We start from the raw sequence: 70,285 nt of genomic DNA, 5'->3' as shown, positions 1-70,285 counted from the left end.
AGAGCAGTAGCTTCCAGAAATCCTAGTCACACAAGTTGCTCACAGCATTGTTTACCAAATACACCAACCTCACCCCAAAGGCCAGGAGCAGAAACAATGCAGAAAAACCCACCTCATCTCCACATGCCACTAAGAGATTTGTCAGGGCTCACCACTGTACCAGCCACCTGAGCCTCACACAACAGGAGTGACCCAGCATCACTCAGCAAAGCTGACAGCAGACAAGAGCCAGCTGGCAGCACTGTCTGTCTTACAGCAGAGCCCTAACATTCCATATACTTCCCACAGACTGGGAATTCCAAGCCTCTCCTTCCACCTGCCTAATTGCTCACAAGTGGGAAATTAGGATTTTGGAAACTGCTACCTGGCTACCAAATTTCCCTGCTGTAGGTTGTTATTGTATTACAAAGGTCCCATATTGTTGTCTCCTTAGTGCAAGAGCTTCATACCTCCTTGATGCTTCTCATAGGCAGCTCCTCTAAGCACTGACTTTTCCTTCTCACAGTAACCAACTGACTCCAGTTCCCCCTCAACCAACCAATCCACTCTTTTAGAACACTCATTCTTCTTATTGGCTACAGCTGTGGCCTGTTAAAGTTAGGCCTGCTCCTAATCATCAATAATTAGCTCAGCTGCAACTCCTTAGGGGTAAGATTACTTTCTATACTACCTTTATTTTCTTATATTCTATTCCCCTACAGTAGGTTAGCAAGTCCCAGAGCTATGGGAGGGACAGACCTGCTGGTCCCAGCCCTGCCCTGTGCTGGCTTACTCCAGGAGCTTCAGCAGCACCAGGCAACTCCTCAAGTGCAAAGGGGGCATTACGGTTCTCCCAAAGCCACTACACGGGCTAATTGCTTGACTCTTGTTGTGATGCTGCCCAGAAGATGAAGGTGTGGCTCAGCACACTCATTATGCAGCTTATTCCAGAAGCAGTATTTACTGGGCAAGGGAAATGGCATCCCAGGAGTGACAGCATTACCAGGGAGCCTCCTCCCCCAGCATCATGTGGTTTTGCTCACATTGAAAGAGCAATAAACCCTGCAGTGATTCCCTTTCAATTGGTTCTGCTATGAACCACTGCACTCCCCTTTCAGCTGATGACCCTACTGCCATCATCTCACTGGTTTCAGCTGCATTTAGAAATGGACTGAGCCCTCACTTACTCTATATGGTTACATTCATATGGTATTCTATTTAACATCTTTCTAGGGCCCCCCCTCAAGTACTTTCTTGAGAAGAAGAGTATAGGGATGGCTTCATGTCTTACAGGGCACAGACAGCACTGTGACTGCTGCTGGGGATCTAGGGAAAGAAAAGCCATCAGCTGCCACAGCAATCCCTGGGAAAAGATCACTGCTCCCCTCCTCTCCACTGGCTGGGAGAGCATCTCCCCTCTGCCCAACACTATCCCATGGATTACCGTGCCTCTAGGCATCCAGGCTGCTACCTGTCACCTAGCACCCCCAGAAGCCTGGCAGGAGCTCCCTAGCTCAGGTCAGTGACAGACCCACTGTGCTCCTAAGGGAGATGAAGGGTATAGCCTCCACTTCACATATTGTAAGGATTTTAATCCCATCGCTGTAACAGCAAGCAGTGACAAAAGCATGCAACAGAGGGGTGAGATGAGGCTTATTTCATCCTACCTTCAGAAAGGCAAAAACCAGAAAACACCTTTTTTCTAGCCCCTGCATAGACAACTTCCTCCTTATCTCTTTATTAGTGGTTTTACAGTTTTTTATACTGCCTTGATGAGACAGAGCTGTTGCCATGTGGTATGGACAGGCTGCAAGAGCAGCTCCCTTGTTGGACTTGTTTGGTAGGTATATTGCAATTGGGTCTGTTTCCATGAACAATGAATGTGTGTTCAGAAAAGGGAAAAAATAAAAGATAAGAGAAGATATTATTAGAAGGAGCAAAGCCTCGATGAGTCTCATCACTTCCCCAGCTGCTGCTGTGTCTAATCATTTTCATAGTATATCAGGAAGTGTGAAATCACCGATTAATTTCATGACAGAGGTTTTCATCACAGAAGGTGGGGATGTGAAACCACCTTCTGAATGCAATTGCAGCTGTGGGTTCATTCTCACCTACCGAGTCTTCCCCCTGACCCCAGGTACCACCGGGGAAGGATGAGACAGCTGTCCAAACCAGGTCACTGTTTTTCTTTGATGAAAACAGGCAGACAAGTGCCAGTCTTGGCTACAGAAATGTCTCAAGGTGCTTGAGATACTGAGATGGGGATGTTTCCTTCACAGATTTCTCAACAGCACAGAGTAAATAAGACACATTCACATTTCCTCTGGCTCTTGCACCTCTCAGCAGCAGTGAGGGCAGAGCTCTGAGCCCAGGTGCTCCAGCTGTGGAGCATTAAGGACGCAGACTCAGCCACCAGGCATTGTCTGAATTGTCTGAGCATTCACTACTCTTGGCTAGGTAAAGGGTCCCCACAACTTGTAAGACCAATTCAGGAAATGCAAACTCATGAACTTTGGACAGCCAGAGGACCTGCAGATAATCCTTCCTCACCCACATCCACAGCTGCCAATGTGAGATCTCTCTGCCAGCCTCTGCAGTCACAGGGACAAGTGCAACAAGGTTCCAACCAGCTTGGTGCTACTGCAGTGCCTGGAGGGTGGTGCAGGGAGCTTCCAGTCCCTGGGTGGAGTACATGGGATCAAGCCAAACCTGAACCTATGGAAGTCAGCTGGAACTTTTCACTGTGAGAAGTATAGTCCACACCACTCTATGAGAGCTGCTGAAGAGTCGGGAGAAACAGTGCAGAATGGTGAAGGGCAGAAAGGAAAATATGCTGCATCCAACTCCTTCCAAGGGGAACTTGCAGAAGCAGAAGGAAATCTGTACTCTGATCAGAATGTCATAGCCACCAGTTCTCTCATGGAGCACAACAGACCTTTAATAACAGCTGTTTAGTTGATACCTGCTACTAAAAGGCAAGATGACAGACAAAGAGGTCATTGGTTTGCTCCTGGCCTTGAACTGGACTGGAAGTTATTACAGTCCCACTAGTATGGCCTGACCGTCTGATCAAGGAGCAGGCAACACACATGGAGACTTACTGGCACAGCCTGCATCCCCCTTGTATGCTGCAGGTCCTTCTCCTTCACACACCAGCCTGGCACATGGTCACCATCCTCCCTGGCATTACCCTCTGACAGTTTGTTGTTTAATAAACCTGGAGGGGAAGGGGCACAAACCTGGGGCAGCACCAATGAGCCTGCTTCCCTGGCGTGCAATGCTGTTAGCCAGCATGAGTCAAGTGACAGTCCCCCAGGGCACTTGCCTTGTGCCAGGTTAGCACACACTGGTGCAGGTACTGCTTGGTTTTCACCAGTGTCCAAACCAGACTGATCAGAACACTGGGACAGACAGAAACCCTTGACCCAGGATACAAAACTAAATCAAAGTTTTATGGGCTAGGATGAAAGGGGAAGTACTTCAAAGTCTGCAACACATTAATTTTCCTTTCTGCTGTGGTTTTTCCTTCCCCCTTGTTTTAATATGATGGATCACTTGATAATGACAGGAGGTCGCTCTGACTGACACGTTCACCCAGGATAAAGGGGAGCAGGAAATTGGATCTGAGGCTCTGTGCTGTATTTCTGTGAATTCCGGAGCCACCAGAAGGAGACCCTTGGTCGGGTTGCTAATGCCATCACATTCCCCAGAGCTGCAGACATGCAGTCCTGCGTTCAATTTCCTGCAATCACTCCTTGTGTCTAGTGCACAGCCAAAGAACAGGAGTATAAAGTCTATCTGATTTTAAGATGTACACTCATCAGGCACAAGCTCTGGCTACAGTAGGAAATTGAACTCTTGATGAAAATGGTTTTCACCAGGGAGCCTCCTTGTCTCTCATGGCCTTCCCCATTCTGTATTGTCTGGGGCTTAAGGTCACAACTATTGCCTCTTTCACCAAGAGAACTGTTTTAGTATTTGCTTTTCTATCCCCACTTTTTCTGTCCTCTATGAGGAAAGCACTTTCAGTGCACTGAGCCCTTTTCCCTCCTGTCCCAGCTGCTCTAGGCCACTGTGGAGGTAATACACTGAGCACACCACCTTAGTCACTTTTCCTCTGCTGTCTCCTACATCCTTCAGGAAAAGCTGGTTTACCTGCTGAAGGGAGTGGACCACAACAGCGGAGGGGAAGATCTTCTAGTACAAGAAAAAAAATCTCCTTTGGAATCAGATCTGGCCTCACAGAAGATATCAGAACACTGGGAATCTGTTCCTGCTGTGGGCTTTGCTGGATCCTCAAAGTTCAATCCCTTCTTTGGCTTCCTCAGTTGTTGGGCAGTCAGGAGGACACTTTTCTACAAGGACCACGAGACCTGCAGGTGCAAAGACAGCCATAACATGGCACTGGGCACTAAGTTCTGGATCCTACCCTACTGATACTTTGAAGGAGATAAAGCCTGTGAATCCCAGACTGGGGGAAGGCATTGCTACTGATGCCTGTTTCTGAACTGGATCCAAACAGCTTCACATTCTAGAGGCTTTAAAATGCAAAGCTGGGTTCACAGCCTTCACTCATCCCTTGTTATGGACAGCTTTTTGTACTTCTAGACCACAACCTGAACAAAGACAGCTGTAGTAAAATACTCAGGCAAGGTTTTTGCTCAAATACAGCCAGGCAGTCCTAAGCAAAACAACCCAAATATCTCATTAAAACATTGCATTTTAATTTTATGTCTATGGGCTGGGCAAGCATCTGAACATGCATGAGTTTAGATTGCTTCCCAGCTTTGGGTGATCAGCCCTACGTCCCCCAGGAAAGCTACTTTAATTGCCACACCACCTGGAAAAATACCCAGCAACAATATTCTTTGCCTTGCTGCCCCACCAGGCTGGACTGTACAGACAAGATATTGATGCAGCAACCTGATGTAATCAAAAGCTATAAAAGGCAAAGCAGTAAATAATTTTGGATACAACAGTCCGTCTGTGCACTTAGCCGTTTTTTATGTTTTCCAAAACATCCAATAAACAAAATTGCATTTAACCATTAACAGCCACACAGCAATATTCCTTGCAAAGCTTGTGCTCTCACAGTGGGTGGTGGTGGGGAAGGAATATGGCTTGGAAGTAGGTCAAGAAGTGTCCAGAATTAGGAATTACTTTACTTTTTTTTTTTTTCTTTCCAGCAGGTGAGTCATCTGAAACTTCTCACTGTTGAGCACAGCTTTTGGAAAAGGTGGCTCTCACTTCTCCTAGCATTAAAGAGTCAACCATATTCTTTACTGAGCTTTCCCACAGTGCTCTTCTGACTGACCATCAAGCCCACTTAAAACACCTAAAATGAGAGATACAGCTCTGAGGGAAGCTTGTGCAAAGCTAACTTTGCAGAAGGAAAGGGAATGAAGGGTTAGGTCTGTCTCCTACACCACAGAACCATCAACCCTAAAGGGCAAGAGCTGCCTGGGCAGATGCAGAAATGCTGCTGCAGCTTTCCACCTTTTCTCCTAGCAGAAGCTGCCATTCCCCAGAGATGCAGGTTCAGGGAAGCTGAGGAAAAGCACACAAGGGCAGTAGCAAAAGAGCCTCTCTCTAGAGGACCAGGAGGCCAGAATCCTCTCCACAGCACAGAAGTGGGTCACAGTCCCCTTCTCGGGACTCAGTATTTCAACAAAACCCATAGAAATACAAAGCCACCTGACAGATTTCAGATACTCAAAAGTGCATTTTTGTTCCAGTCCATGAGATGAGCTTTGCTTTTTCTTTGTATCTCAATACTCCAGTTTCCAAATAATTAATCAGTGAAGCTATAAGGAGAGTAAATGAGATCAATAATTCCTATCAACTTTTAAAGTGACTAAGATACAGCTGAGAACCTGGAAAGAACCATACATTAGGCAAAAACAGAGGCATTTTCTCATTTTATCTTTGTCCACATTCCTGAGAAGGAGGGGAAGACAAAGCCTCTTTCTTTACCTACCTAGCCTCAAAAATAAGACAAACTCTGTTGCCTCAGGAGAGAGATGACCATAGCAGCATCTCAAACTTTCCTTCAAAATTGTGGCCTACTTGACCAGCCTCCTCCCAGCAGATTCATAGCAGAGGAGTGCCATTGAACCAGCCACACCTGCAGGTGGGTGGTTGGTGGCCAAGTGTCCCTCACAGCTGCAGAGCTAGTTTAACTTACCCCAGCTGAAATTTTCCCCATTGGCTGACATTTAACTGCCCTGTTTTTCCCAGGATTTATCAAGAAGTCAAGGCACTCAAGGTGACTCATCGCCAGCTAAGCCAGAGCCAGCAAGAGCTGTCACACTGTGCAGTGCTCTGGCTGCCCAGGGGGGCTGTCACTAAAGCAGTGACCAGATCCTCCCCTGCCTTCACAACTTGGGCATCGGCGGCAGCGTGTGCCAGGGCAGCACTCGGCTTGGATAAACTCCTCCTGTGCACTAGAAATGTGGATGATGAGGAGCTTTTCCCTCTGTATTGCAATGGGGCAATGCAGCAAAATTCCGTTTTGCCAGGGCACATAGTGAACGTTCCAACTGGCTTGCATGCAGCTACACCCGGATAAATAGGAAGAAAATCCCTAACCATAATCACCTGTCAAATAGCTTACTCCTTCCCCCACTCCCTGATTTTCAAAGGGTTTGCAGTCTGTTTAGCCTGAGGATGAAGCTGAGCGGGTGAGCTGGAGGCAGCAGTACCCACAAAGGCTGGGGCCGGAGGTGGCACGGACACCAAAGGAGCTGGGCGGCAAGCGGCCCTTCCGCAGCCTGCGCTGGCAGCACAGCCCGGCCTGCCTGCACACCTGCGGCCCCACGGGCCCCTGCTCCTCCCGGGGCCGAGGGTCCGAAGGCAGCTCTCACTAGAGGGCAGCCTGATGCGTTTATGGATGGATGGATGCTGCAGAGCCAGCTGGGCCAAAAGGCACCCGGCCCTGCGAACAGCAAACGGGCAGCACACAGGCCGCGCGTGGTACGGTGCCACCGCTACAGCCCACACAGGGCCGGGGAGCAGCCGGGCCGCCGAAACCCGGGCCCAGTGGGCAAAGGGAGGGCTTTGCATTTGGAATGTTGCCGAGGGATCCAGGACAGCTCTGCCTGACATTAATATGTTTGGCACGGCATTAAAAAAGAGGAGCAAATGGAATCGGAGGCCAAAGTAGCAGCCTTGATGTAGGACATGAAAGGAGACATTTGCTATCAGATCAGAGACACGGAGGCGCCTCTGGAAAAAAAAAAAAAAACAACCAACTTGAATGGCTGCTGAACAGCTGTGTGATGGGCAGGAATTTGGAAAGAGCTGCTTCTAATTCAAAGACACACACAAACCTGCCTTTCCTGGCTTATTTCACAGAGGAGTTATGCAGGAAGGAGATGTTGGGTGAAGCAGTGTTCAAACAGGGCTGCTAAAAGCTGTGGGAGACTGAATTGAGTGCATAGGATGAACAATAACAATGAAGCAACACAAAAATTGTCATTGGGATCACTGTACTGAAAAAAAAAAAGTGGAAATTACTCAGTATGGGCAGATAATCCTCTATATGAATAGCGGAAACTGCATTTTTAGGTTTACTGTGAGAACCAGATTAGTCCAACAGCACTGAACATAGCACTCATTTTGTGGGACAGGATCTTTCCTTCCAATTTAGGCTGTAGCGAGTGCCTGCTCCAAAGACATATTCTCAGATGTTTGGTTCTCCTTAGATACTAGACATACTGTTAATGACACCATTTTTAAATTATTGTTCAAGCTGGTTAGCACTTTAGTACAGAGAAAATAAACTGTAAACAGCTTGTTGCTGCAGAAACAAGGATATGTACTAGCCATGATGCAGTCCAAGAATCAAAGAAAAATCTTCATAAAATTACTTCACAAACCACCCAGAATCAGTCCTTTCACCATGGAAATGAAAAGGTTTGAAAGAGCAAAGCAAAGATTTCATTAGCCATAGCCATACCACCATGGAGAAGGCAGCATCCAAATACCACTGGAGAATACATTTCTGCAGATAAAGGGAAGTCACCAGCACTGGAGTTGCCTAGGGGAAAGCTCCTAGGGGACATGGGATTTTAAATCTGGAAGCATCTGCATAGACAAGTGACATTTGGCAGCAAGAATTGGATAGAGTCAGGTCCCAAATGTTGAGTTATGGGAGCAACCAGCCTGTGGTACAATGCATTCTGGAACACAGCTAGCTTTCAATAACTTAAGATGTTAAAATTAATATCTCATAATATCTTTTAACTGATCTACGCTATTTCAAGCAGAAGTTTTTGAGCCTGAGGCAGGGATTACTCAACGTGTTTAGACAGTGTGGCTTGTGTAAGAAGGCAGCCTGGAGGAGGTACAACACTTTTCCAAGGTTTTGTGACAATGCCAATATCAGAAGAGAGGACTTCTCACAACCCCTGCTATTTGTTTGCACAGCACATACACAGGAAGATATCTCTGTCAGCTCTGCTCAGGTGGCTGCACATCTTTCTGCCCCTGCAGTGTGGGCAGAGGAAGAGCTGCCCACAGGAACCATGCAATAGCCCTTGCCTGCTAACACATCCCACCTGCACTAACACCTTGAGGAGCCCAGAGGGGAAGATGGTGGTGCAAGAGGCACCACAAAGCATCAGGTCCAGTCTGGGCAAGGAAGAAAAAAGCAAAGAGCAAGCAAATAAAATTAATGGGTTTTAAAACCAAACCAACAAAACCAAACCAACAAACAAACAAAAACAAAGTGCAAAGCAGACATTTTCTGAGCTGTGGCAAATTGTTCCTGGAAAAGCAGTGCAAATGCTTAGAAGATAAGGAAGAACTACCCCCCAAACTGCCTCTTGTATTTAAAAATCACGTAAACACTAGATGGGTTTTCACTCTTTAATCTGCATTCTCCATCTTTACAAACACAGGTCATGCAGATAAAATGAGAAGGGTGAGAGGGGTGACAATGAAGGACAGCGGTGGGCATCACCAAAGTACACTCCTTTCTTTAGGAGGCAATACAGCTTTCCTCTGACCATTCTCATGCCATAGCCAAAGCTTTCCAAAATCACAGAGGGACTAGAGAACCTCTCCCTCTGTAAAGTACCAGTAGGAGACACTAGCATGTAGGAGCTGATGGATACAGGGCTTTGCGTGTGACTGTTCCTGGTTCAGACCCATTCCTACACAGGAGCTCCTTGCTTGCTGCTTGGTATCCAAGCAAAATGGTCTTCCTGGGCTCATTCTGCAGATGAGTGTCTCCAGGAGGAGGCTGTGGTCACACTGCCCAGTCAGGTCAGCCCTCTTTGTTCTGAGCTTTCAGTGCTGGTTTAACCACAAGGGAAATGCAGCTTGCCCTGTCCCAGTGCTGTCCCCTGGGATGGTGACAGAACTGGGAGAAACCGCTGGCAGGGGAGGTGCACAGGGACTTGGTCTGAAAAGCTGAGTTTGCTGAACACCATGGAGTCCTTGGCCAGGTGGCAGTTCTGGGACACAGCCCTGCCAGCAGCTTGGCTGAGGGCAACCATTGCCGCCAGTTCCTTCCCAACCCACCCACAGAGGGAAAGATGCCTCAAATAAAGACTTTGAGTTGGACGACAGCCAGGATTTGGCCCTGTGCAACATTTAAATAAGCTTCCTCAGCCATATTTGGACCTCTGAAATACTCCCATGGTTTGAAGTGGTTTCCCAGAACAGTGAATTGTTCCTATGGGTCTGTATGCTCTGTCTCTCCTCCTGTCTCCCTAACACTCTGATCCCAGCTGGAAACATTGCCCAGGCAGAAAAAGACAAGAACACAAGTAACTTGCCTGTGGTTTTACGGTAATGGAAGCAGGACAGCAAGCCCCAACCCTACAAATGGTTATCTTTGAGTGCATAATTCTTAATTATATACTTAAGCAAAGCCTAGAGTAATTTAGTAAGTTAAGCATGTAATTCCACTTTAACTGATGGGTGAGTCTCTAAAGCAAATGCTTATGTGTACACAGGGCTGCTCCCTAACTCGGCCAAGACTCACTGGAGAGCCAGAGAGGCCTCGCTCGGGTGGCACTGGGGATGCTTTAGTGAGGCACCATACTGATGTGCATACAAGTGGATGACAAAGCCATGCCCCAAATTTGTACCATGAGCCCAAGTCACCAAGAGAGCAACTTTGGGTGAAAACAACCCACTTTTACTGGAAGAAGGGAGGTGGGGGGACAGATGCAGGCTGAGGAAGGCTATCCAGTTCCATTCATACACTGCAGTGGGCAGCCCTAAAGCCTCCCCAACAACTCTGCACCTCTCCACCTGCTAGCATGACTCCAGCAGCAGCTCCAGGGGCAGCAGAGAGATTGGGGGACCATGCTGCTGCCCAGCCCAGCTCCCTCCATTGGTGCCTGCTTGCTGGACTCATGGCCTGGCTGCTCTCAGGGAGTCTCATACTCTTAGCATGAAGGTTCCATTTCTACCTTCAGTCAAGTCATGAAGTGGCATATCAAGTGAAAATATACAAGAAAGAGGAGAAAGCCAGCACCGTGGCTTAGTAAATCTTATGGGTGGCTGCCATGCAGCAGGAGAAGTGTAAACATGAGACCCAAGTCCTGGCACAGTGCAGAAACAACACACTTTGCTGCCAGTACAGTGGAGAAGAGATTTAATACAATACACAAGGGAAGAAGTGGAGGGAGGAAGGGGGAAGAGATAAGGATTGCCTGACACTGTTGGGTACCTGAAGGAAGCTCTGAGACAACAGGCCCTGTTTAAAGGATTACAGCATTAATTGCACATCCTCATGGTTCAGTAAGGAAGGTCACCTGAGCCACAGATGACACCTTCACCAAAGCACAGAGAAGTGCAGTGAATGGATACACGCCTGGGCATATGGCAGCCACACTCCTCAAACACTTGGTATCCCTCTTTATCTTGCAGGGGCAAACACCCAGCACTGAATAATGTGCTCAAAGCAAGTGCCAACCACTCCTCTAATTCTCAGAGCTGGTGCTCCCATTTCCCTGCCAAAGCTGAGCCAGGGGGCAGAGAGTTAACAGCTACAAGAGATCTCTAAGCAACAAGAGACCAGCTACAAGGGACCTCTTGAGCTGCCCACTGACAGCACCAAGGAATTTGTCTACTGCAGAGGAATGTTGCTATGGGTAGTGTGAATTGGGTTTCATCTTCTTACCAGTGTATGAAGGCTAGACAAAGGTTAGGAATAAGAAGGAATTACTCCCTTTTCCTAGGTGTAGCAAAGATGTGTCTAATTACAAATGGAGACACTGACAGACTTTTTCTACCTCCTTAGAAAGTAAGGAACAATTTCATTCAAGAGCAACATCAGTAATTTCTCCAAGGCCAACAGTCAGTTCAAACTAGACAGCACAAATGCTCATTGGCATTTCAAAGGTGAACAGCAAGTAAACATTCATAGCTGAACAGATACCCTGCTCTCTTCTTTGTGCTACATATGATTTTTTCATAGGCAAAAGAAAATATAAAAGAAAAAGTCGTTGCTAAGTAGCTTACATCAAGGCACATATCATCTTGCCAGGGCTGCCAGCCCTCTGGGTAGGAAACTGGGTGAACATCCCAAAGCATGTTTCATGTGCTGGGTTTTATTCCAGCTGGATACAGTTTGGAGGGTAGAATCACCTAGGAAGAGATGCGTGAGGAGGCAACCAGCAGAGATGCATGATAGAGGAACCCACATAAAATTGAGGAGCTGGAAGGGGGAGGAAGCATGCAGCAGGAGATAGGTTCTGTCCTGGGCAGCACAAATATCACTCAGTCAATGTGTGACTCAGTCAATCCACCCTGAGCTTGACATTTCTCTTGGTAGAAGATGTCCTCTCCCCACTTTCTCCAGTCTAATGCACTGATGCTTTCATTTCAAAAGGTGACATGATTACAAGGAACGCTAAAAATACACATGGGCTTTCATTCCACTCCCCCGTCCTGGTGGAACAAAATTTCCAGCTTTCCTGTTAGCCACAAACAGTGATTTAATCTGAAAGGCATGTGGGGGAACAAGACCTCTGATTTATTTTCATCATCTCCTCCTTTTATGCAACACCATCAACCAAGGCTCAGACTTAGGAGTCCAGTCTAGTTGTTTGGATGACCATGAGTCAGCACTCTCTTCGTCCAGCCAAAGGGGAGAGAACCTTTCTCCTGCCCATCCTTCAATCTTCCAGCCCTTCAACATGACTAAAGGGTAGTCTAGCCCAGCAGCATCCAAACTACCCTTGCTATTGTCCACTTCTTCTACTCTCTGAGGTCCTCACAGCCTCTTCCTCGCCATAAGGCTGAGGATAAAGCAGACACACAGAGCCCAGCTTCATCACACATGCAGCAGCCAGACACTCCCCCAGAACACAAGCCTCCCAGTAGCTGGGCACCACAGAGGTCCTGCCAGCTGCCTGACATCCCTAGGAAGTCCAGTCCACAGGCTGGGTAAGTTGTCCTTCCTGAGGGAATAGGGCACATGGATGCATAGATCAGGTGCTCCAAGATTCATTCCAGACCAGAGATGAATGCCCAATCAGTCTCTCCTGCACACAGCTGAGCATTTAAAACCAAGAGGGTGTAAGAAAACAAAGAGTTAACTACACAAACATTAAACTTTCCTTGCTGCAAATGCCCAATGCACTTACAATTCTTTGGGGGGGAAAAAAATTTAAAAATCAACTTATAGATGATATCAGACTGGCTTTTTGCAGAGGAAATCTTCTAAGGGATGAGAAAGAATTTAATAAAATTACAGTTTATTCATATAACACTAGGTCACTATAAACTTTATCTATCTTTAAATGCTTTATGTTACATCTGAAACATGTAATTTTTTTTGCTGTGGTTTGAAAGACATATCAAAATACAGTAATTCCTGCTTATGCATTAGGTATTCAAAATAGAAGCCTTAATTGCAAGCTGCAAATGCTATGAATGGCAGGCAATAAATCTCAACAACAGGGGATCAAAAGGAAAGAATACCCAGTAACACAGTTGTTTTTATCTAAAACCAGGACACATTAGTATGGTACAGGACCTCAGTTGTTAGAGGGAAAATTTTCCCCTCAAGTGACAGATTCTATGAAATACTTCTGTATTAGGACAATTAAGAAAATACAAACATTTCTACTTAGTATCAGTGTCAGTATCCCACAACTCAGAGACTGACATTGGCTTTTCTTTGTCTTTTCAAAAGAAAATGTCTTTATGTCTCTGATTTGTACAGACAAAAGCACAGGACTATTGAAAGGTACTTGTTTAAATACACTCCAAATTTTTCAAAATGTCATAGAAGAAAAGGGCAACTGAAAGCATTTTTTGTTGTCCCCAAAATTTTTGATTCTCTTAAAATCAGGCATTTACTCTTACACATGATAAAAGCTTTTTGAGGTGGACATTTTGTAGCAGCACATAAGCCTTGTATAACAACTTCATGGTGAAGACTTCTTTATGTACAAACCCAGCACGTTACTTTATGTTGCAGTTATTGATCAAGAGATCATTTAAGTATAGAATTTGTATTAAGGGCTAAGGAATTGCTCCTTTGGGAACACACAGAAGCAAGTTCCTTACTAACGTCAGAAACAAGAATTCTCTCTACAGAAAAATTAAGCAGAGAGAAGATTACCTGCTTCAACTACAGGATATAAGAATTCATTACTTTAAGAGATTATTTTACTTAAAGAACTTTCTCATGTGCTTGAACCAGCTGAAACAGTTTTTCAGCTCCTATGAAACCAAGTCAAAAGTGAACTATGTAATATATGCGTGTGTGTACATACATTAATAAAAACTAAGAGAGTTTCAAAAAGCTGCAAAGATATTCTGCGGGGCTGCTGCCACAAGGATTGCACAGCTGCACCTCTGCCCCGCCTGCTTGTCTGAGTGCTGCCAGGAGCAGGCACCGAGCTGCAGCATCTGTGAGACTGACAGCAGCGCTGCCAGGCCCTTCCTGCTCGGCAAATCCATTGCATTTCTACAGAAATGCAGAGCTCCCCGCCACCGAGCAGCGGGCAGTGCCCTCCCAGCGCACAGGGTCACTGCTCTGCCTCCACCAGAATGTGACCCCGTCCTGCCCAAGGCTCTGCACCGAGCCAGCAGTGCAAGGCAGCAGTTTCCCCAGCTCAGCTCTCTTTCCCGACATGGAGACATCCCCTGGCCCCGACATCAGGCGGGCAAGCGGCCGCAGGCTAGTGTGACACTTCTTTATTCAGCTTCTAATGGGATAATGAAGTGCGATTTCAGGTAGTAACAGCTCCTACTCCACATCGCAGGCCTGAGGCCATGTACTCACAGAAGAAGGAAGCTATCCTGGGTAAACAGATTTCACTTGGACTGAAAATTTTCAGTGTCTATTCACTGATTTGTTTTGGGAAAGCTGTTTCATTGGCTTCCCTGCCTTTATGGATTCAAATACTTCTGTTAATTATTTGGAACACAGCTAAGATTTGCCCAGATGCTGCAGTTATCTGGGACTCACCGACTAGTAAGTGAGGTTCTTCCATCAGAGAACTCGTCGGATTACTTACACTGGAGCAAGGCTCACTGCCAAGTACAGAAACGAGGGCTTTCCTATCCCCTAAGGAGAGCCCAAATGCTCCTAGGTCTGCTCAAAGCTCTTCAAAGAGACAGAGACAGAGATGGCCTTCAAATTAACTGTGGCTTATTAGTTGTTTCTACCTTTCCTTTTTTTAGTAACAAACCAGTCATAATTATTAATCATGATTGTTTTGAGTGAATCTAATTGCAGTGTTCCCTAAAGCATAGCAACACTCCTCCACACCCAGCCAACCAAAATAGAAAAATCACATCCCAAAAATAGCAGCAAGAGACAGTGAACAAAACCTGGCCTCCAACAATTTGTGTCATTAGACCAGACAGATCTTTGAGACAAAAATCAGCTGAGAGACTAACACTCTGGAAGATATTGCAGCCTTCCTATAAAAGCCAGCCAGAGAGTTTTTGCAGCAGAAATCTCCTACATCCCTCTCTATGCAAAGGGCTGGCTGGTGCTGACCCAGAAAGTGGCTTTGGAGGGCACATGGCCAGCCCTCCCTAGGTGAAAGGCAAATTCACAGCATCCTACATGTACCTCCTCTACAAAGGACAGCTGCAGGTGAAGTTTTTAAGTGATCTCTGCAGACACAAAGAATGGAAGATATCCTATAGTTACTGTGTTTGATATAGGAATACTGGAGTGAAATGCCTTTAATGGAGTTACACACAATGTTCCATTGTATCATTTTATGGTCTCTTCTAGAGATAATATATATTATTTCTGGTTCCACAAGTGAGTTGGGGAAAAACACAAAACATAACAAACCACCCAGATCAAGTTAATAGATCTGTGTATAAAAGCCAGGATTAAATAAGGTTTTCAGACACTAAGTCTGGCTGGCAATTACTGTATCCCTTGTGAATACTTAGCTCTGGATTTAGGAAGTTTACAAACCTAGACAGATACAAACATATTATCACAGTATTTTAAGGTCTTCCTATATCCGAGATGTTTTTGCCTGGCCCCAGAACCTCATTCATGCAAGGGTGAAAAACTCTCAAAGGATTTACCTGGGGTTATCTTCCAAAAATGTTTGGGTTATATATCATTAAAGCAGTCTTCAAAAAGTAAAGACTCTTCTGTTGCAGATAAATGTTTTTTGTGGCTTTCAATAGAAGGGAATCAAGCCCTACACTACAATTTCTCCCACTCTAGAGAACCAAGACTCACCTGACTTTTGAAACAGAAGTAATTCAGGGCAATGCATTTCAGCTGTACTTGCAAGGCACATTAAACGAAACTTGACTTCTAAAAGCTGCCAGGTCTCTTAAAGAGCAGGAACGATAGCAGCTACAGATGGGTAAAAGTTAAGAGGTCACTGTGCCCAGCCTGCTGCCAGGCCAGGCAGAGCCCCCAAAGGCAGCACAAGCCAAGACTTCAACTGATACCACAATTGATCTTAGCCAAAAGGTCACGAAGTTATGATGGGGAGGGGGCTGAGGACGAAAGTGACTTACAGCTCCCTCTATGTCCTCTGCAGAGGAGATGTAGGCAAACCTCTCTGGAATAACACTTAGAATTTATCATGTTAGGCAGATGGCATTTGACTGGCTGCTCTTAATACATAATCCTGAAAGGTCTGTTGCAGTTATCTACTGTAATAATAATGCTGTTTTGCATGTTGCAAGACACCTGAAGCAGCATCAATAAAGTAGTCTCACAGGGCCAGTTTGCTGACACACTGTTTGTGCCCTTGCTGTACACAAGGTTATTTTTAATGGCAGAAAGTATTTTTTTATTGCTCCCTGATGACTTAGAGGAGGCTGTGGATCCTCTGACCTTATTGCCCACACAACATGAGCTTTGGCTGAAGGATGGTCTAAGCAAAACTTTGCTTTTGAAGTAGGAAAGATGTATTTCCTTATTTCATCCGGCCGACAGGACTGCATTCAGTCTTTAATGTAACTTACCCTTGTCCATACCATGATTTTCCAGATTTTGTCAGAAAAGTAGCTTACATATATTGCCCCTGTGCTAGGCAATACTGGGATTGCAATTTCTATCTAAACACCAGTGTGACACACTAAGATATTTATTGATCATTGGAATAAGAATTTACTGAGAGAATCTTTTTTTTAAGCTGTCAAGAAACGTATCAAATTTTCAAGAGAAAGAAGAAATAATAAATTTTTCAAAAATGGCAATATCAGAGCTGCCCAAATTTTCAAACTCATTCAGAGCTGGTAATCCTGTTACCAGAGAGTCAAGGGAGACAGGCCAAAAGCACTTGCAGAGGTACACAAGCCTTTGCTGTTTTTGCAAGCACTCATTCCAAAGTTTGGCCTTAACATCCATGAAAGCCAAACAAGGAGACTTCTTGGGATCCAGCTCACCCAAAACAAGACCTACAAAGGCAAAGTGATCAAAACTCATCACTCAAGTGCTTTCCAAGATCAGTGGAAGGAGGGAAGCAGCAGAGCACAGTTCAACACCTTGGCAGACATCTACCCTGAATTATATGATCACTGCATGTGACAATGTAAATGTTTGCACAGACACTTGACTTCTATGAAGCTACTACACATCAGTGGGAAAATGAAGCCTCTTCTGTGCAACCTGGGCAGACCCAGCTCCTGCTAAGGCAACCATCCATTTCTCTCAGAGGTGATCCCTGTAAGTCCCCACCTTGGCAGGGCATTGATAGTGAAGGGGCACTATTCTCCAGATCTCCACTGTATGTGTACAGAGAGGAAAATGCATTCTTTGAGGCTGCCGAAATATGTGTGTTTCTATCAACACATATATTTGATATATAATGCAGGCCCTCTAAAAAACAGCTTTATAGTCATATGAAAACCCATAAGAGCTAATGGTTTTAAGGTATTATCTATTTTCCAAATCTCAGATTTTCTGTTACGCCCCTTATGCAAAGAAAGCAGAGTTGTGAATCCTCCATGGGCAGAAGAAACTTCTCTAAGGACAAAAGAACAAGGCACAGAGACACCTTCATCGACTCCTGCCGCAGTTCCTAGATTACAGCATCTCCAGGCAGAGAGTACAGAACTAACACGAGTTCTCATTTCTTGGCATTACCTGAACACACAGAAAGGGAGATACACAAAGACTGTATGGAGTATGTGGCTGTTAAAGTGGATAGTGCACACCAGTGACAGAACTTTTAAGATCATGAGCAGTGTGTGTGAGAAAAATGGACCTGTCAGGTAACACTGCACAACCCCGTGTAGCTTCAAGGGACAAAGACTGATCAATTTTTAATTTCAGTTGTGAATAATTCATTACAAGGCTAAGAAATCTTCTTGAATAGATGAAAGATAGGAGATAAAGGTCTCCTTCTCCTATTCATATTCCATATCTCTGCCCAGCCAACTGTCTGTCCCAGCCAACTGGGTCCATCCATACAAAGTACAAGCTTCCATATCCAGCTTTTTCTTGCAAAGTCAGAAACTTCAGCCCACTTAAAAATGGACATGTTCTATGCTGGTCCTAGAAGATACACTAAAATTCAAACATTCAAAGAAATACTTAAGATGTTTCAATTTCTGATTAAAATATAGGGGGTTTTACATTAACAAAAACATACTGTGAGTATTCCCAGCAGTTTCTCTGCAATGACTTCTCTAAGCCAAGCAAAACACTGTCTGTCATAACTCTCTTTTAAATCTTCCCCAAAAACCTGTATCAGGGCTAGGGGGAACTTTTAAAAATTTAATCAAACTGCATTCAAGTTCATCTTGATTTAAGGGATGATAAAAACAAGACCTACAATTTTTGCTATTATTCCAGCATAGCCAATTAAGATGTTTATACTTCTCAGGGAGCCCTCAGCCCAAAAGGCCTGTTATAGGGAATGTGTAATCTCAGATTTTTGTGCTGAAAATATGTGTTTATCTTTAATCACATCTTTAATTGCATCTGAGTCAGGATGTTTGCAAGGCAAAAGAGCATCTGTGGTGTTGGGGTGGATAGCCAAATAATAGTAAGACATGAGTCCTGAACTGTATGGACTGTAGACACTTCAAATACACATGAACATGAGTAGGACTGCAGTACTTGTATCTTTGATTGCCAATTTGTTGTTAGACAGGTAACTTAAAATTATGGAAACCCTGAAGCATGTAAGCAGCAGTGATGTCTTTTTTTACACTGGGAAAAATCTTGGGTTTCTTCTTAATGTATCATGACATATGAGCATGCTGTTTGAATATCTAAAAGTGACATAATTTAACAGAAACTGGACAAACAAATTTAGGCTGTGGAATTAGCAAAAGCAGGGAGGAAAAGGAACTAATTTTCAAGGAAACTTCATCAGTTGGTGTAAAACTTACATTTACATTATCTGGCACAGCAGAATATTGAATGCAATATGGGGTAGGTATTTTCTTACGATTTACTGAGCAGTGAAGTGCTCTGTTGAATTGCAAGAGTGCCACTTTCTGAATGCAGGTGTGCATATCTGGTGAGGAGAAGGCTGGCAGGCACAGCCACAAGGGTATGCAGTCGTATCCTCATCAGTAAAGAGCACCAGCACTCACCAACTAACAGAGAAACAGACTGGTGAATCCTGAAAAAAGATCTTTTACAATTTTTTTTTAAAATCTGCTTGATTGACATTTTGCAATCTGTTCATTGAGAAAGACCTATTTTTGATAGATTTACTCTAACTGAGAACACTTTCTGTGAAAAGTTTTGAAAACCGTTGAAGCATTTTGTGCTGTCAATCTTTTAAGTCAAAACTACATTTTTAAGATCAGTGGTGGTTTTTCCAAAGTTAAGGTTCTTGATGAAAAAGAATCAAGAATGGAAAAAGATGAAAAACAAAATAAAACATTGTACTTCATCCAAATAAAGGTATTTCTAAAACCACTGACTTGCAAAATATTATACCTGACTTTTCATTTGGACCTGAGTATTTTTTGAGCTCAGACATTTTTCCTGAGACAAAAATAATTTTCTTTCTATTCTATCCAGAGGGACCAGTCGGAACAAAAAAACTGTTTTCTATTACTATTTTTGTCCCTAAGCGTTTTTGCTTTCCGTATTTCTTTTTTCTACTTCCCTTCCTTTCTTAAAATGCCCTATCTACTAAAAAGCAGAAGAAAATTGAGTGTGGAACTCAAGGTTCTTTGCTCTTGCTCTCCTCTTTTCCTCTCTTTATTCAGAAAGAGTAAGAAAAGAGCTATATTAAGCTGAAATTTTATTCTGCTGTTTTCTGTTGAACAAAAGATAGTCCACTAAAGCCACTAAATCACAGATAACACTTCTCTGGGCAACATTATTAGGAACTGACAGCTGGAGATAGATGAAGATCTCATCTTTTAAAGAAAAAAGTACATTTAATTTCCTTTGTACATAAAATAGAGAGCACAGCATTGTGTATCTGAAGATAAAAAGAAATCCCAGTGTATGCTGGGTGCCATCCTTACAGAGATGTAATACTGGTCTCTGTTCTGAGCTTACATTGAGCTTTAAATTCAAATTAATTTAGAAACAACTATTCTTCAATTCATGGTAGACCATGAACTTTAGAAAAAGAAGGTGACATTTTACAGCCAGTTCCATTAGAAAAGAACAGCTCACAGAATTAATTGTTACCTTTTGGGAGGAACACTGGAAGACAGGACAGAAAGAGGAGGGAGAACGGATCTGTAAGGCAGAGAGATGGGCTTGCCCCTGGTCCTCAAGGGATCATCCTGGGAGCCACTAGGACTCCTTAAGGTTGATACCATAATGGATTTGACACTGAGCACACACAGTGGAGTTGGTATTGAACATCAAGGATCTCATCAACTACCTTGAAACAGACATGTTAAAAAGCTATGGTCATTTTTTTCCATCAGCTGAGCCATATCATGCCAGGCTCCAAACATGTGGAGTGAAAGGGAACAAATTTCTTCTACAGAGGCACTGGCAGTGTATAGCACACCCTTATTTCTGGGGGACTTTTTTGATGTGTTTTTTTTTTTTCCTTTCTCAAGGAACCTGTGACTATGACACATATACCATTCACATTTGCAATGTATAAACATATTTCATGTGTCCTTTCTGTAGCACTACCCCCTGTTGCTTTGGTTGCATTTGATTTTAACACATCCCAGGCAGCATGGAAACAGTGAGGGTGAAACTTTGTTTGCCTGTGTTAAGCAAGACAGTTACATGTGTAGTTAAACACATGCTTAACAAGAAACTATGGTCAGTCCGATTCCAGTGGTATGAAAGACTGCTTTTGGCTCCTGGGGAAGAGTACAAATTTTAAGAAAAACATCTGTATGGAGGTTTTGTTTCTAAGTCTAGAGACTATTTGTATGTTGGCTGAGTCCGGTTGCAAGCCCTTGTAAGAAATGAAGGCCTAACACTAAGCAATTACCTTCCTTCGATTAAAGGCTTCTTCTCAGCTAGTCTAAAATAAGAGTGGAAATTTTTTTGTGAACCTTACGCCACTGAAGGATGAAAGGTGGTTTTCCACTGAAAACACTGGCAATAAGCAGCTCTTCTAACCACAAAAGCTTTAAGGAAAATTCTTTGACCATCTTAATGTAAAAATAGTTATTCTGCTTTCCTAAGACTTCAAATCATGCCCTTCTTTTTTTCTTTTTTTTCCCAAGTGGACATAGTTTGTAGCAAAGGATAATATTAGGCTTTCCTGTTTCTTGCAGAAATAAGTGCCTCTGCAAAATACAGAATATAGAATGAAACTTGCCCTGGATTCAAGCTGGAAATGCAAACATAGCAAGTCAGAGCAAATGCAAGATCATCAAGGAGTACAAGGGTCTGTGTAGGTATTTCACAGGGTGAAAACTACTGGTTTGAGTTTCACCCATACACAGGCAAGCACAGTGAAACACGAAGTGTCCATGTAAAAAAACATCCAACGAACACTGACCTTCAAATTTCTCTAAATTGCTGCTTCTCTGTGAAGAAATTGATTTCTTCCTCTGCTTTTTGGGACTGGCCACCAGCTGATGATGGGATAGACTCAAATTGCTTTTCAGAAGTTTCTGCGTTCTATATTCTGATCTAAAACTCCCATCTTACTACACCATGACCTATCTTTTTTGGGTACTGGACCCTTTTTCAAGGCTTTGGAAGATCACTATGAGCAAGATTGCTCTCTGCATTCCGATTCTATAAGTTTTAACATCCAACTGCTCCTCCAGATGTATCTAGAAACTTCACAATTCAACTGCTGTGCTATTCAGTAGTTTTGAAAGCTTTTTTGCACCACAGCAACTACAGATTTTACTAAGGCTCTCCTTCATCTGTTACAGCTAAACTGAGATGTTGAGCATTTTGGGTCACCCACACATCTGCACATTCCAAGTACAGTAGGAAAACAACTCTCAATAAGCAGGATCCACAGGGCAGATCTCACACAGAGGTCTGGACAGCATTTTGAGCTGCAGACAGCTGCCACCAGGAACCATCCAGGCAGATACCCACATATCTGTGGTGCTATGCTGACCTCTCCCTGACCCTGGAGACAGGTGCCCCAGATTTCTTCCAATTCTAGGTCCTGCTGCTTTTCTTGTTATGGAAGAGCCCAAAGACCAACCTTGCTACAATTTTTATGAGAGAGATAAACACCTTCTCCTTTACTGTCAGAACAGGGATTTTGAAACTGATTTTTCAGCCCACATACACACAGACACCTAGCCAGGCTTGCTTCTTTTATTTCTAATTTCAGCAACACTGATTAGAAGATCTGGCTTCTTCAGTCCTCTCTTTTACCTTGGTAATACTGAACATCCCTGACTAAAGCCTTGTTTTCATTCTCCTCAGACCTGTGGATGCCAGTTACCAAGACTGCAAAAATGTCAATCAGCATCTCAGACTGACAATTGTACTTAGTTATCTCTGACCCCCTCCACTCACAGATGTTTAGAATTATGATTCAGGAGCTGAAGAAAGTTGCCTTCAGGAGCCTTAAAGAGAACTAGAAGTGCTCTATCTGGCTTTCAAAAGGATAGTCCAAATAAGCAGCCAAACTGAGCATGAATTCTGAACTAATTGAAGTTTGCCTCTCCTGCTACTGTTATGAACTATAATTCTCCACATTTCTGGAGTGCCTTCTACCCTCGGCTGCATGACAACTTAAGAGACTTAATTGGCTCTCACATGCCTTTCAAAGGTATTATTTCCAATTCAATGGCTAAGAAAAGCACAGCACAAAACATCAAGCCATTGTTCAAGTGCATGGCAATAAAGATGAATTGCTGGAATAGCCCTTCCCATTTTCTGAAAAGTACAGCTTCTGTACCAGCTATTGTTAGTTTGGCATTTTTTATAATTCATAAATGAGTCAACATTAAAAAATTACTAAAATAAGTCATCATTAAAAACATGGTGGGTTTTTATTTTAGTGGACAATCAATAGATATAGGCTGTCGTCTAAAATGTAAGTTGGAGAGAAGGGCAAGTTGCAAAGTCTTCCAACTGCATATCATTTTTTCTCAGAGATGCTAAGATAAATCCATTGCTTTCCAGAGAGGCCACTTCAAAGGTAGTTACACATATGCCCTCAGAAGCAGTTAGTGCTTAAGAAAGGCAAGGGAAACCACACAAACAGCAAACAATCAACTAAGACTGGATCCTAAGTTGCTCCAAATCAGTGATTATCAACAACTACATTCCAAACCTGCTGAAATAAGATGACCATTCCCAAAGCAGTCTTTGCAGAATATCAAATTACTAAAAATACACAGGATATTTCAGTGAGTGTTTTGTTCATCAAGAAAACAGATAAGGGCTTCGTGTTAAGAGAAATATCTTTGCTTTTTCCCATGGAGAAAGGGGCTGCTTCTCTTCCATATGCTGTTCTTAGAAAGCCATGTGTCTATTTCAGGAGCACTGCTGGTCCATGTCGTGAGGCACCATGCAAGCCTGGGAGCTGAGCATGCCTCTCCATATGCAAAGCAATGGCAGCTTCCCATCTCCCTCAATCAATGCAGGGAAAAGGAAGATGTGCATCCTCTCACAAAGGCAGTGAATTTGCAGAGTCCACACCAGTGGGGAATGTAAAAATACATTTGCAATGGTCTAGCTCTCACTGAAACAGTAGCAGTGATGCAGCCAGAGTCCTAACTGAGAGAACACAGTCAGTGTAGCCAAAGGTCTGATGTCCTTTGAATGATCAATCTTACAGTCAGTGGAACTGCACCTGAACTTGAATTTAAGCCTTGAAAAAGTTCTTAACAAGCTATGCAGTATTAATTACTCCTTATTTGTCATGTTTATATTTTATTTGCCTAATGACAAAACAATTAAACCAATTTCCTCCTTGTCTAGGTCTAGCACAGGTTAATGCCTCTGTATTCTGTTGTCACCTTATTGCAAAAGTTCCATACCTTCTCATTGATTTCTCAAGGGCATCTCTTTGCAGCACACCCAACAAACTCCAACTCTTTTCACAGCACAACCAACAGACTGCAGCTCTCTCCTTGCCCAGCTAACCCACTCCTTTGTAGCACTCTTCTTCTTATTGGACACAGCTGTGGCCTCTTAAGGGCAGGCCTGTTCCTAATCTTTGGTGATTAGTACAGCTGCAACTCCTCAGGTGTGAGACTACCTTCTGCACTATTTTCTTACATTCTATCCCTCCACAGTATTCTAGCTTTTCACTGGTTTCCCTATAGCATTTGTTATTTCCTACTCTTGCATTGATCCTCTTATTCCTCTCCTGGGTGGTTTAATTTCTTCATACTTTAATTTAGAAGCAGAGATATCTATGACATTGAACAGGGAAATACACAAACACACAGCTCCAACTTTGTTCCAGATTTCATCCACCACTTTCTGATGGTTTTCACAACTCTTATCAGAAGAAAACATGCACAAAACATGCCTAAGATATTTCATGTGATGCTTTATGAATTCCTTTATAACTCCCTAAGAATCAGTGTTAATTCTTCCCGAGTGAAAGACTGGGCCTCACCACTGACAGTCTAAAGAAAATGAAGTGCTGAGAGAAGATCTACATGAGGAGGCTACCCTAAAAGTGTCCAAAAGGACATTCAGATTACATTTGACACATCCTGCAGAGGGGAGTAAGGCGGAACACCTTTTCCGAAGCAGTTCCAAAAGGTTTTACATATAGGTGTCACTGAGAGTTTTGAAGCGAGATTCTGCTGTTAATGTGTGCTCTACTGCTCCATTCCTCTGCTGAGGAGTTTCACAAGTCTGTTGCAACTCCTTATCAAAAGCTTCATTTCATTTGAAAACTTGAGTAGGTGCTTCTTCATTGAGCTTTCTCAGCAGAAGGGTCCTGAATGTTAGCACAATGTCCTCTAACAGCAAAGATTTAGCACACAAAGACAAATATAAAAAGACAAGCATTTCAGAAGAATTGATTGGAACATAAAAAATTTCTATGCACATGCACAAATAGACATGTAAGATGAGCTCTGCCACTATGTAGTGGTTGAAGAAGATTCTGCTATAATATTTACTCACAGGAAGGCAGCACAGCTCTTTGCGAGGAAGAGTTCTTCCAAGTTAAACTGAGAGGTTCCAGAGCAGAGGTCCAGCCTGCATGAAGGTATTGATAAACTAATCACAGAAATTTAACCACAGCTAAACAAATGTTATTTGACCAATTATCAGCTGACACCCAGTACATGCCTTTATGCAGTCCTTGGAAATGAAACACAAAAGTATTACTTAGCCAAAATTGAACTCATTGTTCTGAACAGCTCATATGCCTGTAGAGTCCCTTCCAAGCTAAAGAGCCTGAAGTCATACAGGGACTCCCTGAAGCAGCACTTATCTGGTCCCACACATCTAGACAACAGCACTGTTGTTCTCATTAGGATGACAACTTCTGGTACAGACAAGTGACTCTTGAAATGTTATTCCATGCTGAAGCAGTTTTGAATGTTAGAGACTGAAAAACAGTGGGATATTCTCAGTAGAATAATCAGCTTTTTTTAATTGAAAATTCACATATACAGCTCATGGTACTCTGCACAAATGGATGCAAACAAAGAGCTTCATATAATACAATGCTTTTTGGACTGATCTCACAGTTATTTATATTTACACCAGCTGAATTGTTCAGTGCAAATGTTCCCATGTCTGTTCCTGACACTGGATTAAAAATTAAGACAGTCCAGCCTGAGACTTTTTTTTCCCAGAGGCACCAAAGGCAGCTTTCTCAGTCACTCTGTCTTGAGACGGAGAGCCTCCCGCCGTTGTTTCTGAACTGTCCTGGAATCTTCCCACAGACTGGGTCCTCTGATGTTCTCCCAGTTATCCAAGTTGGATTTTTCCAGCTTCTGCAGACAAACAGAAAAAAAAAAAAAAAAAAAAAAAAAAGAGGGTCACCTTGACAGATCCATGATTTAAAGTACATATGATTCCAAATTGATTTTTTTTTTCACAAGAAACGCAATATCACCATTGGGTTGATGAACTTTCATCTAGTCTGCATGAGAAGTTCAGCAAGAAAGAAAAACCTAGTAGTTATCCATACAGCTACATAAATGACTAAGATAGGCATTACTGAATCTGCTTGTCAGCAGGTAAGTAACATTTAAGGCAAGGAAGCACTGCAGCATCTGAGCAAGACTGAAGATACCTTGTATTCACTTTTTCTCCTCTCACCTTGTTTTCTAGATCTGTTCTTCAAGTCTTCCAAACACTGAAGTAGTAGGAGTGACAAGTATTGGTACAGCTCAAACAGAAGGATTAGTAGTTAGTGAGCTGAAGTATCCTGTCAGCAAATATACAAAAGCATGCTGGAAAAGATTCGTTATCTAGCACAAAGAGAGACAGCAACGGTGCAAACCCCTTCAATCCATGTGGTTTTAACTTGAGAGAGGTATGCAATGCTTTCTGCTGACTAGTTTTCCCATGGCACCCAGCCACCACAGACAGGCCTCTTACTAAGTCATATATGAGATATGCTACCTGACTGAACTGTCAGGTATTGAAAAACTAGATTTAATCACCTTTTTTTTTGCCTAGTCCTATCATCCCTCCATAGAACTACCAATGACTTAGAGGCAACATAAATGAAGAACAGGTGCCCTTCTGACCTCACCTACCATGTGCTGCAGTCAAAGAACACAAACATGTACTGAATCTCCACAGTCCCATTGGCAGAGGCTTAGCGGTCCCTTCCCAGGGTACAGACCTCAAGTCCCACAGGCCAGCTGTGGAACAGCACATTGGACATGGAGGGGAGACTGAGAAGAGGGTCTACACCACTGCCAGAATCAGCGCTGTCCTGGGTGCTACTGAACAGGGCAACACTGCATTCCAGTAATGAATGATACTTAACTGCAGTAGGACTCAAACCTGACCTGTGATCAAGGCCTCATCTCAGCAAATGCTGTAAAAATACACCAGAAAATACTTCACCCTGCCCTGAGCCTGTGGCCTAATTTGTCTACTATCAATCATTCAAATAAATGGCAAACACCCAGGGACTTGAATAATAGTTGCAGAAAAATTCAACAGCTATAACAGAATAGACCTACTGCTTAGTTCATGTTATGTGAAAGTTTCCTGACATTTCTACAATTGAGGAAATTGAAATGAGGTTAGTCAGATATCAAAAGAAATTAGGCAACACTCTACAGAAGATACATGAGAACACAGGCACAAACATAGCAGACTTTCACAAGGTAAGAGCAACTGAACTTTTTGTTGAGTTGGCATAGGTCTTTCTGAAGAATTGTCTTTACTACTTTATACATCTTATGCTTAGCTGGTACTTCATTTCCCCAGGAGGGATCTGAACTGACATGAAAGGAGAGAGAAGGAGGAAAGGTACACATCATCCATCAGTGACTATCTCCTCTGATTGCAAATTCGGAATTTAACATCTGATTCTAATGGAAGCTTCAAGGAAACTACACTTAAAATAACCTTGTGCTTTAACTGAAAGGATGCATGCTGATTTAATTCAACACAAAGGTATCACACACCTGTGAGGAACACAACTATTCCAAAGTTGTTTGTCTCCCAAAGCCTGAACATTAATCAACTTTTAAAATAAGTACAACAAAACTTGGGGTATCTAAAGATAGGCTACATAAAGAAGCCTATCAAAAGAGACATGTGTACTGAGGATCTTTACCAAAAGGTTCATATGAATTTGTCCCTGAAACTTCACAGAGGCTTTATAGAGAGCAGGTTTGTCAAAAAAACAGGAAGCATTTCAAAACTATCATATCCAAACAAATCAGTACCAGAAAGTATCTTGGCAGTTTCTAATAGAAACCATAAAGGTACCTAGAAAACACACTGGAATACACTGACAGAATAAAACAACCAAGGGTTACAATGTGCAGTGCAATGAATGGCACTGCCTGAGATGACAAATAAGATCAATTAATCAATTAAGAAATAAAGATTCTAATGCATACATAGGAAGACTATAATTTTTTATTATCATTGTATTTATAGAGATCATTAACATTTTGTGTCATGTATAAAGACTTTGTAGTATCTTACTGCAATTCAAGAAGAAAGCACCTTTCTTACTACCATGGAACAGTATCTGCAAAAATTTAGTTTGTGGGATAATTATCAGTCATCAGAAGGCAGAATGATTTGACATTCCAACTTTCTGAACTGAAGCTATCCAATTTTGGAATAACAGAGCACAACTGTTGCATGTGGATAAGCAAAAGAAGGAGTGTCACTACTGAAAGGGGATGTGAGAATCTGTTCTGCAATGCTTTCCTATTGAATAGCTATTTTCAAATGTATCTGTGCTGGTTCTGGGTGGGGTAGAGTTAAATTTTTTTATAGTAGCAAGTATAGGGATATGTTTTGGATTTGTGTTGAAAATAATGTTGGTAACACAGGGACGTTTTCATTACAGCTGAGCAGCTCACGCAGTGCCAAGGCTGTCTCTGCTTCTCACTCCACCCCACCTGCCAGTGAGCTGAGGGTGCACAGGAGGGGGCACAGCTGGGGCAGGTGACCCCAGCTGACCACAGGGATATCCCACACCATAGGGCACCATGCTCAGCATGTAAAGCTGGGGGAAAAAGGAGGAACAGGGGGACATTCAGAAAGATGGAGTCTGTCTTTCAAAGCAACCTTTAGATGTGATGGAGCCTGCTCTCCTGGGAATGGCTGAACACTTGCTGCCCATGGGAATTGGTAAATGAATTCCTTGTTTTGCTTTGCTTACACCAGCACCTTATGATTTAGCTATTAAACTGGCCTTATCTCAGTCTATGAGTTTCCTCACTTTTACCTTTCCCAATCTCTCCCCCTTCCCATCATGAGGAGTGCATAAGCAGCTGCGTAGGGCTTGGCTGCTGGGGTTAAACCAAGAGAGTACCTCGCATACAACTGAGTAAAACCCTACCCTTTTTGCTTGGTCACTGACATGAAAATTCTTACAACAGAATCATCCCAGAATAAACAGCTACATTAGATGTAGGCTAAAGACATGCACATAGCTACATTGTAAATTCATCTTAGTGATGAGAATAAGACCAGTACTCTTAATTAAGTGAAGCACAAGCTGCAAAGTTACACAGCTCCTTCAGATTCCCTGAGCTGTACAGTGAGAATTCAGGCAAACAGCTAGTTCTGGTCTCACATGGAGCTGAAGTAAATATCTTTCATTTTAACTGGCCAGGTCTTCTTAATTTCTTATTTCTTTTTTTCATTTGAGCCACTTGGATACTGCCTACCTAACTTTATGAAGACATCACATCACATGTTAAACTACTTCCAGCTTTTACTACACTGAAATTCATATGAACTGGAAGGCTAAGACTCGAAATACTTCTTCTCCCAATTCAAATGTACTAAACACTCAATCATTGGAGACTACAATGAAATGTAATCAGATCAGATCAGCAGCACTTTTCCTGCTTGTCTCAAATAGCCCAAAGGATATTGAAAATTAGCCATTTAAAGTAAGATCAGTATAGTCCATTAAATCTACTGATTCACTCCCTAAATCAGCTAAACTGCCTCTTAAGAGTACAGGACTGACAGAAGCTGTAAATTCAAGGGAAAAAATGCAGTTATTCAGACAGGCACAGTGAAAAGGAAAAATATGCTCAACTGTTTGCCACACTTGACTTTTAAGACTTATCAAATGGCTTGACTGGTGCAAAGGTACCAAAAAGGACATAAAAAGACCTTCACTTCTTAAGTGCTGGTTCAAATGCCTGGCTTAAGTACAAGTTATAAGCCTCTGACAGCCTTAAAAAGATAAAATTTAGAAAGAGAGCTTGACTTCTACTCTTGCAGGATAGTCTTCATGCCCCAATACACAAACTGAAGTCTGCAGAAATTCATTTAGAGCTATTAGTGTTCAGGCTGAGTAAATTCAAGGTGGCCACTTGCAAAAATGCTTGGCTTTAGTCTCAGTTTCTCACATGTGAAAGGAGGGATAAGAGAATCCTGTTTACTTTAAAGCTTGATGAAACAAATTCTGTGATGAACACCACAGAAAGAAATGGCTCTGATATAGAGAGCAAATTATTTCCCATCATTATAGTAAGCAAACCTATTTGCAGACAAAAGATGAGCCAGGGAAAAATATCCTCATGGCTGTAAGAGGCAGTGAAAGAATTAAACCAATTGAACAGTCTGTTTTTTAAAGGTGTCAAAAAAGCTTAAAGAGACAAAAGGTATATTGAGGAGCTCTATAATGATATATGGATGAAGAGGTACAGAATTACAGCTAACACTGAATCTGCTGTCTTGTGTATAACTGAAAATCTTCATCATCGCACTGATATGGCTTTAGTGGGGTTTTTTATATAACTCTTTCACAGAGCCATCTTTTTGACATCTCATTTTCTTAATATAAACTGGGTGTTACTTTGCCTAGGAAGTGACATAATTTAATATCTGCAATTAGTGATTTAATAATCTGGGATTTAATAGCCCATGATTAGTGATTGAATCCTCAGTTTAAAAGGAAGGGGTTTTTTTTCAATTAGAGAATGTTTAGTTTTTATGATATTAGAAAACAAGCAAGTTAGTAAGCAGCAAAATATGGCCAGAATAAGATCAGTTTTTGTTCATTAAGGGAAGAATTGCAGGGGGTGAGGGGGGACTGGCACGTAAGTATCCAGAGAGCTGCTTCTCCTTTTGGCTTTACTGAAGACTGGCAAAACCCAATAGAAGCTTTGTTGCTCAATTCAGTGGGATCCAATAGCATTCATCTATGGCACAATTAATTAACCTATGGTGAACTGGTTTAAGAGACTCTTTCCCCATGCATTATTGCCCCTTTAATTATGCCAATTCAATGATGTGGGGCTGTGCTCCAACCAGAAACAACAAAATAGTTTAGGAAAATAAATCCATACTGCTTATGAAAAAATCCTATAGAAGCATAGGACTATGGAAACACTTGAACTGGCTGAAGGATGAAGAGTGAAGAGAGAAGTGGGTGAAGAGAGAAGTGAAACATCTTTGAGTGACTATTTCACAGAAGATGTGTTCTGAGGAACTGCACCACCAGTTTGTCTGTGCAACCTTTTCCGTATGTAAAGCATGCAAACAGGACTTGCCTCCACCTCAGAGGTGTCACAGAGCTTAATTAATGTTCACAGAGTACTGTCATAGCTTTATGTGAAGGTGTTATAGTGATACAAAGTGCTCGGTAAACTAAACAATTCTATCACTCAGTTAAAACTACATGATTACACAACCTTGAATTTTTAACGTAAGAGAAAATAACATGAGACAAACTTCCATCCGGAATTAGGCCTTGCCATGATTTCATCCTAATTTACAAGCAGTTTTCCTTCTTAAAATTCAGAATCTCTTAAAAACCACAATAAATCTCAGAGGATAATCCAGTGCTATTTATGCATTAGAGCTGCAGATCACCCAAGATGGACTTCTCAGTCCAAAAGATTCACAAGCTTTATGACAAAGTCAAAACAATGCATGCATGGGTCATTTACTTTCAGTGTATCTTCTTTTCCTAAGCAAAAATGAAACTCAGAAAGGTCCAACATAAATAATAGCAGGATTGCAGTAGTACAACTTCAAGATCAAACATCCCAAATTCAGTGAATTCCACATTTAATTAAGCAATTAGGTACATTTAGGATAGTTTTAATTTCTCTCATATAGAAAAGTTTTATCAAGCTATGGTTATTCTGCCCCAGAAAGGGAGGTGGTGCTTACTAAGATTTATCCCTAAATTCACTACTTGGGAGACCTAGCCAAGTCAACAGCACCAAGGAATTTCCCAAATCTGACTCCTTGTTCTTGCTAAGTTTATATCATACTAAACTTTGTAAAGGGATGTCCTAGTTACTGCAGCACAAGTCTCTAAAATATAAGCAGCCAGGGACAGACTTTTGGGATGTTTGCAGCATCTTTTTCAACTAAATAAAGGTGAACTTGACTGAAGGGGATGTGTGATCTTTAACAATGCAGGAGACCAGTAAGAGTAAAAAATTACATTTCTTTTGCTGCTAGGACTATACAGATTTCTACAGCACATCTCTATCTGGAGCCCAGAAAGCCCTCCTGACACCAATGAAATGGTTTATTTCAAACAACTTCCTAAGACTATGAATACTTGGAAGTGTGGACATTTTTTTACCTTCTGTATATAAAATCTGGCACAGTCTGTCCTTCTAATAAAGATAAAAAGATACTCTAATAAAACAAGGATGAGGTGTACCAGAATAAAAACATATGAGACCCATGAGTCACACATGGTGTTTTTCCTTCCAAAGAGATATGAAAAACAAGGTTTCTTATGTGAGAAGGAAAAGCTGCAATGAACACCACAGCAAAGACTAAGAGATTACCACAACAAGAAATGATCAGTTACCACCATGAAACTACTAACAGAAGTGTGTGGACATAAGAAAAGAAACAACTAGAGAAGGTTTACAACAACAGTGTCAAATTAAACTTAAATCCAGGCCATTAAGAAACTACTTTAACGTAACCACACTCCTTCAAATCAGCAGTCAACCTCACCAAGCAGTTGACCCTTCTGAATTGGTGGGCTCAATCTCCTGCCTCTCACATGCTCCCCCCCTCTACCCTGGTCTCAGTTGGTTCAGGTAACATTCACACAGTTAGTGTAGTTTAGGACTTCTGCTTCTCATCTACACTTCCCTGCTGATTTTCCACTCACCTCTCTTCCAGAATTTGCTTATCAATTTATATGCTGAAAGAGAAGGCTTTTCTCTGTTGAGAAACTATGATTTGGGCTAAACATTAACAGGGCAATTTCAAATCTTTCAGCCATAAATAGTTTTTCAGTAATATCAGTGGCTACTGTTTGATTTGTGCTGTTGTGCAATTTCTCATAGGGGAAAAAATCCTCCTGTTTCTTCTCTACAGCTAACATCCCTTTTCTAATTGATGAGGACAATAATAGGAGCATTATTCCCATTATTCCCACCAGTAACAGTAAAGCTACTTCTCAGCAAAACTGCTGAATGTACAGTTCAAAATAATATGTGAATAACTCTAATTGTCATTCTATTAGAACCAACAGGTCTTCAAATCAAATCAGAAAGACTTCTGTCTTAGAAAGATCAAGGCATCTTTTAAAATTTTTACAGCATGAAGTTTTAGAAGGTAAGGTCTGGGGTCTTTCTAGAGCTGGAAGGTATGTTGGTTTTGAAGTGCATTGTGCTTAAAGACTATTTGTGTTAGAGCTGTAAGATGGCACAGGGGGACACTGGCTCTCCAATGACTTGAGGGGAAGATGCTATAAACAAGATGGATTATTACATATTGACTAACCAACACCATTTTCCTCAGCCTGTGAACTTCTCAGTGATGCCTCCCAGCTATCCCTGGGCAAATACCAAGTTTTACCAGACACACAATGAAGTCAGGTATTAAACTTGGGAACTTCTTCATTCAATTTTTAGAAATTTGATTTTTTAGCTAAGAAGTGTGCGAAGTCCATGCTCAGCCTCCACGAGAATCTTGCATATAATTTTTCTGTTTGATCAGTAAGCCTGTTAGAACAAGCAGTAGCTAGCAGCACTCATTAACACAATAAATGAAAGAATTCAGCCATGATGTGTGCATACAACTTGCCCTACTCAAACTTTTGGGCTTTTCTGTGACTGAGACAACACACAGTGTTGGCACTAGCATGGTAAGAGGTGGTCAATTCATGTGGCATTAAAAACCAAAAAAACACACATGGAACGCAAGTTGATACTAAGGATTCTATTTTGGAGAGAGGAGACAGGGTGATGAGAAGCGATCATTTGTAACAGTCCCAACCATGTCAGCTGTCTGACTGATAATCACTCACCTTGTTTTCCATCTATTAGACATCAGTGTCTTCTTACTGGATAAGGAAAGTGCAAATGAAACATATATGAAAGAAACAGCTCTCAGTTAAGGAAAAATCCTGTGCTAAGAGATGACTATGAAAGAATTTACTGGACTATTAAATAGAGATGCATTCCAGAAATAACACCAGTAAAAAGTGATACCCTATGAACTTTACTCTGGAGGCTGTCTTTTTTTCCTGCAAGAGACTTTTCCACCAGAATTTTTCCTGGGCCATACCCATCACCAAATTCCACCTTCATGTGTTTCTCTATGAAAAACTCTGAAGAGAGTTAATAGTTTGAACACATTGAACTATGGTACAGAAAACTATTGAGATGTCAAAAAGAAAAGTTCAAAAACTATAGGTTTGGGTATGGAATGTACATCTACTCAGAATAAAATGCCTAACACAAACTATTTAGATTAAAATCCTTTCCCAAGGCAGTTTCTATTGATGATAAAATAACAGAACTTTGTACTTCTCTACAAAACACTGTGTTGAAGACTCACGATGAAATAAAAACATAAAAGAACATGTCACAGGTGAATAAACTGAAATACAAGAAACTCAGCTTGTCCCAGACACAACATGGAGGGCAGTTGGAATCTAATGGCAAGGCTGGACAATGCACCAAGAAAGGAGAGTGCATGGAAGGAACAGAGTGATTAAAGGAAGAAGAAAGTATCTCAACCTCTTCATTTATCTAAACCTATTTATTATCATGACACTCACTAAGGAGGGATATTTTCCCAAGATCTCCATCAGCTCTCAAACAGCTCAAGGCATTTAGCCACCACTATCTTCACAGACATTGAAGCAAATCAGTTCAGTACACTAATCTGTTAATTCTTGAACAGCAACAAAATCAGTAATCCTCTGGTACTGATAAAGACAGCAACAAGACCCTTGCAGATATCAATGACTGGCATCCAGGAATTTCTTTCTAGAGCACTCCTGCTGTCCACACACTTGGATGCAATTACTGTGTTCCTACACTGTCACTCCCTGAAAAAAAGGTTTCATCCATTCTGCTGGCCCCTGAAGATATGTCAAATAAGCAGTAAGTGGCCTGAGTCTTTTTCAGAAGAGCTTATTCAAATTCTTCTTTTAAGACAGTAAATATATAGGTTATATTCCCAAAACACCTATCCAAATACCTTCTTTTAATTTTTCAACTGTCCTCAATATACATTTTAATACTGTAATTACAAGTCTTTTGCTGTAATTCTCAGGACAAACAATTAAAAAACTTCTGTCCAGAACTATTGTTGACTTTTTGTGATTTATCAAATTATTAGGAGTGAAACCTTCTCAACATTCATACTCTTTAACTCAAGAAAGCAGCATTCTCTAGTCTGACCATTTGCAGACCATTTGACTATTATGTCAATTATGCCATCCTTGCAACCAGTTGAAGGAAAACCTTGTAAAGTTTTAGTTTTGATATTTTGAAACACAGAAGACTCATTTTTCTTGCGGTTGTGTTCAAATGATCTTCCCAGCTATTAAGAACAGATCTTACTTCTAATTCTACTATAATTTCCGCAGTAAACAATGTTCAATTCCTATCACCTTCTTCCTATGGAAGTATTTATATGAAAACACCATTCTTCTCAGTCCCTTTCATATTATTTACATCTTTAACTTTCTTTTAAGGAATTTTTAGAGCCCTAAGTTAGTTCAGTCAGCCTGTTCCGCAATCTGTTCTTAAAGCCCTGTTCAAAACGCAGATACCAAAAGGAGAACCAGAATTTCAGTCCCAGCCTCACCAGTGCCACACTCAGAAGTAAAATCACCTGTTCCTACATCTACCATTCCTGTTCATATTCATACACTGAATTAGCTTTTGTGCCACAAGATTACACTAGAAGATCAAGCTGAATTATTTATTCACCGACTCCTAAATCTTTTTCCAAGTTGCTGCTTTTCAGAATGCAGTCTACTCTGCATTTTCAGTTTTTGAAATAAATAACTTCAGCTACTCTAAAAGGTACTTAGCACTTTTAACGGGCCCATGTTAGCAAGTTATATGAACAGCTCTCTCTCCCTGCCTTGCCACAGTTTTACTATTGCAGTATTTTCGTATCACTTGCACATTAGTAATGATTTCACAATTTCCTTCACATCACTGAAAAAAGTACCCAATAGTGCCTGAATGTCCCAAATTTCCCAGAACTCTTTTAATAGTATCACCTTCCTGCCTAGTGATGATTCTCAGAGAACCATCATTCCCAGACTGAAATTTTCAGCAGCCACTGAAGTCTTCCAAGCCCATTCCTAGAACATAGCTATAAACCATTAGAGTCTAGTAGGTACTTAACATCTTGTTTGATTATTAAGGGATTTGGAAGCACATCTGATTCAAATATAAAGGACTTTTTTCTCTAAAAAAATACAGATATGTTTTTGAATGTTGCTACTTTGTCAACATAGTTACTCATTATTTTACATCCTCATTATTTTATTCTTGGTTTGCTGCAACACCATCCTCTCACCCCTGTCCTTGTCAGATTACCTGTCAGACAGCTCTGATGCCCTTAGCATCTTCTATCAGTCTTCCCTGCTTTATGACTAACTCATTTACTGTTTCCATAGCAATCCTTCACGTTTTTATTTATTGGAATATATTTTCCTCTACTATCAATTGCTATTGATTCCCACTGAATATCACATATTTGATTCAAACTTAAATGATTTTTTCCCACAGCAAAATGTTAGTAAATTCTTAAGGAAGCTTTTTTTTTGCTAGAAAAACCCCTAACAACAATTCTATATTTTGGAGCCTGATGTAACTGAGGCCAGATTTTTTAGTGCTTATTAGACCATTAATTTCACAGAAGTACAGAAACCAAGTGCTAGAATAAGGAATGCTATTTTGAGACTGCATTAAAAACATGAAGAGGAATGTACTATGACTGTTAAACAACCACGAGAATGGTTTTCACTCATCATAATAATCAGGTTTTTTATCTCCCTTTTTCAAACAAATTTTTGTCCTTTCAAATAAAATACTCAGGCTTTTGTCACAGGTCAAACACTTGACATTTTTTACAGTGTGTTCTACAAGGCCCAGCTCAGCAGCAGAACCACATTCACATTAGTACCAGCATCACTAGTGGACAGAGCTGTGATTTATTAGGCAAAGGGGAGCAGCAGGGTCTAATTGGTCATATGAGGACACAAAAGTGTGCGAGAGGAATGCATAAACAATGGAGAGTGTATGCAAAGGTAGCTTGCTCCTCTGGCATGTCCCAAGACACAAGATAAATGCCATTATTAACAGATCTGAGATACAAGAAATGCAGTATGAATTACACATGTAAATTCTTCCTTCCTCAAAATAGTATCCTGACCAGAAACATTCCTTTTATAGTTTGAGATATAATTTAGTAAATGAGAAGGTAAGAAAATGTCTTCATGTTAATTTCCTCACAATAAATTAGGTCTGTGATTATATCTTTTTACATCACCATGACCAGCACATCAGAGACAAAATGCAGACTTCAACATGTTTGAAATACTGGAAATGTCTTTACTTCTTGCAATATGCCCATAAGGGCATATATGTACGCTTATAGAAGAAATGATGACATTCTAGAAGAATTCTGTATGAATTCAATATGTACACTTCTGTAATGACAGTAAGATCTTGGGGAGGGCCAAAGGACATTTGCATTTATCAGGCAACCATGCTTCAAAAGAGCTGGCATGGTATCCTCAGTAACAACTGCAGATATAATGCTAATAATATTGTAAAATAAGGCTTTACATATCAAAACAGCAACTTTTTTTTAACTGCCCTTGATCTCTTATCACACCATATTTAGTAACAGCCACCAGTGTAATCCTTCAATGTGACCTATATATGGAATTAGAAGGTGTTCCTAAGAGCTGTATTTTGGACAAGTCAAAAATAAAGAAAGGAGAAAAACATCCAGCCAAACGCCTCTAGTCCGGAAAAGATGGGGTCCACAGAAAACTACTCTCCTAAATGTTAGCTGCAACGGGGTGATTGGTTAGATTTTATCCACCAGAATACAGAGGTAACAGTGACTTAAAATTGCCACACACTCAGCAGCGTGGAGCCTGCAAACTATGTGCAGGACTGCTGGTAGTTTCACAAGTTTCACTGAAGCAAGAAATTAAAGTGTGCTTGCAAGTTGGTGCCCATAATAAAGTATATATTGATATTAGATTTCAAAACAATAATCCAAATCTATTTTCATTATGCAAATCCATTTGTTTTGTTGAACTGATCTGCCCTCTATAACACCCAAGCACTACTCTGGAAGAATTTCAGTCTGGGAACTCTCTACAGTTTAGATTAAGAAAAAATAAGATTGCTTCTGTCATTTCTGTCCGTCAGAAAAGAGTCTCATTACCTAAGAAGGCTTGTAATATATTGTTATGCCAGATGTATTTTATTAGCATTGATTTATCCATAAAGATAATGGAATTATGGCTATTTAAATATTTTCCTTAACCTATTTACTCATCTTCTGAAGAAAGACTATGGTATATCTGAATACAGATCTGTTGATTTTGAGGTAAGATATTGAGTTTGAGATGTGGTTCTTTTTACTTTTTCTTCCACATAAACAAATCAGAGCAGCCTTACAATATATTGAATGGAAACTGAGAGACAGTAATCCCAGAAGCAATCAGAACTTAATGAATTTGTAAGTTTTGAGTCTCCATTGGAACTTTCCATCTTGTTATTCCCTGCACCAGAAAGCACAATTCTTTATAGCAGGAGGAAGCCCAAAACTATTTGCAATAATGGTAAAAACCAGTAAATATTTTGTGAAATTAGGCCTGTGAAAGTATAAAAGGTAAGTTTTATTTTTATTTCAGACAAATTACAAAACAGTAATAAAATAGTAAAATTTTATTATCAAGATCAGGTACTGCCATTTGGACACCTAAGTATGAGAGCAATGGGTGCAATCGAGATCTTCAAAGGCTTGTGACAGAAATGTGGTATGGAAAGAAAACAAAAATCTGTGTTCAGCATAAAGGCCACAGAGATAGATGAAGTGTTAGTTGGACATTTGATTCAATTAATTTTAAAACATTAAGAATAATCTTAAATAGCTTTATCCTTTGTTTCTGATCTCAGAGAGGCTTTTTCCAGTTTTTCTAACATGGCTTTTTGTAGGCCTGAAAATTTATAAGACTCTGGATACTGAACTGGTTAAAACAGACATTTTAGAACTCAGTAATATTTGAAGAAAATGCAGTGTTGAGAGAAGAGTGAACTATTTTTCTGTAAAATTTTCTGAAACCATGTAAAAGGAATGACAGTTGTTTCAAAGATACAGAAGAAATAAGATAAAGTACATCATGCACATTGTTCTGTAATTTGGTCTAAAGATCATCCAAACTCATGCAGTAGAAGTGCTGACGTACATTCACACACACTCCCTCTAAGGCCAACATCAGCTCTACATTTATAAACTAGGTTAACCACAGAAATAGTGAATTTATTTGTACCACTGTACTTGATGCCTGGAAATCAAAGTAAAGCTGTGTTCAGAAAGAAGCACTATGTGTTCAAAAACCTTTCTTTACATAAATCCTTGTTTTTATTGGACATCAGTGAGTCAAAGGCAGATGGTTGATCTAATTTTAGTTAGGGACAGATACGACCCACCAGCGGCCAGAGTAATCAAGGGTAGCCAAGGTTATGGGCCCCAGGCAACAAATTTATTTTACCTCATATTCAGATTCCAGTGTCACAGGGTTCTGTTTTAATTTTTCTTTCAAAGCTGGATCAACCTGAAAGACAAATAAAAATACAGCAAAAATGTTAAGAGTATATTTTTTAAGAAATCTTAACCTCAAATAAACTGAGTACTGGTACATGCAAACCCTCCCCTCCTCTAAAAGAGTTTATGTGCCATTTGTTCCAATATCAGAACGATGAACACAGCACAAGAATTGGGCTGAAAAGAAACACATTAACTGCCAAACTATTAAATATTCAAAAAACATTTTTCACTATAGCCCAACACTTGCATTACATTAGATACTTAAATCCGTACCTGTTTAGTTTAAAACTGTTAAACTAAACAAAGCCTAATTAAATGAAACAAGCCCAAGAAAAATAAAATTGCGATTGTGGAATATATTATACTCCTGAATGTTGAGTTCAGGGAATAGGCATACAATGTTTCCTGGTTTTCAAAGTCTGAGCATGAGTTGAATTTCCAATTTTCTGGTGAACACACAGCTCTTTCCTAGTTTTGATTCTGTACTGACAGTGCTGGTGTTTCCTGCCACCTTTCAAGATGCTTATTGAAAGAACAAATCTAAGAACAGACATGTCAATGAACCACAGCAGAAACATTTCATGTTTTAACTTCTTCTGAGCCTGGAAGAAGTGATGTTCATCCCTCCCTTTGCTAAATAACGCCTGTCTCCCACAGGTCTAAGAGCAGAAGCTAAGGGGAAGAAGATAATTAGCATTCTTCACATTTAGAGAAAGCGTTTTACCTTCTTCTCAAACAGCCACATACACAGTATTCAGACATAGTCTTTATGCAATATAATTATAATACCAAATAAATTCACCATGAGAGAACAATCTCATTTTTAGAGCTTAAAAACCAAAATAAATGCGTAAGGAGACTGGTAATGTGTGTAATTCTATATCCCTTGTACACTACTCCAACTATAACTAATCCAGTGAAGAAAACTTGTTACTCTTAATTTGCTGCTTCTTGATCTGAACACAAAGGGCCCAGTAACCCTCATCACAACCGAGGCCCAACATCTACAAATAGTTTAGAAAACAAAAAGGAGGGCATACATGTAACAGAATTTGCCCAGCCAATGAGAAGATCCACCTTCAGATTCTCTTCTAACACAAGTTCCTACTTATCAGAGATACTTAAAATACACATCAACTATGTGAATTGATGGGAATTGCTCTGAAGAATTTCCCTGGGCCATAATGTTCCCCTTGATTACAGGCACTGTCTGCTAGTTAGCATGCAGCCTGTGAGACCTCAGTTCCTAAGGATGGATGCTCAGACAGGCAAGTCTAACACCATCTGTGCATGGCCAGAGCTTTGATTTCCCTACCTCATCAGCGATCTGGCCATAGAAATACACACATTTGCAACTTCCAGATTCATTACACTTGGGACCTAAGCCAAAATATCTAAAATGGTTAATGTTTGTACCGGATACAGCTCCCACCTTCTTAGCAATTAAAAAAAAAAAAATTGTAAAACAAGATAGTGTCTCTGCACTGGCCCTCTACATCAAATAAAAAATTAAATGCTCCATCTCTGTCTTGGCATCCAAGGCCTCTGTAGAAGTGCCCCTCATTAAAGATGGATTGTGTTTCTCCTGTGACCATGACCTCCAACAACAGCCATGCTTTATTAGAACAACGAACTCATCCATCACATGTGCAGAAATGCAAAGTCTCTGGGCAGCCAGACAGGCTTTGAAGCTTGCTTTCAGAGAGAGAAGAGTGATCATGGACCTCACTGTATTCAGAACTAAATGCAAACACTATTTGTTATGTTTTGTGTTCTCACAATACACATATGGACAAGGGGAAATTAAAGCTGCAGTAAGTAAGGCAGCAACAGTTTTATTTTATCCTACAGTTTCCCTCCATTTAATAATAAGACAAAGTATCATGGTTGAAACATTGTTTTTACTTAATTAAATACAGCCAGAATTTAACTTACAAAGACAGTTCAATATCCTATTATCAAGTTTTATTTTATCAATTTTTAGTGTGTTTGTTTAATGTGTGGTGTTTGCATGGCTACATTTGTGTAAGGCAAAGGCAAACAATCAGTTAAGCTACTACTGCTTCTCCTTCCTTCCAGCCCTTTCTGTCTTCAGACTTTCTCCTGTCTTCACTCTGCTCTGCCTTCACAAAGACAGCTAAAACTGAGACACAGCATTCCAATTTGATGCTGTAACTTTAATATTAACAAAAAGTCAGAAATGAAGAAGCCTAGTTGAAATTTCTTTTTAAAAAATACCCTGAAAATGCAAAATGAACAGAGTGCTGCTTCTTTGGAAGCAGAAATTTTGTTTGGGAAATTAAGTTACCCAAAAAGACAAGTTAAACCCTGTTCTGAGGGCAAACTTCATATACACCTTAAGCTCACTCCACAAAACTGATTCTTTTGCCCCAAGTTCCACCAAAAAAAAAGTAAAAAAGAGGAGCAAGTATATATTTCCTGTCCCCTATATACATACTTACTCACACAGAATAGTTTAAACATACTTGAGCTGGCGCAGTAATTCAGTCACCTGCACTTTCTAATGCCTTGACTGCAAACCCCAGCTTTTCAGCTACCAAATGAGATGGGTGGGTTATAAATTGTTTTAGGAACCTATATAGAAGTTGAGAATAAGTGTATTAAAAAGTTTTGTTTCCACTGTGTTTGTACGATGCTGTGCTATCTTTGAAACATCACAAGAAAAAAAAGTGAATGATGCTATATGCTATTTTCATTCTGAAAAGGCAGATAAACATCAATATGAGCCACAATCACTGATCATAACCAGAGAACACTTCAAATGGGGGTAGAGCCAGGAAAATGGCCATGCCAGAGCAGTAGCTCTGTTGTGTTACACATCTGCCGCAAGATCTAAATACAAACATACATTTTGCTTCCATGATGACTACTATGCCAACACATACTGCCAAATGGGCTAGAAGTATTCAGCTATGCACTGGCAAATAGATCTTCAGCTAAATTACAGATACAAATCTGTATTAGTAAATATGATGATGACAGCAGACAAAGCCCAAATGCTGTAAGACTCTGACAGTGTCCTCTCCACCAGTATTTAGGAGGCAGGAAGGAACAGAAAAGATATTCCTTTACACTAGAGGACTCCTCTTGTTCAGCAAAATCTCAGCTACTCTTCTAAGATCCATCTAAATTCAGAGTTTATCTCTAAATGTAGAATTCAAAGATATGTGCATGTGTAGTTACAGCATAACTTCACATTAAATTCTTACTGAAAGACTACTGAAATACTTGATGCAAGTATTTAGACAACCTTCACGAGATGCTGTCTGCAAGGCTTTGAAATCAGTACTATAAATACAATTTTTAAAGGCTTTACTTATTTTCTTTTTCTAGGGTGTATTTTTTCCTTTTTAGCACTTGCAGTAAAAATGAATAAAACATTCTCCATATTTTGCATTATACAGGCTTATCTCATATTACATCAACTGAAAGGGCGAGGGCAAGTGCAATATAGAAAAATCTCAGAAAAGGTTTAAGAATCCAGGTGTCAAATTAGAATTTTGTCCCATTTCACACTCCCACCATTCCTTCAGATTTACCCTTACTTAACTTCAAAAGGTTCCCAAAGAAACAGACTTTAAAAAGATTTTTAACAGCTAAAAGTAATAGAGGTTAAGCACAGAAACATTCTTAGAAATCTTAGTAGGCAGCTACTTGAGGCTGTAATAGAAACTTTTGAAATGAGGCTGATGCTTCTCATTTTAAGGCTGACATTTCAGTTTTTCAATTAGAACCTGGACAGCATTTCTAGGTGTTAACAACAGTGCACCTTGGGGTGCAGACATCATTACACAGCAAAGCAGGAATAACTGGTCCTTGCAGCCCCTGCCAAACCAGGGACTCCTGCAGTGCCCTGTGAAAAACACACACTCATCTCAGTAAAGAGGATTTTTTGTTTGTGACACAAGTATTTTTGGTACATTTATAAACCTAAAAGTGCTGCTACTAAAAAAAATCTCTGCTAACAATTTTGTATTGATACTCACTGACCACAGTTCATTTTGGCTCAGAAACAAATAATACTGGTAGAGAAGAACTGAGAAATTTGTGAATGCCACTAACTTTAGCTCCAGGATAAGGAAAGGATAGCTCTTCCACAAGGGAACCCAAAGAATACCATCACTACCCATTTTGAAGTTTAGAGGCATGGAACACCTCTCCATATGGGGACAGGCTAAGAACACCAAGCTAATGAGCTTGGTTTGCTCATTCTGGAGAAGAGAAGGCTTTGGGGAAACCTGAGTGTGGCCTTCCACTAAGGGGAGCTAACAAGAAAGACAGACGAACCTTTTAGTAAAGTGTGTAGCAACAGGACAAGGGTTGACAGTTTTAAAATAAAAGAGGGTAGATTTAGACAAGGTATAAGAAATAAGCTTTTTATAATGAGCGTGGTGAGACACTGGCCCAGGTTGCCCAGAGAGGTGGTGAATGCCCCATGCCTGGGAACATTCAAGGTCAGGCTGGATGGGACTCTGAGCAATCTCAGAGTCTCACTTGAAAATCTCCCTGTTCCTTGCAGGACTGTTTTACTAAAAGAGTTTTGAAAGTTTCTTCCAACCCCAATTATTATATGGTTCTGCTAAACACAGGAATACAAAGCAGAATAGCAGTGTCACTCCTGTTGAGCATTCAGAGAGGACCACCAAGTTGACTCACATTCTTATTTTCACGGTAGCATCCCAACTGTCCACAGAACACATATGCCTGGATCCATAACTCAAACAGCCCATCTTCACAAGCAGCCTTTCTCTGCTATAAACATTACTGGTTATTTGTCCATGTACTATTCGTGGCCATGGGCTTTAGAGCAAACCAAGACTTGAATATATTACATCTTCTAAAATGATGGGTTCAGTTACTACACAAGGAAACTGTCAGGAGACAGCCACATCATGAGAAGAGGATTGTGATTTTAACAGCCTCCTCTCACATCACTCAGTGCAGCATACTCTATACTTGTGTCCTGGCAGGTACTGACCAAATATTTGCATGCCAAAGTTTTACAGAACTTTCCCTTTAGCAAGCATTTCCAGAAAAACAGTGGAAGATATTTCTACCCTAAAGCTAGTTATTTTTACTAAAACATGAGTTTCTGTTCTGACCCTGTCCTCCACAAAATAATATCCCACTGAAAAAGATTTCAGCTTTGGAAATGGGAGAAGACAGTGGCCTGAATTTAATGAACGTGAATTAGGATTGAGATTTTCATTTTTTCATCTGCCCTTCCCAGCATGAATAGATGGGACACAGTTTTCCTGCTGTAACCACAGTACAGAGAGTCCACAAAATTACTGTTTATATGAAATTTTTCAATTTGTTCTCCCCACCCATTTTTTAAACTTAAGAGTAAACCATAATCACCAATTCTAGTTCTCCCACAGCATATCTTCTTTGAAAACATTTATCATATGCCTAACTCCTCTAAATGGAAAATCAGCCATCTTGAGTGGATCAGTCAACTTTAATCTTCCTTGAGAAGACTCCCATAAATTGCTACAGAAATCTGTGTCATAAATATTCTAAGTTGTGGTTTATGAGCAGAGTGAGAAGCAGTAGATGGGAGAGAATAAATCCCAGGACTCAGGAAATGCAGTGTAAACTACAGCCAAGCTGAGTGCTGTTCTACTTAAGAAATTAAAGGAACAAAGCTTGTAGAGGTTGTAAGGTACAACAAGGGTTGTACTTATGCCAAGCTCTTTGGCATACAGTCTTAGGTAACAGAGAAGGGCAAGGCAAAACATACCATTTTTGTGCAACTTCATTCACAACAATCCTTCGGCTACATTACTTAAATATTTAATACACAAAAACCACTTACTTAAGGCTACCTTTTTCCCTGTGAGGGTGGTGAGGCACTGGAACACGTTGCCAGAGAAGCTGTGGATGCCCCATCCTTGTAATTGCAGCCCGGTTGGATGCAGCTTTGAGCAATCTGGTCTAGAGTAAGGTGCCCTGCCCCTGACAGGGGGCCCAAACTAGGTGATCTTTAAGGTCCCTCCCAACCCAAACAGCTCCATGACTCTGTGATTCTATACTGCATAAGATATGATCCAAGAATATTGACTGGATCAGAACATTCACAAAGAGTGGGGAGACAGCTGAGACTAGATGTAAACCCTAGCTTTGTGTCCTTTTGAGTTTTTCCTATGATCTGCATAGAATACAGACAGCTAAACAAAAAAAAAACCATTTCATCCAGCCTCTGACAGAAATCGATGCAGGCATTTCCAAAGGAGCAATATAAATTGTTGTTACAGCAGAAGTTCCCAGACTTACAGAACATGGTGCACCAGTGATCTCTCAAAATCCAAACCTTGTACTTGCTTCCAGATTGATCAAAAAAAGACCTACAATCCCAAACTCTGTACCAGACTTTTTATGCGATAATGTCATGAGAAATGCAATTAAAAGCTAATATGATGGCCAAATTATCCCATACTGCAACAAACATTTAAGTATATCTAGAGTTCTTCCATATTAGGTCAATGAAACTAACAAGGACTCTAGAATTTTCAGTTCTGAACAGGAAGTACTCATCATTTAATTAATTTTGGTATGCTTTCACATCCAGTTTGATTTTCAGTTGCACATTTATTTATATGACTTACACCAACTTAGTGCTGTAAATCTTGGCTCTGAGTATGCTAGCATAAATTTAATTTCACAGCAAAATTCAGCACAAAAAAATGTTCCTTTTGGTGTAAAAAAAAAAAAAGGTGTAAATTTGTGATGCCAGTATTTAGGAAAAAAACCCCACCCTTTTGCCTCTAAATAAAATATACTTAACAGCTAGAAACAATCCAAAATGCAACTTTGGATGCAACTCCAGCAAAGTCAATTTTTTTGGTCATTTTTTTGAAGATTCCTTTTTAATGGTTATGTACCTACTATGCAAGTCCAGGCTGGAAAACTAGTGTAAATATAGTTTATAGAGGGTTTTTTCCCTTATGGCTTCCTTAGTCATATCCTATTTTTGCACAGAATCAATCCCTTTGTGGTAGCTCTGAAAAACATGAAGGTCACTTAAGTTTCTGTTCAAAGCAAGCAACTTCAAGAGAGAAATTGTGAATTGGCAGCTGAAGGCAGCATGGAAGCAGTCTGTGCTCATCTCCTCTGAATCTTTTCAGTGCTGTACTATCAGACAGAAGAGTACTGGAGAGGGTGTCCTCGTTAGTTCTGTACATCAGCAGGAATACCTGTGTCCAGGTGCTCACTGCTGTTCAATTAGGCTCACCTGTAAACTGCTCCTGGCAGCAGCTCACTTCAACCCAAGTGAAACCTGAGGCACCCTACAATAGCCAAACCACTATTTTTCACTTGGTGTGTCAGTTCAGAAACACAAAGGAATTAATTTAAAGGGAAAAGTCTATCTCATAGGAGACTAAACCTTCAATAAAAGCACTGAAACTTCAAGAAAATAACACCAAAAAATGTTCAAAAAAACCCAGCTCCCAAGGAACTCCAAAGAATCAACCTTCTCACGTAGGAACAGAGAAAGTCTGATCCCTCAAACATGATATAAAAACATAACACAGTTAAAACAAGCACAAGCACACTAATAGATTAGGAATGCTTTCCCTAATCAGAGTGAAACATCTATAAATATAGATGCATTGCTTTTCTTCTCTGTGTAAGTTAGTGCCTAAGCCCTATCCTGAACTATATGAAAATATACATTAACTTTTTTCCTCGCTGAAAATAAACAGGAATATAAAATAACACCAAAAACTCTGCCATTTTTAACCCTAAAAATGGTTTGAATGATGTTTTGAAACATAATTTTCATTTACAGTACATATCTGTTTTTATAGAAATTTTTTGAGTAATGAAACAAATTTTGACTTTTTAATGTCTTTTTGAACAGAAACAATTCTTAGTGTCAACTCATCAAAATTGTTTTCAGTGCTCTGAAAATGGATTTCTACAAAAAATTACTACCAAATTCTAGTAACTCTCATCTTAAAATCTGCATGTGTTGAAGAAATTAACACTTCTTATTCTACACAGTTCCCATTGCATTTAAGAGAAAATACTTTCTACACTGACATCTAGTGAAGTTTTATAGTAAGAAAAGAAATCATATTCTAATACTTTTTACTTACAAAAAGCTGTTAATTTACCAAATCATTATACTTTAAATTACTAGTCTTTCCAACACGCTTGTACATCACACACCATTTTGTTTTGAAAGATATTTTGTGACTATTTTTAATAAATAACATGTTTACTTGGTCGAAGGATCAGACATTCTGATGGGTATTTTAGAGAAAGTTACAAGGGTAAAATCTGGTGTAATTAAGTTTAAAACATGAATAGCAAAGGGTTTTTCTTTTAAGGGCTCAACATACAACATTAACAAAGCAATTCTACTAAAATCAGTGGGAATTATGAATGCAAAATATTTTAATTCATACATTTTAGACACTAATAAGATAAGTCATCTCTCTTCTCTAAGCAGTATCCAAAAAGCCTGTATTCCTATATCCTCTCTGTAATCGAGTTTGGGCTCTGCTTGTTTAGATTGCTATACAGCTGAAGTTTGCAACAGCACCATTTGGCTTCAAGCCTCAAAACACAAAGGAGAAGAAAGGGAGGGTCCATTTAGACAGAAATTGCACTTAAAATGGACATATGCTGGGGAAAAGGTTTTCAACATTTCCTTTGTAAAAATGGTAGTGATCTAGAGCTGCAGAAAATCCTAGGGACTGGGATCTGCTGACATCATGGCTACTGGCTTCTCAAGATGAGTCTGGAAAGCTAGATGTTTTCTGGTGCTTGAGGGAGGCATTGGGAAAAACAGCTGGATATTTAATTATGTTTTGGCTAAAAACTGCCTGAAGCTAAGTTACACACTTGTAATCACTTCAATTGCAAGGCAAAAATACCAGTAATTAATTTTGGCAATGTGACAGGATTTAAATAAACCAAACAGAATTCTTTGTAGTATATAAAATATAAATATCTAAAAGCTATCAACATTTTATGTATTGAAATTAGTTCCACTTGCAATGGCATCAGAATGAGTTTCTCCAGTTAATAACCTTCTCTTCATCTGAATCTAAATTTGAGAACAGAGCGACCATCAAGTAAAAAATTGAAAAAATGCTTCTGTTTAAAACAAAGAACTCTTAGTACTTGCAATGTATATTGTATTTCATCACAGAGAGGCTAAATCATGTGAGGTAATATCTTAACTCAAAATCCTCCTACAGTGCTGTAAGCTGTCTTTGGTGACAATAAGCACCTGGTCTAGCCAGATCCAAACACTGGAAACCATTCAAAAGTATACATACAGAGTAAGCCTCAGAATGTGGCAACAAAAATCTTACTGAATCCCAGAGTTGACTCTGGTGTTGCCTTTTACAGAAAAATAGTGGTTTATATGCAGAACTGAAAGGATGTCTGAAAAACTGAAACATACATCTCTGTCTGGTATAATAGCAAATTCAGCAGACAGCTCTTCACAGACAATGTAGAGAAGTCATCTGAGCTCAAGTAAAATGGATTAGCTTTTGCTGAAATCAATACAAAAACATGAACCAAACACTAGCAGCTGAACCTCAAAATCTTCAAGAATAAGATGGATAAAGAGCTCATTTCCATACAATCCTTCTGGACTGAACTGAACTGAGAGAGAAAACATCTGAACATCTGGTACCACCACAATACTGGGTATGAAAAGCTCTTGCTATCCCTTTCATTTTGTGCCACATGGCAGGACTGAAATTACTACCTTATATAGTTCTGAACCATGATCAAAAAACGTAACAAGTTCCAGATTCTGCCTGCAAATAGAAATGAAGTCACTGTAAGGGTACCTGTTTAGCCATCAACAATGAGCCAATCTGCCTGACTAAATATACAATTCCAAACCCCTCCCACTAAGCAGGCCATGCCTGAAAGCAAGGTCTGCTTTAATTTAGTAAAATATGCCTGATGATATAAACGTAACTGACTGACAAAGACTTTCTCACCTATAAGCAATCCAAATGTATGCCTTACATTCTCTACAGCACCAAACATTTAAGTGTATTATTTTCTTAATTTTTGGATGACCTAGGGGCAAGCTCAGTAATGCATTTAGTCTTTGAAAATAAACTAAATCTACTTATACAAGGAAATTAGCCAGTTTATCATTAGACTTAAGACCCAGGCCAACCTGACCTGCTTAAGGAAAAGAAAAAGTAGAAAACAGTAATCACCAACATCAATTCCTTGCCATGCTGCACTTGTGTAATTAGCTTACTGAAACCAATTAAACACAGGAAGATGTAGTTATAAATAAATAAATGCTAAAATGCTAGATGAGAAGACTTGATTATTCTGCCAAGTTCAGTGCCAGATGCTAAAAAGATTCCACATTCCTTGGCTGACAGGTTTAGTTAGAAAGGATACCTTTCCCACCCAAGACATTCCACCAAACACCAACTGAAGATATTCTGATTTTGTTCACACTTAAATCAAGCAAGATGTTTTAAAGACAAACTCCTATGGAATCAGATTCTTCAGAATACAGGAATGCCTCAGGCACAAACAACAGATTAAATAAGAGTTCCTCTACCTTCAAGACATCTGTTAGCTTGCCAGTGAAGCTCCAGCAAAAGAGTATCTAGGGCGGGCTTCATCTCACCTCATTTTATTCATCTATGCTTTTGACTTGAAGCATAAAGTCTCTACTTAGGCTCTTCCTCCAGTCATCTGTAGAAGGGCATTCCTTGAGAAACTAAGTCCCACTTAAAGATATATGCAAAATCATAAATAGTCTGCACCTTGAAGTTAGGTAGAGGTTTATCTCACCTGTTGTTCACTATTCACTGTTGTTCACAAATAAATTATAACCATATTCATACACTAAGGAAGGTAATTGTCTCACAGCAATGAGGTAATAATAAAATACCAAACTCAATCTCTCTATTTTTCAATCCATCAAAAGAGGACAACATATTTCTCAAGTATCTACTTTAAAACTGAATGGAACCTATGTTGGGGCATTTCCTCTCAAACCTCCTTTCTGGACTACCTGGATAGCTATCTCAAATTAGGCATCTCACTTAAGACAATGGAAAAATGAGCAAGATGAAACCCTGACATGGGTTTCAAATACAAAGAACCCATTTAGAGTCTTTTGAGTATTAACAGTGGTAATTTAAATTGACCTTAACATTGGTAGGGGGTATTTGCACATCAGGAAGCCCAGAGGATGAGTCTTAATCCATCTAAATCTATTTGGAAGAAAATAAAGCAGAAAGCCTGCAGAACACACAAGGTAATTGAGTGCATGTGACAATCTGGGCTGGTAGCAGTAAAGTCCATTAATTGTTATTAGAACACTGTGGGCTTTGCCAGTCCAGTCCAGTCACAGCGACTTGCCCTATCCACATTACTCCTTGAAATGAAGTTCATCAAGTTTCGGTCAGATTGAGGATCTTGGGGAACACCAAGGTGTAACAGGATTTCAAACATGGATGCTTATCTACTTAGATTTGCAATACATGTATCTTGCAGTTTGCAGTCAATAGAAAAGTTTGTGGAAGAAAATTAAAAACACACCTTTTCATCCTGCTACCTATGTCAGTTAAATTCTTTGTATCTCTGGTAGTCTTTCATATAGAGCAAATACTGGTTTTGAACACAGAAGCAGGTCCAAAAATAAGTTAAACAAGTCAGCTTGCAGTAAACCAGATTCATGCAATAGCTCGCAGTATGTGTAGTGATGGAGACAATCCACTGACATTCCACAAATCTAAGTTAAAAAAACCCATATGATTTGTGTAATTTTAAACACTATAGACATATTCAGAGGTCTAAGTGATTTTGTGAATTTAAGTGAATTTTCACCTCACATGAAACATGTTATTTAAAGAAAAAAAAATGATGTGACATACAGAAACACATTATTATTTGTAAATCTTACTAACATTACACTAAACATTGAAATTACATTTTATTCTGTAATGCTTCTTTTTTCTGAAACAAACAAACTGAAGAAACAAACCAAACTTCTCCTGGGGCACAGAAATCCTGTCCAGATGGACTTTATAGGCAAATTAAATGGAAGCAATAACCAACAGACAGTTTCTACTGCACTACTCCAGGACATGCCCATATGTGTAACTCCCACAGACATACCTGAGGTAGTTTACATGAGGACAGCAGGAGGAATGTGCCAGCCAGCAACAAGGCACAGCTTTGTCCAGTCACTTGCAGATGTACTCTCTTTTGGGTGGATGCTGAACCTCATTTAAACAGTGCTGCTGCAGTTCACCCATCTGGACTCAACAGTGTGAAACTTATTGCAGTACATGTGTGAACAGAGCAATGTTCTGACAGCAACATGAAAGCATTCTAATGGGCAGATACCACCTCTTAACTATACACTTATAACAAGGAGAAAATGCTGGACTGACTTCCTACACCTTTCTCAGGCAAATGTCTGATGTGTTCTTGCTTGACATAAAGTCTCATGGAAACCTGTCAGCTCTCTGCTCCTATTTCTTCCTAGCTATTTTACCCTGACCCAGAACACCTGAAGTAATGGATCTCACTTGAGGAAATTTTTTAATACTCATATGAATTTAAATAATTCCTTTTATTTGAATTAATTAACTGTCCTATTTCCTGTGTAAAGTGGAGCAGCATTAATTACCTATATTCCACAGACTAAGAAAGTGAGATAGGCAGAGAGGAGGTCTGTGGTGCAGGAGGTAGCTAAAGAGAGAACCTGAACGAGACGGATATAAAATTTCCAGTGAGATCAGTGTGTGTTATTTAAATCACACACTGCTGTGGGTCTCCTGACATCCACTCATGAGATTAAAGACACAATGTTAAAGAACAGCACTAGGGACCAAACTAACAATATTCTAAACCTGTAATACTGACTATAACCAACCAGACAGTCAACGTGCTTCCACCACTATCGAGCCCCACTATGAGAACTGCTGTAAAACAGAAAAGTCAGAGTGCCTTAAGTGACCATGTTAACTTTCTTTTCTCTTTCATTTTTCAATGGACAGCAAGGTTTCCAGAATAATCTTCTATGCACCACATGCGCTCTTTTTCTCAATTCAAGTCCAGGACTGTAAAATGAAAGCTGAGATCCTCACAGTTACATAATTTCTTGAAATAGTACCTTAAGACAAAGCAAATATACAATAAATGAAGACTCACAATGGCAACACTAACACTCCACAGGTGTCAATAAGCAACACCTCATGGATAGCTACATGCCAGTCAATTGGTCAAAAACACTAGCTAAGAAATGTTAAAGGCAATCTTCAGTCTACAGAAAGCAGGTTTTACACTCCTAGTGTGCTTACTGAGTATGTTTCCAACCACCACCACCATTCTTTTAATGACCTTTCTGGGTTTACAGGCTTATTGCTCATAGAGAATGGTGAAAGAATAGGTCAGGAACCTTAATTTTCATCTGGATTTGAACTCCTGGAACACAATGTGTCATATATATTTAAATGTAAACAACAACCAATTTGAGGGTAAAACTCATGGAGGAGAAATTGAAATTCTATCATTTTGACTCTTTACTGCCTCTACATTCTACCTCAGTAAGGCAGAAAACATTAGTATTATTTCTTAGCATTCTACTTTTGGGGTGCACTCACTTTGCACAGGACAAAGAAAAAGTGAACAAGACCTTCATAGCTTGTAAAGAGATAAGTATACAATACTATTGTACATAACCCACAGCAGGAAACATTTGCAGACTTCAAAGGCTAATTGATGTTTTGTTTCCTAACAAAATGGCATAGAGATTCCAGCTTTGTTAGAAGTGCTGCACATTACCCTGGAGGAACTCATTCAGTCCTATCCTATCCCAAAAGTCTGAGAACCTGCCTTGCAATGATACTTCTTCAACAGAGTCAATTTGGAGCTTAAAACCTCTCTTACTCTAAAAGGTTTTCTGATGGGAAGAAAGCATAAACTTTTCCAGATAGTAAATATATCACTTCCCTTCAATTCTCTACAGTACAGTACTATTAGCCAGCAGTACAGACCAGACCCCATGTTCCAAGATTCTTATATCCAAAACTAAATCTGAATCAGCAAGTCTGTACAACACCTGGAATGACAACAATAGGTAAACAGTATATAAAAATAATTGATTATTATATAGTTGAAAAAAATATTTTCTGTATATTTAACAGAAATATTTTCTGTATATTTAACAGAAATTACATTTTCAGTAAAAAAATATTAATTAAATAAACATCTCCAATTACATACACAAAGAAAGAGCCTAGTCTTCCATTTATGAATAAAGGCATCTGGAACAATGCCCATACAAACCTACTAATTTCTTCTCTGTTAATTCCACATGGTTTTCCCATAAGCATACCTGGTTTTCTGTAACCAATTTTGATTTGCATAAATTCTTCCCAGAAAGTGAACAATTACCTAACCTAATGATTTCTCCATTAATGGACATTTTGGCAACAACAGATAATGGAGAAATCCTCGATTAGTTTCAGGAGAATTCTGAGCAGCATAAACAAGCATTACATCAGTAAGAGCCTCAGCAAGCTTCCTTTAAACACAGGACATTCATTGTGCTGAGGGTATATGACTGATCTAGGTATCCTGATAAGATAAAAGTGGCTTTTTGCTTTTGCAAGAGATGGCCATATTTGAGGTCCTGATGTTCAAAGATTAACTAAATGGATGAACTATCTACTCTTTACATTCTAATAGCCCCTCTTCAACTGCAGCTCTAGGCTCTCTATCCTCTGCATTGGCTGAGCTGCAGTCCAAGATCCCAAAACACAGCCCAAATGAACAAGAGGACACAATTCCTTTTGCAGCCCCTTCCCAGCCCCACTCCACCTACAGCTGTAGGCTCTGTCTCCCTCCCAATCCTAATGCTACCCCAGCCCAACGCACCTCAACCAAATCATACTCCTCAAAGGTCCAAACCACCATTTTCTCTTGGACTTTAATACCTTTATCAGGAAATGTTCTTCAAAAGTCAGTTTGACATCAATAACATAGTCTTTCTAACTACTGCAGCTTTTTTCATTAAGGCACAGGAATCCAAAGTGAAAGCTAGCCCCTCAGTCCCTGAAACACAGACTACATAGCAGCAGCTCCGCTGCAGTGCTGCCTTTGAACATCACTGTTGACTGAGAAGTTGCTTACTAATGGGGTTTCCCTCTAAGCACAGTGTGAAGTTAAGAGTGAAAAAGGAAAAGAACAGGTACTTTTGAAGGCAAAGGATCATGGTTTGGCATCTGAAATATATTAGAGATTTACCACAAAAGGATTGTTTAATTTTTGTCCTTTTAGCAGTTGACTTAGCAAGAATACATTCAAGAATCATGCTTACAAAAGGTGACATACTGGAGTTTGCACATCCTTAAAATATAATCAAAAAAGACAGGCACTTGGGTGTTATGAATCCTAGCCTGCTTTAAGATTTGTGCAACCTCCATTTTTTTAGCAGTAAAATGTAAATAATAATCCTACCTTTTCTGACAGTAGGACTATCAAGCTTAATTAATTTAAATTATGTGAAAGTTTTCAGGGCTCCTTGTATTAAAACTGTTATTTAATTAAATAATTTTATTTTTCTAAAGGAGAAGCTGTAACAAAAAAAATCTTATTTCTTTTATTGCTTATTGCATGTAACTGTCCAACCCCCCAATAGAAGCACTAGTCCATCTGTCCCTGTTCTGATAAGGATTTAAAATACTCCAACTGTGCTGTAAGAGAAAAGCATCAGGATTTTAATAGCACTTTTAAATTACTCATATTAATGTTCTTTTCCTGAGTTCCAGGTATGTTTTAAACTAGATTTTTTTTATCCATTAAAGTACATTCAAGTCTCATTGGCTGTCTTATTTCATGAATTAGAATGGCTTTCAACTCTGTTTTTATGGACACAGAAACAGAAATTAATGAAAGACATTGCTTTGATTTGTCCATCTACAAACAAGATGTGGATTACTCTCCCTACAAACAAGCCCAAAGTTGGTGTTGCTAGTTCTGAGCCAATACTGCACTGTTCTTTACGTCAACGTCATCTACTTCTGAATAAAACTGCAAGGAAAAGAAAAAGAAAACACAAAAGAGATGCTGCAGACTTGAGTAATACTGGTTAGAGCATAAACCAGAAGGCCTCTTTTAGCTTTTCAGAGTTTAAGAACTACAGGTTGAAGTAGCTTCCACTCAGAGCTTTCATATACTACTGACTAATTTAGTAATGCTTCCCTTGATTATAAATGCTGGGAGAAAGAGCCACATAGACCTGAATTAGCACAACTATTAACAGTGTTTTTTCCCTGAGTTCCTATCACAGTGCACATCATGGGGGTCAAATGCAATACACTGAGTATGAATCTGACCCAAAAACTAACAGAAACACAACAGGCAAATTCTTGCCCCATTGTGATCCCCATCTGGCTGGAGAAAAACTTAAAAGGTTCCAACTGCTCCTAAAAGGATAGAAATGATAGGAAAAAAAAGCCACCCAGAAGACAGCACTAGAGAAAATATTTGTAAGATTACTCTTCCTGATCTACAGGTTCTGTCATATACAGTTCTGAGCAGGAGTGGGCCACATGGTGCATGGAAGGCCACAGCCAGGTATGCAACAGAGAGAACAATGAGGAATGATTAAAGTAATTTACATGGTCGACAAGTGTGTAAGACAATACAAAGGGTTTTTTCTCCTGACTCTCAACAGCTCAGGATCTCAAAGATTTCACCACAGCAGAAAGCCACAGTATCCAGAGTACTGAACAACTTTTTTTTTCTATAAAGTTGCATAAAGTCTTTAAAACAGCTTTGTGCAACCTGCAAGTCATCACCTCTGAGAAACCAGAAAGTCTCTTTGCATTGCAATAGCAGACCTGCATATTACCAGACCAAGAAAAGCAAGGCAATACTACTTTCTGCTAAACTGACACACTCCTTTCAGATCATTTCATATGCAATTTGGAACTAGTGTTATACTTGGAGGGGTAAGTAGCACTAGTAAACATGCTATTTCCCTCAGAAAGAAGGTTTCAAGTTAATTTTAAAAAAGGCTTCTTATATACAGGATATTCTGACAAAATGGGTAGAGACTAGCTCCTGTTTCCTTCCCAAGGCTTAAAGAACAGGATGTAGCACAATGTCAAAGGTACCTGCTTGTCTCAGTCAATGCCCAGCCAAGGCCCAGAAACCATCTAACATTATAAGCTCACTGCCTAGAATTGTTTGAAAACTGAACCTTTTAAAATATCAGTTTTCTTAGTCTAAATTGGATACAGTACCCTTGTAATAACCTCCTTCTAGACATGCTGCAGTTCCTTCTCAGGATTCAGAATTGCCACTTGCAATCAACCAAACGAATAAAATGTTTCTATTATTTATGTTGATTTTTTCACGGATGGCAAAGAACTCATCATCATGTCAGCCCCTTTATTGTCACCTACTCTGCCTACTGCCTGTGAGATTCAGCTGTAGCTCAGGGCCAAGCAGTGAAAGGCAAATCCCCTACACCAAGTTTGCTTGTCCAATCAATTCTTTAGAAAGCAGCATGTAGGCATAAGGAAATTAAAAGCAAAAAAAATAATTTAAACTACCTTGCCATGTAGTTCGTGAACGTCGTATCTTATCTGAGCAAATTCACGGAGTCCAAAAGATCCTCCAATGAGATAGAGCTGAAAAGAGAATGAAAACAGACATGTTAGGACTGCTAAGAAAAGAACGCTTTGCACACCTACAAAAAACACCGTGCATACTGAACCAATTCATTTACCAGGGGACTCTGATATTTTTCCAACAGAAACACCAGGAGCTGAAAAAAACAATACTTTAGAAAATAAGTGCAGGTGCCTTCTTCCACTCTCTGAGCCTGGATTTCACACATTTCCTCTTTCATACAAAGACAGTTGCTACATGACTCAGACTTTCCAGGGACTTCCTCTCCTCTTACCCCTTGTTTTCCCTCCCCATGTGGTTTCCTGACATAATGGCAGCAAAGGAACCTTTACCTCACTGCCACAGGTTTTATTCTCATAAATTTTCAAACTCTGTGGGGAAGTAACAATGCCACGCTGACTTACTCTGATGTCTGTGGGTAACAGATCTAATTAAGCTTCTGAACAGACCATGACTGTAGCTATAGTTCAATAACATATTATCACCCAGGCTAAGAAATCACATCCAGAACACCCATTCTTTTATTACTCCTTAGTTATCCTGCAATTTCCTCCACGCCTGTAAAGCCTAAGAATAATAAAGGGAGAAAGGGGAGGACTTCATACTCACATAAGAAATCATTATATTATTCTTTCTTATGAGAGAGTGCTATCACAAAACTGCATATGTATTTTTACCATTAGAAATTGATCCATCTACCATCCAAAGATCAAGTATTGTTTAAAAAGAGAAGAGACTTGAAAATTAGCTTAGAAATATAGCTACTTTGTGTAAGTCAGGTCCCTTGCTACTGCTCTGACCTCACAGTATCTGCTGTTCTCAATACAGATGCACTGGAGGCCAAAAGGCTTCACATCTAGAGATGCATATCTAAGGAAAGTGGAAGCATGAGGAAGCTCTAAGGACCTGAGTGAAGGTAGGTAGGAAAATAATCCAAACAAAACCCACCACCACCACCCTCTTTCATCGTGCAACTTTGCTGTTTCAGTCCTTCATTACAGGCTGTAGCTGAACTGCTGTTTTCTACACACTGCTGGCTGATTTCTTACTACATATTAGGTTTGCAGCAATGGCCTGTGTCCAAGAATTTGTATAATTATGCTGTGCAGGTAGTCACAGTGTGTGTTGGTTCCGGGAAGTGGAAGTTCATGTCACTGTGGCCACAAAGAATTAGAAATTAGAAACAAAAACCTGCCTTCTACTCTGATTCATTCTCAAAGCTGCAGGACTGCATTACTTCTCACCAAGCAGGTAAAATTACTCACAACCACATGAACACTCTCTCCAGGCACACACTTGGACGCTGGTAAGGTACAGACTGGTACCCCAGAACTGATGTACTCTACCCAAAGAAGAAAAAACCCTTCATCAACAGCCAGGAGTTAAAGGCTCCAGAGCCTCTTTCTAGCCCTTTCAAAAAGCCTTAAAATCTAGCTGATAATAAAAATAGACACAAATTTTGCAATATGAACACCCAGTTGCTAGGCCACAGACCACTAGTGTCAGAAAGCCAATCAGAAAATCATCATATGGTATCAAGTCCAGCAACTAGAAATATGAGTGATCAAAAACTGGATGGCATCATACTTGTGCCATAAATGTTTCAAGGGATTAATGATGATCTTGCAGATATTGAATCATCAAAATACTCATTAGGGAAAAAAAAGAAAAGTCTTCCTTGGGTCAGTATTTTGGTAAGAAAAAAATAACAGAAAGCAGAAAATAAAGTGTTCGAAATGGTTAAAAAGAACTTGGACATTATTCAAGATTTATTCAATCAAATCAGAAGATTTGTCAGATGAAGATATGGTAGCACATAATGCTAAAAATCTCAAGGATCAGACTGTAATTGAATTTTAACATGGTTGATGCCTCAGCATAAATTTTCATTAGCTGATCTTCTTTAATTCCTAACAAGTATTACGTTAATTTTAATTTTAACTTTAAGTCCTAATAAACACAAATCTGAAATGCTATAGACAAGTTTATGGCTGTTACAAACCAGAGGTTATTGCCTTTTTTTCATATTAGCATGTTGTCAGAGAATGTCTATGGCAAGGCAAAAGCAACTGCACTAGAAATGATTCAGTTATTAAACCAGGCAGAAGGCAACAAACACGTGTGATATCAATTAAAAATTAATCTGCCCAAGAATAAACTTGCATGGAGCATATCCTGTTATGAGATGCGATATGAACAACTGGAAAACTTTGGCTTACAAAGCCATGCTGCAGGCTAAAGAGGAAATATTACATTCTTTAGCTTGAAAACTGTAACGTACACTGCAACTACGAAAAATCCAGTTTTTGCAAGGTTGTTGTATGAAGTAAGTCACGTGCTACTCACTTTGTCTCATCACATCCTATTGCTTGTTTGACAGCAACCAGCCACAACACAGCACACTTTATATTGCAGCTACACACAGTAGAGAAGTTGATACACACAGGAGAGAAGTTGATACACACACCTCTCACTTCCTGTTTTGGAATTCAGGTTTTGGCCTGACGCTGCAGTTTTACTCACAACACCTTGGTACTACTAAGAGGAGAAAAAACCCACCTGGTTTCTGATGTACCTTTGCTCTTCATACAGCAAAAGCAGCATAACAAGTTTAGCTTATCAGGCATTACCAGTACAGTTGCCTTTACCTTTCCAAACATCAGTTAAGCACCATCAGAGACAAAGCACATTGATGCTGTAAGAAAATACTAATGCTGCTGAAATATTACACAGCATAATGCTGGAAGGTTAGGACTAAAATTAAATAGTTTTGCAAAATACAGGATATGCACAAAGAATATAAATAATATGTTTACAAGCCCACTTGACCAATGTTCTAAAGAACCAAAGATGATGTCTGAAAACTGCAAAACCAGACCAGAATCAGTCATACTCAGCACTTATTTAATCAACCAACAGCATGTCAAGATAGTCAGCTGACAGCCCTGAGCATGAATTGCATTCATCTACACAAGCCAGAGCAGCAATGGACAGCTATTCAGTCAATTATCTTTTTGAAAACTGTGTTCAAAAGCCAATAAAAGAAGGTATAAATGAATTTATGCAACTGTAATACTATTAAAGGTAGCAAAGGACTCGGTGACTGACAATGCATGGAGTAGAACTACTAGTCTTGGCTTTAACTCTTTCCTTTCTCTTCTGTTGCACCATGAGGGAAGATGCCCTCACTACCTTAATTTCAGTTGGCTGTATTTACAGACAACAGTGAACCAGCAAGAATCACCAGTCAAAATAATTAGAAGCAGGATAAGACTCAAAATTTCCAGCATCATTATTGGCTTGTTGGCTTTGCATATTCTGTATGTCTCACATACTTTTCTAATTCCCCAAACTGTAAAACAGAGATAATCTCTGCATTCTTTGCAAAACACTCTTCAGTTAAAAAAGCACTACAATGTACAAATTTGCCCAATCTAACCCAAAAGCAACAGTGAAGTCCAGTATGTTCCATTCACTAGTCCAGGCATAAAAAGACAGTAGAAGCTATTCAGGATGCAATATAAATATAAGTTAGGTTGGCACCATTCTAATGAAGTCAGGATCAAGTTCACTCTCCTGTTAACTGAAGAGAGAAAAGTAATGTCATGTATAATAAAAGTTAATTTTTTTTCATTACAATTTTAGAATCATACAGATACTTAATGTACATGATAAAATATTAAGGGACTGGCATCTGAAGGATACTCAAGCTACAAAGTTCATGTATACCTGCATTCTTTTATTGTGAGGGAACTATTCATTTTATTTGCTTCACAATGCAGAGAAAAAAACATTATGTAGTGAACATCATCTATCTCGTTATTTGAATGCTCTCAGCAGATTCATGAAATGATAGTAACTTCTCTATTTTTCCTTTACACCTGAAGTTTAACTTAGGGAGGCAAAGATCATTAACCACACTAGTTAGCCAGCACTTAACACCAAAGCAAACACTTAATAGCATTGCTAGCACGACCCCCATTAAAGATCCCACATTGGATTATTCCTTTATGTTTCAGTGAGTACACAAAAAACCCCCCACAATGTTGTAATGCAATTATGCATGCATGGAAGACTTGCATGTTCCAAAACAAAATGAAAGATAGGATGTGACATAAGAGCACCATCTGTCACATACACTCAGCAACCTCAATAAACATTTTATGTAAAAAAATGACATAAAATTCTCTTTAATAACGTTCTTTTAAAAATTCTATTTGTTCATGTCTCCACTGGGAAGTATGTTATGCAATCAGTTATAGATGGCATCAGACTGATCCCCTGAACCACATCTTAGGATGGGAAATACTTGTATTTGTCACAAACTACAGTGGGTGGTCATTGAGGGCTCATACCAGCAGAACTTAAGACTTAAACAGATCCCTTTTTTAGTTTCCTGCATATTCTAAAGCAATCAGCTTCACTTCATTGGGTTAAACAAAATAATAAGAAACTGCTTCTCTGTCAGTACCAGCAAAATGCCATGTTACAGGCATCCCTGTTGTTAGAGAAAGCCATTCCTACTACAGTACCAGTCGTGAAAGATAATTACAAAGTCATAAATCCCTAAATTAACCAAATCACAATGTTTAGTGCTGCCAACGCCAATCATGCGGTGCTAGAAGATGTTATGATATGTATTCACAGAAGGAACATGGTAATTTTCTAACCTCTTCTTCAAGACTACTGCTACAGAACTCTCCAGCTATTCATCAAAAGCTTCAAAACTAGAGCAGTAGTGAATTATTTTAGTTTGCAGTGATCACACCAAAGGGAGTTTTGGGGGTTCCTTTTTAAAGAACTGAGAGATGTGCAGAGCAAGACCGGTGAAAGATGGCAATTTGGCAGTCCAGAAGACTGAAGTTTCTTTTCTTTTCCCTAAATAAAGTAGCAGGCCAAATTGCCAGTCCTAGAAAAAGCCAGACAAGTCATCTTAGCCTGAAGCGCCCCCCTCTGCTAGCTCTAACTCTCAAAAGTTTATTTCCCACAGCCATTCCTGCACTTGGCTCTAACACTGAAACTGCAGAGAAGAGAGAAAAACAGTGCAACATCTTCTCAGAAACTTACTAAATCCTCTCCTCACCCTCAATGGAAGAAAAAGAGGGTCTACCTTTACCTCTGGTCTACAAAAAATGAAAATAACTTTAGGTTCACACCAGAAATCTCCTCTGGGGGAAAACAGAAACCAAACCCATGCATCCATCAGGAGTTATTTCATTCAAAGGTACACCAAGTAAGCAAATGCTCTGACTTAATACAGATGCTAGAATCACACACTGTAGAAAGGCAGAACTGCACCCAAAAAGGGATGAAATCCAGCAGTAGATGACCACATGGATACCATGCTGGCCTTCAGCACACGGCTGCTGGTATAAACTGGAGCCAATTATTACTGACTGATAAAGCAGAGTGTAGCTTGCACAGCATGTAGAACATGTGCAGAATATTAAACTTGGCCCAAGGTATCAGGTTAATTGGCTCAGTAAGAGAATGTTCAAAGCCATGATTTTAAAGATTGCAAATATGAATTGCTACAGGCCAGAGAACAAAAAAAAAACCTGTCCATAGCCTTTCGATCTTACTATTCAATGTCTTATGAGAAAACAAAACATTTGTTATTCTGTTATTCTTATTTTACTATTCACAATTTTGTGTGAAATGTCCAATTCATAATAGGTTTTAAACCAAAGAAAATTCATGTAATAGAAACCAATCTAAGAATAATGCAGAAGACATAGAAACCCATATGTTCCTTAATGTGAACATGAGCAAAAAAGGGCATTTCAGCCACAGCATTGTCATTTTGCATTACACACATTGCTTGGGCTGGTCAGACAGCAAAGGAATTTCACTCTGCAGCTGCAGCTGTTTAAAATCAAGTCTGTCCTGGTGGTTGAACTGCAGTTTCTGAACACCGCCTTCATTTTCTCCATAAGCTTCTAAAAAACAAAATTTAATTTCCCTATTAAAATGATCGTTTCTACAACTCACAGGTTCAAATATAGCCAAGGTAACTACAACGAGAAAGTGTTTACATCTTGTGGCAAGCTGGTATTCTTGTGATGTGTTAGGCCCTGATCAAAACTGCAGTAAACTGAAAGCTGCATGAAAGAACATAAAAAGAAACCAGAATAAGTTTTATTTCCCTATTGCTAATCCTGGACAAGGAATGAAGATTAAACATTCTGTAGAATAAACATGAATCTTATACTTTTACCATCACAACCCCCTGAAGAAGTGGGAGATCTAGGGCAGGACTAAGCACACACTTGCCTGTGAAAACAGGCAAGTCTGGACTACTTCTATTCTGAGGCTCAATAGAAAACCTCAGTACCCCCCAAGTGCCAGATTAGTCCATTCTAACAGCATTAAATGATGCAAATGCACCCTTTATGTTTTGAAATTAAACAGAGGGAAACTCTGAAGTACTAAAGAGTGCATATTTGTTTGCCACATATATCTGGAAAACTGTTCTCAAAAACTGAAAATGAAAAATTTAAGGCCTTGATTCAAAAGGAGAACTCAGAAGTTTTAAGACCTAACAGTCAATTGAAAGATGGAAGTCAGCTAATTCAGACTGCACAAACTGGACTCCACAAAAGCCCATTCAGCATGAACACTCTGGCTTCCACACAAGCACTAACAGTTCCAGGGCTGGTTTTGTCTGGAACAGCTCCACACTGTGGATTCAAAGACACACAGATGAACAGGAGATGCAAGGCAGAAGCACAGCCTAGCAAAGCCTCTCATCATAGGCCTAGAGACCCTACATGTATAATACCAGTTACTGAAGCATAAAAGCAACACTCTGTTAGTCACTGATTGAGAGCAACAACTTTTTAATTCTAAAAACAGTTTTGTATTTATTGCTCCTCTAGGCTGCAAGTGTAATACTTGTGACTTTTACAGGCAGTCACAATTTATCTACAAATACTAGAAGTCAGAATTATCTTCTCATGGATGAATGTTAATTTCTATTAATCTCTCAAAAATGTATTAACAGTTAAATCAACTGTTCTGCATATGTCAAAATTTATTATGAAGTTACGTGAAGTAATAGATATTAATAAAAGTCCTGCAATTCAGTATTATGAATTGTCCAAGGCAATAATGTGAAAGATGTTAGCAATAACACTGACATATCTAAAAGTGAAAAATACGGATTGCAGTAATCCTTCTTCAAACAATATCAGAAGATAATGTAATAACAGTTTCTACTTATAGACACCGATAAGCAACAGAAAGATCTCGGAATCATGATTACTCCCAAGAAAAACTGTCCGTATTTCCAGTGTTCATACCATCTTTTTACAGGCAGATCCTCCAGAATCTGTGGGGGAAAGTGTGCCTTGTATTTAGCATATTCCAGGACTCCAAATTGAGCAAGTTTTCTTGAAATTAACTAGAAATGTTGAAGTTAAAGAAATCTATGAAAATTTAACCCATTAACCCTGCAAACTTTCACTTTAAGTAATTCACAGGAGAACAAAATATCATTTCATATATCTGCAAAACATTTCTGGGCATCAGTCCTTGCTCCCAGATGACCCTGACTTCACACCAGTGAACAAAACTAATCCATGGATATGTAATTTCATGTCCTGATGTCTTGAAAATTGTTTTGCTTTTGTTTTTCAAAACAACTGGCTCATTAATGAGAGTCTGAGATGCCACTGACCTTCTCTAATGGTGCCTAGAAGCACTGAGCACATTGCTGCAGCATTGTTAGGGACTTGTTCTAACCTGACCTTTTTTCCTAGTCCTGTACATGACATGCATTCTTGGCATCCCTTGACAAAGTGTTTATCAAAGTAAACTTGCACTGTCCAAGGCAGCAGAGTAGATGGCATTGTAGTACAGTCTGTGCTAATAATCACTTGTGGGAATAGATTTTAGAATCATATTTATTCATAGTAAAATCTTTCACTGCCCCAAGCTACCTGTACCTTCTCCTTTGAGAATACAAGGCACAACATGAAAAACACCAAAGATCCAGAAGGAGAAGCAAAGTACTTGTAAAAGCAGTCATTACAGGATGAGGGGAAAAACCCCACAAAACTCCAGGAAAATGAAAAGAAGTCAAAATCTACAGCAGTAGGTATGGAGAATGTTGTAACATAGTGCAAATCTGAAAATCCCCATTACTATACACACAGTGTGATATACTTATTTTAGGAGTGCAATAAAAATCATCAAATGAACCTCAGACTATATTTTCTTTCTGCTAGAATGTCACTTCCGATATTCAGAACATAATTTTTTTCCTTGTAACATACTGACAGAACTGGAACTGCATCTATACATTCATTTTGCAGCTTGGAGAGTTTGAACAATCCTTGCCTAGAATCAGGTGGACATATAACCAAAAAGGCAAGTCATGGGAAGTGCTGTGACCACTTGAAACAATAGGGGGGTTTTTAACATGTGTTTTACATTTGTTACTACTTAGCAATTTTGGAATCCAAACTTGTTTCCTTAATGATACAGAGCCCTCATTTAAACCTGTTGGAAAAAAAATAACTTCCAGCAGACTTGAAATATTCCAAGTGTACCAGAGAGGTGACCTGACATGTTTGGTGTCCCATAAGGAAGGTCTGATGCTAGATGCACCAGCAGCAAGCCAAGGAGCCTTGCTCTCTCAGGATCTTACAGAAGCATCACTGCAGCAATATGACATTGACAGACACATCCCTTTTGCTCAGGTAGAGTTGGTTGTGGAATATAAAGCAGCAGAAACTGAAGCTCCTCTTATAATAGAGCCACGAGTGCTCAAGACTTGTAAATTAAGCTTTATGTGATTAGGAAAGAGTTCCTGAATCAAAACAGCAAACAGAGATGTCAATATAGGTGACAAAGATGTTTAAGTTACCACAGAGGTGGCACTGACCTCTACTGCAACAGCAAATTTCAGATACACCTGTAAGGTTGCTGGAGTTCATCCCAACATCTACACAGATGTTACCATCGTCAGAAATGCTTTGGGACTACTCACTGGATTGCATTCAAGCCATTGAGATGAATGGGATATTCCATACCAGGTTACATCACGATCTCCTGAATGCTTACTGTTTGTGCTACACAGAGATACTGTATCTGCAAAGTGTACAAAGTTATAGAAAAATTCACAAATCAAGGTCTCCCGCAAATTCAAGTCCTAGCCTCTACAGCTTCGTTGTTGCTCACAAAGAAACACTTTTTTCAGCTGCTGAGAAAGTACAACTGAAAACTGTGATTTAACACATCTTACTCTGAAAGCTGTTGCCAGTATGAGGTTTAAAGATCAACCACAAAAATTCCTTCCCCACTGAAATATTCTAGCAGCCCCAAGACCGAATGAACAAATAAAAAACTATCAGAATAATTTACACTAAAAAGTAAGAAATATTTCACAGATATATTTTGGGGAGTGGGGGGTGTTATGAGACACCCATTTTCTTTGAATTAGGATGTTTCATTCTTTGACCTTGGAGCCTTAGTAATTTTTGCACAGGGATTTTTCATTCAAATATGCAGTATAAAAAGAAAAGATATGAAAAGATATGAAAAGATATGATATTTGATTTTTTTCCCGCCAAAAAAGCAAACATGGTACTGATGAAAAGTTCAGCAGTACTGAAGAATAGTCCTGCATCAGTCTAGAGAGAAGAAAATTATGTACAGAATGTAATAATCTAACAGAAACCTTTGGTTTCAGTATTATTAACAAATTCAGCAGAACTGAAAGGATTGCAAAGGCATGCTCCTTCTGATTCTTTGCCTAGATTCACTGTCATTTTTGCTGTAATTGATCTTTTAGCACAATTCTGTTCAGCTTCAGAGGTGCCTTCAGAGCTCCATAGACAGCTGGGTAACTGACAATTGCATGAATTTTCCTTTCTCTTACTCCCTGGGAAGCCTTTGGGCAGCAACTCAGAAACATTCTGAAGTATTCACAAGGGAGAATAATTTTAAGGCAGGGAGACATGAAACCCTAGAAAGAAACAGAATAGAATATTTCTCTATATAATATTGTGTCTGGAGGAAAGAGCTCTGTTGCAACAGGAACAGAATGAAATGAGGCAGTACAAAGTCAAAGAAACCAGTCTTAAAAATCCCTGCTATGACCTATGGAAAATCTTGCAAAAACACTGGGAATGGCTAAAAGTACAATGACAGACCTGGCCTGGGGTGCTGAAGTCCTGGCTCCAGCACTGAAGCAGAACTGAGACAAACTATGCCACTGCTGCCAGTTGGATGTTTTAAAAACCCTCCTTACGTATCAGAGTGCTCTTTGCTAAAAACCAGCAGCATTTTCTTAACACGGGATCATCTGTTTTGGGGGTACCTTCCTAAGTGATGAAAGGCAATCACCACTCTCAATGTACAGAACTTTGCAGACCCTTCTAAAATAAACTAAGTCAATTCCTTCAAGCATTCCTGAAAGGTGGAATGTCAGCTTTACCTTTTCTGTTGCTTTGCTCTAGACTTTACAGTTCATCTTCGTCACCTCCACATGGCACTGTGGCAGAATGGCACCACAGAGCTAAGAAGTTACTCCAGCTGAGGACTGAGTACACAGGAAGAATCCTGTTTCATGTTTTACTCTACTTTTGACAAGTTCCTCCATCTTGTAATGACATTTTTGTTTTTTCACAATAATACAGCCCACATTATTTCTACAGGACCTACTTTTCCTCCAAAGATAACATTTTAATTTGGCAAGCATGTGATAACTACATTTTATAGTATCTTTTTAATCCTTTTGAGAACTAAAAAAAAAAGAAACATATCTTTGCCCTACTTCTTTAAAATGCAATCCTCACAGGGAAAATAATTTAGAAAGTTTTATCAAAATCAGAATCTTGTGTATCAGTTGAATCTCCTCACCTACCACACCAGTTAATCTGATATACTTATTATTAAAAAGCAGGGGTGATTTTTTTTTCTCCACTAGGTCACTACCTCTAAGTACCTATTATTTAATCACATAGTATTTTCCACAGGCTTTCCACAGAGTTAAAGTTGTGTGGGAGAATACTAAACCGCCTGATCTTCCCTGATTCTGGAAGAAAAGCAGCAAGCTTCAAATAATTATATAAACAAAAGCAGCGTGAGCTAAAACTAATCCAACCTTTAACATCTAAGCAAGGTGTTATTAAACTGAAGAATATTGTCAGAGCACTCATACATGAAAAATCCAAAACCAAAATAAATTTGGTCTAAATATGAAAGCAGCACAGTTCTGGACAGCGTCTCAGGTACACCTGCATGCAAGCAGGATACCTGACAAGCTGTAACACTATGCATGATCACTTCCAGAAAGGTGCTGTAGGCAGAGTTTGTGTGCAACAGCAGGGAGTGGAGCTGCTGATGCAAATGATTTCATGTAGTTATGGTATTATCACACTGTTTTGTTGGTCTGTTTGGTTTAACTGTTTCCATTTCTTACAAATGCCTTCATCAATATTTTGAGAAAAGATACTTCATTATTAACTTTAATGAATGTCCTTACTATAGAACATCAGTAATATCCCTTTAAAATAATGGCCTTTAACTTTTAACTCTGTTAAGTGTCCATGTCCTTCCTTGGTCCACTCCATTTTTTCCAAGGCATGCTGTTGAATATTTGAGGAAGATGGCACTGATTTCTCTCATAGCCTTAAAAAAATGTGTTGGAATCATCCTTTGCCTTATTCTTTATCGACAATGAAATTTGCTTACTTTTTGCAAACCAACTGTATAGATGGATAAGGAGATCTGAATTGCACAAACAGAAACCACACTGGCTTTGGTGCTGCTTTTGTCTTCCTTCCTGAGTTTTCATCCATAGGTGCCCCTGCGTTTTTTTCATTTTCCCCCTTATGAACACAGGTACTTAGGACAGAGAAGTGCAACCTAATGTGCACTATCTACAGAGGTAGAGTGTGTAAGAGAGTCTTATAATTTTGTTTTAATCCTCTGACATTACTGATCTCTGCTAAACTCAACTATAAAAAGTTATGTCTCACTCACCAGTTTGAGCACAGCTGCTACCTATAACCTCAACTCACTTCACTCAAAATCTTTCCACTTATTTAGATATACAAATTATCACACCAACAGTACCTCGGCAGTTTAAAATCCAATAATAAAGCTAAAGAAAGTAAGACAAGAAACACAAGTGGTGTTTCACAGGAAAAAAAAAAAAGCATTTTCCTCAGCTCCCAGTCAGGAATATCTTTAGGAGTATGTTTTATAACCGCGTCCCTGAGCTCCCGCCGCCCCTCTCCGCCCCGCACAGCCGCTGCCGAGGAGGGGACAGAGGAGCGCCCACCCGCGGCCCCGCCGCGCTCAGCTGCGCCCGGAGCTCCGCCCGCCGCGGCCCGGCCCCGCCAGCGGCCTGCCCGCGCTGTGCCGCCCCCGCCGCGCCGCTCACCAGCAGGGGCACCCCGAAGGTCATCGTGCGGCCCCTCCACACCCGCCGCAGCTTCTCCATGCCCCGCTCCCGCCCTAGGGGCCCGGCGCCGCCCTCCCGCCTCCGGCCCGGCCCCGGCGCTTCCGGCGCCACAGCGGCCCCTCCGCCACAGCGGCACCGCGCCCGGCGCGCCGGTTCCGCTGCGGCCCGGGCCCGCCGCGCCGGTTCCGCTGCGGCCCGGGCCCGGCGCGCCGGTTCCGCTGCGGCCCGGGCCCGGCGCGCCGGTTCCGCTGCGGCCCGGGCCCGGCGCGCCGGTTCCGCTGCGGCCCGGGCCCGGCGCGCCGGTTCCGCTGCGGCCCGGGCCCGGCGCGCCGGTTCCGCTGCGGCCCGGGCCCGGCGCGCCGGTTCCGCTGCGGCCCGGGCGGCGTGGTAGCGCCCGCGGCATCGCTGCGCATCGGCCATGGCTCAGAGCAGCCCCCTTTCCTCCACACATCGCCCCGACCTCACATCCCCCACGCACCCCCTCACGCTTTCCTTCACGGCTCGTTGATGAACAGAGTTGAGCAGGCCTAGTCACGAGCTGCATCTTTTCATTCTGTAGCCTGCTTTCCTAAGCGAAGAAGATTGACGACCATGATCATCTGTTTTTCTGCGTTGTTATGCCATGTCTCAGCCAAAATGAACCAAAAAACCTCTTAAAAACAGAGTTGTCTACAACGGTGCTAGTGAACAGCCTTACTCTGATA

General features: G+C 40.1%; 1 protein-coding gene across 1 annotated transcript; it reads right to left on the bottom strand.

Annotated features, from left to right (window-relative positions):
* Positions 1–22,781: 22,781 nt before the first annotated feature.
* Positions 22,782–70,016, bottom strand: COX16 (cytochrome c oxidase assembly factor COX16). Its single transcript, XM_054634648.2, has 4 exons — positions 69,561–70,016; positions 57,088–57,165; positions 39,429–39,491; positions 22,782–25,725 (listed from the first exon to the last, which is right to left on the bottom strand). Exons 1-4 carry the CDS (start codon positions 69,999–70,001, stop codon positions 25,609–25,611), a joined length of 699 nt encoding a protein of 232 aa, XP_054490623.2. The 5' UTR covers positions 70,002–70,016; the 3' UTR covers positions 22,782–25,608.
* Positions 70,017–70,285: the final 269 nt, after the last annotated feature.

Source organism: Agelaius phoeniceus, chromosome 6 (assembly GCF_051311805.1).
Source record: "Agelaius phoeniceus isolate bAgePho1 chromosome 6, bAgePho1.hap1, whole genome shotgun sequence".
Lineage (NCBI taxonomy): Eukaryota > Metazoa > Chordata > Aves > Passeriformes > Icteridae > Agelaius > Agelaius phoeniceus.
The sequence above is the reverse complement of the archived record's forward strand: the minus strand, read 5'-3'. Positions and strand labels throughout refer to the sequence as shown.

Excerpts from the sequence above, each read along its gene's own strand:
- COX16 (XM_054634648.2), bottom strand. The coding sequence starts at position 70,001 with ATGGCCGATGCGCAGCGATGCCGCGGGCGCTACCACGCCGCCCGGGCC. Across the intron at positions 39,492-57,087 it reads TTCACGAACTACATGGCAAG|GTTGATCCAGCTTTGAAAGA; the intron begins GTAGTTTAAATT and ends TTTGTCTTTCAG. Across the intron at positions 25,726-39,428 it reads CACTGGAATCTGAATATGAG|AAGCTGGAAAAATCCAACTT; the intron begins GTAAAATAAATT and ends GTTTGTCTGCAG.